The following is a 70,080-nucleotide window of genomic DNA, read 5'->3' as shown; positions in this document are numbered from 1 at the left end:
CATGCTCCTTCACTTAAATAGGGGGAAAGAGGGGGCGGTCTTGAGGAGGAGTGAGGAAGAGGAGCCTGTCCTCCTCCTTCCCCCTATTTAAAGTGCAGGAATGCAGACGGGAGTTTCCGAAAGGCTCCAACAGTGGCTGCTCAGCCACTGTTGGAGCCCTTCTGCGCCTCTATGGCCCCCCTTTTCTTCCCCCTTTAATAACAGGGGAAGAAGGAAGAAGGCCAGAGCAGCATGGAACTGTGCCAAGAGTGGCTATACTCACAGCCATTCTTGGTGCAATTTGAGAAGTTATTACAGTGATGTGATTACGTCACCATGTTTACTCCAAGGGGAGTGGCATCTGTTCCCCTCTGCCCCCAGCAGTGCTGCAGCCAGGACCGCCAGTGGTGCTCCTGAAGGCATTTGGTGGGTCATTCTGAGTTACAGGAAGCCGGACTAGATGGCATGATCCAGCAGGGCTCTTCTTATGTTGTTATGTGCAAGTTGTTTTTTTTTTAAAGAAACAGGATGGAAACTAAAAACATTTTGTGCTATTTTTAGTGGTCCGTATAAGACCACTAAAATCACCTTGTGCACCTGCTGAGTGGAAAGACAGGACTGTCAATCTCTTTTCCTTTTCGCAGGTCAAATTCCTACCCTTCAAGCAGTTGTACTGCTGTGCCTTTAAGAATAACTTGTCCTACAACATTCAGCTGCTGAAGCTTTTCCTGCAATCAATCTGATCACCTGCACATTGCCACTAACTGCTTTGGCCCCATCCTCAACTCCTCCAGTGACAGCCAGGATTTGGACTAGAGGGAGATGAGCTGGGCAAATCGCTGACACCTGTACCAGTTGATGCAGTACAGGGCTCAGGCCCTGACAGTGAGCATAGACAACGAGAGAGCTTAGAAACCTTAACCTGACGCTCCAGAGATGGACCCTCCTGAACTGGACTCATCTGAGGGGTCAAACCCTGACATGCTGGGAACCTCTTGCCTTTCACTGCTTTCCTGCCAATGCAAGGAACATGTCAAGAGAGAAGAGCTCAAGAAGAAGCACCCAATACCAGAACTGCTCTTTTAAGCATCTTCATTCTGTAGCAATGGGGTGGATACTGAGAGAAGGGTAAAAAGAGCTTGGATGGAGCTCTCTGAGGCTCTACTGCTCCAACCCCCTCCCCTCTTGAGTGTGTCACATGATCCTTCTTGAGTCACTGTGTGAGGTTGAGATAGGATACTGATGGAGACACTGCTATAGACACCGCTGTAGGGATGGGCTGCAAAGTTGGCAATCTTTCCCAAGAATCATCTAGCCCAGCATTCTATTACCAACAATGGCCAGAGATCTCTGGAACAATCCAAAGGAAGAACTACAGTTTGGCAGTGGTGGCCATTGAATCCTAGCCCCTTTTCCAGACCCAATCCCACAGCACAGTTCCACACAGACCTCTGCAAGAAAATTTGCTAGCACAGATCCAAGTAGAGCCCTCCAAACTGTGGAGGCTTACCCCCTGGTAGGAGAACAAAAGTTCTCTTACCCAGAGGAAACCTCTACAACTCCCCCCCCCCCCAAGGATATAGCATCAGCCATTTTGGCACTGCTGCATTGGTGGAAGGAAAGAATAGGATTGGGCCGTAAGTCCCATTGAACTCAATGGTTTATTTCTGAATGTACATGCCTAGGATTGTGCTGTTATACAATTACATAAAAGTCTCATTAGGAAGGAAACCAAAATATGATAAAATCCCTAGACAGAATGATTTGAATTAAAGATTTTATGGGAGGAAAAAGCTCGTTGTACATCCTAAAGACATCCAGTTCTGTATCCTGCTAAAATATGAACTTCTTAGGCTTCTGTCAACTTTTCTGGGCAACAGCTGTGTCATTTTTAAATATTCTGTACAACATCTAGCACAGGGGTATCATATGAAAGGCCCGCAGGCCCAATGTGGCCCCTGGAAGCTATTTATTTGGCCCTCAGGCTCTCCCAGCACCACCATCAACTGTTCTCAGCTGCTAAGCTGTGCTGAGATGACACTGCTGAAAGTGCAGCCAGCATGATAATTGGGGGTCTCCCAATGTATTGTACTTTCTCTTCTGTCATTTGCAGCTAATGAGTTCCTAAGTGAGAAAAAGTCCTTATTTCTGGTCATGACCTGCTTAATGCCATCACTTCCCGCTTTATGACATCACTTCAGGTCCACAGCAGGCATCATAAATGCTATTTGGCCCGCTGTATGAAACACGTTTGACACCCCTGACCTAGCACATATGTGGTACTGTTGGAAGCAACAGCCAATACCAGTGGCAACTAATATTGGCATTACCTGGATCTTTCTTAAATTTTTGCAAAGGCCAAAATGAAAGAGCTGCATCAAGGCACATTGCAATCTCTTCAGGAGGGGAGGAACACTTTTAAGGCATAGCAAGTGCAGGTTCGGAAAAATTACTTAAGTGAAAGGATGGCAAAGATACTATTAGGGGGGTGTTGCTATATAAGACCTGAATGTACTTACTGAATCCTGGGAGGCAAACGGTAGAGCAAGAAATGTTGGGGGGGGGAACATCCTCTTTTTCTTGTTACCCCTTGGAATCACCCATGAGGCACACCTAAACATTCAATTATCGGATTTTTACTTAAAATTATACTACAGATAATCACCATGTTTTATAATTAAATTCATAGTCACTTAACAGTCCAATCACAGTTTAGTTCAAAAACAAAACAAAACACATGAATTTGAATAAAGCTGCTAAAATCCTGTTTTATTGGACAAAGATAAAATATGGCACATGTTTTCTTTCCAGAAAGCACCTCATAAGCATGCTTGCATATTTGTTCTTCCCCCAAATATCACGGTCGATCTCTTCATGCAGCTTCTGCTGCTCCTGGTGAATGATGATGGGAAATCTCTCACATATACAGTCCAGAGTCTCTTCTCGTCTGCCGCCAGAGGATCTTTCATCAGCTCAGAAGAAGAGCAATGGTCCTTCCAGGCATCCCATAAATGCCATGATCGTTTGGGAATGAAAAGCAGTAGAGGAGAAACTGATGTCTTCGAAAGTGGTAGATCTACAGGATTGTCTTGACACATTAAGGCAGCAAACTATTTTAGGCTCTCAGGTTTCCGGATTTGTTTTGGGGCAAGGCGTGTTACTCTCCCTGTCGGAGTGCACCCCGGGAGGAGGGGAGCGGTGTTTCTCTAAGCACACTGGCTGCTGGCAGCAGTGGCAGTGGCAGTGGCAGCAGTGGTGGTACCAGCGGTGGCTTCGGTGGCTTTGGCTGTGTGCTTGCCCAGCAACTTTGCAATTGCATCATTCAGGGCAGTTTTTATATCAGTGCAGCTGACGTCAGAGGACCCGCTCTTCTGTTCCAAGCTCTTGACCTCAGCCACCACCTGCTTGTACAAGCGTATCAACATGGTCTTCACCAGATGCCTGGCCTTGGCCTCCATGCGCACCTTGGGCATCTGCCGCAACATCTTGGACGCAAATTGCTTAGATGAGCAAGTCTTCAGCCGACCAGCGCTCACTGCCTTGGCTTTGTGCTCTTGGCGGGACAAAGGCTTCTTCTGTTTGTGAGATTGAAGCTTTCTCTGCTTTTGTCTGGCCTGCCGATGGTTCTTCTGGGGTTGCTTTCTCTTCCCAGCCTTGCCTTTCTTCTTGCCTTGCTGTTTGGCAGCCATCCTTCTGTGCTCTTGCCTTCAAATGTCACCAGACTCCTGCCAGGGGTGGTCAGTTATAGGCAATGGCATGCAAATGAAGAGGCAGCTTGGAGGCTGCTGATTGGGCAGCACCAGTCTGCAGAGCGCCAAGGAGCCATTGTGACACTGAATGTGACTATGACCTACTCTTGGCCATCATCCAGTTCATTTATCTAGAATATTTATACACCACTTTGCAATGAAAGCACCCTACACTGTAAAACTGGGCAACAATTGAAACATAAAACACATTCTACTTTATTTTACATCCTAAAGCTATATTTTACTTCGGTTTTCATGCAGTTTATCTTTTGTTCACATTTCTAATGTCTTGTAGGTCTCACTGGGAGGATGGTATCAACTAGTCCTATTTCTGCCCCTTGTGTTTTTCATGTTGTGATGAAAATCAGCAATCATGGTTTTCCTTGGCATACAAATGAGAGAAATAACAGGTTTCATTAAATTAAAACCTGGTTATCATCTATTCCAGGAACATATTTTCTACCCAAACTTAAGATGTGAAACCATTAGTAGATGGGTGTCTGTAGAACAGAATGCACATTCTGCTGGCAGTTGGCATTGCAAGAGGGGCAGGGGCAGGCTACCCCCTGGTGATGCTTGGGGATGCCTCCCTTAGGCAACCTTTGCGCCCAGCCGCTTTATGCCCTACCTGCAAATCATGTATTTGCTGCTCACCGGGCAAGAACACAAAATGAATGGGGCTGAAGCAGCTGAGAATCACTGAAGGGAGGAGACCTAGAGGTGGACTTTCGCATTTAAACCAGTGTGAAAGCCTGGGAGGTTGGGGGCGATGTGGGTTGTGTCTAAGATTGTATCCTAAGAAAATAAATTCTGACTAAGATCAGATAAATTAGTCCTGACCAGCTCCCATTAATGTCCAGAGTTCTGACTTTGTTATGATACAAACCATGTCATTTCACACAGCAGCCACAATAGAGATGAGTGAAATACCTGGGAGAAGCATTTCATTTTTGCAGGAATAAAACATGGACATTTGAGGGGGGGGGGGCAGAAAATGTGATATCCGCATAATGAACGAGAGGACAAAAATTCTGCTCATCAATGGAGAAATGAACACACCTATTTCATACACAAAAAATAAAATGATTTCACACTAAAAAAGGATTTAACCCAGCCTTACCCATGTCATGCAGGATCAAAAGAAACCACTGACCCCCAACTGAGTTTAAGGCTTTTATTATGAAGAATGGAACCTGAACCAAATACAAACAACCTTGTTCCAAATTCCCTGATTGAGTGAGGATCTGAGGCAGGCACTAGGCAGGCAAGAGGCAGCAGGACTTGAGGCAAAGGCTTGATGTTTGTTTCCTGGATCTCTGAGGCTCTCACAGGGGCTCCTTGCTACAACTCTCTCCTCAGCTCTCTGCTCCGCTCAGCAGCTTGGTCTCTCCCTCAGCTCACTCTTTCCTGTAACTCTTTCTCTGGTCAGCTTCCCTGGTGGTCCTCTTCCTCTGTAGAGCTTGCTCTCCAAGGCTCCTCACAGCAGCTCTCCCCTGGTGGTCTTCTGCTCCTTGCTTGTGCAGCCCCTTTTATAGGCCTCTGCACACAGCAGCCTCTACCTTCCCTCCACTGGTACTGCAGCCTCCTCTCCTGCAGCAGTTTTCCCTCTGGTCCTCTCAAGTTCTGCCCATAACACCCACATGACTCCTGGCAAGAGATAACCTGCCAGCTCTTGACTCTTCTGCTCAGTTTCACAGATAAGGGTATTGAGATGAGAATCTCTTTGGAAAATTTAGTTGCATGTTCATCCTTCTTTGTTCTTTCCAATGTCTATCTCCAGCTCTTTCAGTGGGTCTAACAGGGTTTGCTTTTCTTGACCAAAAAGCTGGTGCCGCTGCTGACATTCCAACAACAGCTTCTGCCTCTCATCTCCTGTTTTGCTCCATTTTGGACAGACACAAAAGGGGTAGGGAAAAATACTGATGCATACTGTATTGCTACCTGAATGGAATGTCAATTCAAACTCATTTGAAATCACTTAGGAAGGCCAAAGGTTGAGATCTAATCTTGGTGAAGACCACAGTTTCATTTTTCCAGCTCTAATATTCTACATTGGGCAGGGCTGGCCCATCTATGAGGCCAACTGAAGCAGTCACCTCGGACAACAGACTGCAGGGGGCTCCCACTTCCAAGCTCCTGCTTATTTCCAGTTACACAGGCTAACACACATTTTGCTTCCTTAAACATTGCACCAATTCCTGGGTATATTTGGGGTGCCGATTCCAAAAATGGCATCCGTTTTGCCCTATCACGTCTAGTTTTGGAGATATAGTATAGCCTCATTAGTGAATGGTTCAAGCAGCTTCCTCATGAGGAAGCCATGGTGTCGGCTTCCTCATGAGGAAGCTGCTTGAACCATTCACTAATGAGGCTATACTATATCTCCAAAACTAGACGTGATAGGGCAAAACGGATGCCATTTTTGGAATCGGCACCCCAAATTCATATCAAACCGCCATAAAGTTTGGGAAAAACTTTTCTGACCCTCAATTTTGTAGCCCTTTATTATCCTCCTTCCCCAACTCCTGGATTGAAAAAAGGAAGAGGGGGACAGAACAAAAAAATCTGGAGGAGAATGGTGGGCTAGAATGTCAGGGGAGCAGAGGCTGGGACATCACCAGGTAAGGGGGGCAGTATTTGACATGCCAGTTGGACTAGCCCTGCAGATGGGGAGAAGTTAATTTAGGAACTGATGCTTGTTGGCAGCCTTCAGTCTCGAAAGACTATGGTATCGCGCTCTGAAAGGTGGTTCTGACACAGCGTCTAGTGTGGCTGAAAAGGCTGATTCAGGAGTGACAATCCCTTCCACAATGGGAGCAAGTGCAGTCTGTCCCTGGTCTGTCTCCCTGGCTAAGGGCCTTCCTTCTTTGCCTCTTGCCTCAGTCAGTTGGCAAAGTGTCTCTTCAAACTGGGAGAGGCTATGCTGCACAGCCTACCTCCAAGCGGGCAGCTCAGAGGCCAGGGTTTCCCACCTGTTGAGGTCCACCCCTAAGGCCTTCAGATCCCTCTTGCAGATGTCCTTGTATTGCAGCTGTGGTCTACCTGTAGGGCGCTTTCCTTGCACGAGTTCTCCATAGAAGAGATCCTTTGGGATCCGGCCATCATCCATTCTCACGACATGACCGAGCCAACGCAGGCGTCTGTTTCAGCAGTGCATACATGCTAGGGGTTCCAGTACGTTCCAGGACTGTGTTGTTTGGAACTTTGTCCTGCCAGGTGATGCTGAGGATGCGTCGGAGGTAGTGCATGTGGAAAGCGTTCAGTTTCCTCTCCTGTTGTGAGCGAAGAGTCCATGACTCGCTGCAGTACAGAAGTGTACTCAGGACGCAAGCTCTGTAGACCTGGATCTTGGTATGTTGCGTCAGTTTCTTGTTGGACCAGACTCTCTGTGAGTCTGGAAAATGTGGTAGCTGCTTTACCGATGCGTTTGTTTAGCTCAGTATCGAGAGAAAGAGTGTCCGAGATCGTTGTGCCAAGGTACACAAAGTCATGGACAACCTCCAGTTCATGCGCAGAGATTGTAATGCAGGGAGGTGAGTCCACATCCTGAACCATGACCTGTGTTTTCTTCAGGCTGATCGTCAGTCCAAAATCTTGGCAGGCCTTGCTAAAACGATCCATGAGCTGCTGGAGATCTTTGGCAGAGTGTTGAGTGCTGCATTTGAGTACTGCAGTATAAATGCATTGGAAAAATTATACCTAACAAACAGATACTGTATTCACTTGTACAAGTAGTGCCTGAAATTTCAATGCCTAACCAGTAAGCAGCAGAACCATTAAGAAATCTGGGTTCAGTTCATTTTTCAGTGGTTTTAACTCAGAGTTTCAGCTCTGCCTCCCACTTCCCACACTGGATGGCTGAGAGCTTGCCCTTACAGTGGACATGCTATGGGGCTGCTCAGCTTATTTCAGATAGCTGTTTGGAAGGGAAATTCAAACTAAACTGCCCTTCTTGTACTTTTTCAACTGAAAGTTTGAATTCTAACCAATTTCTCACAAACAGAAAAGGAAATAATTTTTAAGCTCTGCTTATTATGCTATCTCTGCACAACATACATGTGCGACATATCTGCATATTTCTTATACATTTTATTTTGCCTTTCATGTATTTCAGCATGTACGACAAGGCTGTCGTATTTCAGAGCATACCATTATTTATTTTGCTCTTTCTGCCTGCATGTACTGTAAAAACATATTTACCAAGCCTTCTTACTCCAGTTCTTTAGCATTGCCTTCTTTCGCTAATGTTTTGCTTATGCTATTTAAGTGGCCATCAATAAGCTGCCTGAAAGCTCTATTTTTCTCCCTAGTCTGGTCACTATGATTTAGCTTCTGCCCTTTCAAAGGAATCTCCCCTGGGACTGGCATGTTCTTTATGTGGTCATTTCAAAATGTATCTCAATCGCACAACTGCCTCACAATTGTCTTGCAGTGCATTTTGTCCTGTTGTGCAATCCTCAGAGGGCTTCATTGCCCTATGTCCAGTCCCCAAAGGCTCAGAACAAGGTTACCAGGTTTGTTTCGAAACACACCTTCCAAGTGTTACAGCAATTCCTTCCCATCCCTTATCTGGTCTTTTTTCCTCAATGCTCCCACTGCAATAGTGAATTTTTGGCCAGCTGCAAGAGGAAGAAGAGCCAGATACAAAGACTGTGGGAGCAGATGTAGTCTTGGCGAGTTTCCCTCTGTATCAATCAATGTGTTTGAAAACAAACATTTATTCTCTGGGCTGCAAATGAGAGATCAAACCAAACATGATATTAGTTGAGAAATACATGTTTGAATTCTGGAGAGTCACCAGCAGTCGACAATAAGAAACTAGAGCACAATCCTGTGTGTCTACTCAAAATTAAGCTCCAATTAATATTCAGTGGGGCTTACGCCCTGATAAGTCAGGATACCTAGATGGACCAGTGAAGGGGAGTCATGCCTCCAATCCAAACTGGGGCAAAATGCATTGCAGCTGTATAGCTACTGTATTTTTAAAAACGATGGTTTTATAAAAGATCAAGGTATGGATCTCCCACCATCTCATCTAGATGCATCCAGAGTATATTCTGCTCGAATGCCTCAACACAGTATTAGGCTATACCCATTTTGTGTATAGTTTTCTGCCTGTGTCGTTAGCTACATGAGAATGCACCAAGATGCTGAACGCATGATTTACTGACCCAGTTTAGCAAGTGAGGTTGCATGAATGCAGCCTAGTGAGCAAATTTAGAATTCTGTTCAGTGGTTCTCACACATTTAGTAAAGGGACCCACTTTTTGGAATGAGAATCTGTCAGGACCCACTGGAAGTGATGTCATGATTTGAAGTGACATCATCAAGCAGGAAAATTTTTAATGATCTTAGGCTGCAATCCTACCCACATTTACCCAGGAGTAAGCCCCATTTACTATCATTGTTAAAAGAATACACATAAGGCTGTGTAAGGGCCCAGTCCTATCCAACTTTCCAGCACCGGTGCAACCACAATGCAGCCCCAAGGTAAGGGAACAAATGTTCCCATATCTTGAGAAGGCCCCTGTGGCTGCCCTCCAACCACAGGATGCAGTGCACGCCCCATTGGCACAGCTGCACCAGCACTGGAAAATTGGATGGGATTTCGCTCTAAGTCTTTAAAGTTGATAACCAGCACTCCAGATTGGGTCTAGCAACAAGCCTGCAATCAGTGCAACTACTACAAAATTATTAAAAGCATGATGGCCCTTATTATTGATTCTTTTTCTGTACCTTTTCAGGGCTCTGCTGCCTCCTGTGTCTGTCACTATGCTTTGTTGCTGTACGGGGAGACAGCGGAAAGATCCGCTCTTCCACACCAGCTTTGCCAAAAGAAACCTACAAAAGTAAGTGATGAGTCAATTAAGATGTGCAGGGTGGGGGAGTTTGTTGAAGCAGGGGCTTTGGTGTCATGCAACTACAAAAAATACAACAATCTAAAATCAAGCTGGTTAAAACAAATCATGCTAGAACGATTTGCTAGAAAACACCCAGTACAATCCTTTTAAAATTGTTGGAATGATTTGATTTTGTTTATAAAGTATAGGCGCAATCCTAACTCACTTAGGGTAACTCCATCATGGGGTAATGAGCTGGCCTCCCACATTGGAAGATACAAATTCTAGTGATGCCACTGCTCAGAGACTCTTGCAATTTGATCCTTTCACTCAGGAAATCATGCAAAATCTGATCAGATATGCCTGCCAGCCAGCAATATCCCAGAGGCATAAGAAGGACAGGACTATATGGCCAGAAGCAAGGAACAGATGGGCTTGTGCTACTTTTGCATTCTTCTTAAGAAGCAGGGGGAAAAAGAGACTGTAGTTGTTCTGCAAAAACTCACCTGTATGTATTTTACTCTTAAATCAGAAACATCCAAGCTGAGACATCATTAGGTCTCCATCTTATACACATTTACCTGGAAGTTAAATCCATTGGACTCAATGGAACTAATTTCTGAACAGATTTGCATAGGATCTTGGAAGCTAAGCAAGGTCAGCCCTGGTTAGTACTTGGATGGGAGACTGCCTGGGAATAACGGGTGCTGTAGGCTTATGCCATAGTCTTTTGAGACTGAAGGTTGCCAACCAGTTGTGCTGTAGGAAATGGAAAATTAGGGGAGGAAAATGTGCAGGGGGTTTCTTTCATCAGAACACTAGCATTCAACAATGGGTTGAATCTTAAGTTTGTGTTCTACATGTATAAGTTCATTTGCAGAATGTAAGCAACTCTTTTTCATAAACAGAACAAGTCCTCTTCATGGAGCACAAAGTTAAGATACAACTGATACATTTACAGATACTGGGCCACTGCAGTGCATCAATTCAGTGATTTATGAATCCTTTTATGTGCAATACAAGGGTAGAGGAAGGGAAAAAAATAGTATCTTCACTTTATTCTGACATGTGGGCAAAGGCCATAATTGTTCTGCCATAATTGTATTCTCAATGTTTTGTTTTCAACGATGAAAACACAGAAGCCTCATCTGAGCCTCCTCCCTAAGCAGCCATGTAACAAAGACCCTCAAAAGGAGAGCCTGGCATCTCCCGCTGACTTTTTAAAGGCTTAAGAAAAGCAACACCCAAGGCTGGAACTCTTCCCAAGCCCAAGACTGGAGTCACACATTAACTCTCCTTGTCCTCCATCCATCCAGCCTTTACCCAGCCTCCACCTATAGCCTATCTCTGTGAGGCTTCTGTTGACAAGCTGATCTCTTACTGAGGCCCTACAGGAGGCCCTACAGGCCCTACCCACATGATTGCATCACAAAAGAACATTATGATTGCATAACTTCTCCTATAACCAGGGAGCTGATTTTTTTTTTTTAATCATATGAATAGAGGTGTGATTTTTTTCAGTGATAAATAAAAACCCATACCATCACTTTCTGCACTTCCCGTTTTTGTGAAAAAATAAAAAATTAAATTCATGGGGAAAAAGCAGTTTTTTGATACCTCTGCATATTGGTCACTGTCGGCTGGTTGGGCTGGATGGGGTGTGCGTGTACGGGTAATGACTGTGGTTGCATCTGCTGACACTATACCACCTATATCACCTATCTAGTACACTTTTAAAGTGATTATATTTATAATTTTTTTTTAATGGGCCCTTGGAATCAAAACACATAACACTGCTTTCTGCACTTCTCATTCTTGTCAAATGACAAAATCTTGGAGAAAATAAAAATGAAAAATCATGCCTCTACCTATGAATTTGTCCATAAAGGGCCACTCTTTCAATACCATGAAATGACGGTGCTTTGGCAGTGAAGGCAGAAGGCTCCAAATATCACTGGCCCAGAATCGGTATTTGGCTTGCAAGACGCTGCCAAGACCACGCTTGGAGAAAAACAAGATTTAAGTTTAGAGTTCTGTGAGGTAAAGAGGCTTTGAAGCTACCTATGGAACCACTGACAGCATATTAAGAACCTGAAGACTGAAACAGTCTCTGTGGGTGTGTTTTTGTATTGCAAATGTGTGTCGGAATGCTACAGGCAGTTCTTGGCCATGACGCATGTACTATTTATGTTTTCAGCACTACTGTTCAGATATCACCCCATTGTTATTTTGGAATGTTCTACGTATTTTATTGTGTGCTGTGGAATTTTGCTCCTATTGTTAAATATTGTTGGGAAACATATAGCAGTTTTTATAGACATTCTTTCATGTTGTTCCCAATACAGTTGTGTGTCAGGAAATTTATCTATGACCTTACAACTGCCCCCCTTGTCTGGTGTGGCCTATGAAAGGTGAGGTTCTCAAGAACAGAATGGAAGAAGGTGATTGGCTGTTGGGAACAGAAGCCAGTGAGACAGACACTCTATTATGTCAAAACTCAGACCTATAAATAGTCAGCAGAGGCAACAGGATTCAGTCTCAGCAGGGGCTTCACATGGTGGGTCATGGAGAAAATTGAGGCATCCACCTCAGACAAAGGATTGGACATGCATGCAGCTATGGTACCTGCAGGAACTCAGACGTCACCATTTCTTAAAAGAAAGGTACCTCACCAAAGGAAGGAAGGGGTGACTGATGTCCCCGAGGGACCAACAGTAACTACAAGATTGATGCAGAAAAAAAAAGATCTGACTCCCCCTAAACCTCCCCCTAAACTTCCTGATCTCTCTAGCCTCTCTGGACTCCTGGTTCAAGCCATTAACTCATGCAAGTCTGACAATGGCATCAACTTCCCAGAGCTGAAGAAAATGCTCAGCGGGCAGGGCTACGATGTGACCAAGCGGTGCCCCCGCATGAAGAAAAAACTACACACCTTGTCACCCAAAGGCGCTTTGGTGCGCATGACGAATAGTGACGGCTCCACGCTTTTTGTCATCAGAAAATACCCAGAAAAGATAGTTGCCCCCAGAATATTCGAAGGCTCCAAGCAAACTGATGAGACAAAACAGGAAGGTGTCGAGGGGAGAAAAAAGGCAGGCAATTCTGCAGCAAAGACAAAAGGAGCAGCTAGACAAGCAAGGAGTCCTGGTTGGAAATCTGGAGAAGCTAATGGAAGGCTCCAGAGTCTGGACAAGAAACTGAAGCCAGGAAAAAAGCAACAACAACCTAACAGCAAAAGCAGGTCTGCAAAGGTATCACAGGGTCTCGTCAAAAAAGCCATTTCTACTACTAGAAGTCAACGTCATCATTCTGGGATCAGAGACATACCCACTCCTCAAAGTCCATGCCATTCCAGTGACAATGCTGCAGCTACCCCAATGATATTAAGAAACCTCAGAAGCAGAACCACATCCGCAGCAAAGAAACTCCCAAGTTCTGCTAGCTTAATTCCTACAAGATCAAGGCTTTCAGCATCTAATATCAAGCTTGCAGCTTCCGTAAAGAGGCGAGAAAGTCCTTATAGCAAAGAAACACTCCTTGGGAAGAAACCCAGACACTGCAAGAGTAAAACTGCATTACCTAGTGAAGGGCAGAGATGTCTCAGGAAAAAAAGTACAACGTCCCTTCCGGACCACAGACCTTCAGCAATGGAACAGCCAGTACTAAAGTCAAAGAGGAGGCTTTAGAAAGATTGGATTTAAAAAAAACACAATTATGTATATGCACACGTGTGTGTGTGTGTGTCTACAATCCAGAGCTATATGAATATTCAATAAAAATGCTTAATAAGTCTAAACTGGTACCTGAGACTGGTAATTTTCTTATCTCATGATCAGAACTTGGTGTTGTGATACTATAGTTACGTTGCTTGCCATTCATGTGCAGTGGAAAATCAATCCAGTGGGACTTACTCCCAGGTAAAAGTGCATATGACTGCAGCTGCCTCAATTTTTAACCAATGAAAACCTAGACATTCTTAAAATAATGTCAATCTTCCTTGATTTTGTGCATAGATTAGTATTTGTATTCAGAATTTTAATACAGAAATGGTTATTAATAATCCTTCTTTCCCTCTTAGCAGCTGATTGACACCTTTATTTATTTAAAAAAAACAAAACCAAAAAAGCCTTCCCAACGTTATAGAGAAAAATATTTCCTCCAAATAGCAAACGATCATGGACAATTAGTGGCTGCTTTCCTAATCCCATCAACTTTTAAATAACCATTTAACCTTACTGATTACTTATAATTAATACTCTGACAACATTTCTTTTTTGCTGAAAGGTGGGCTATAAACTAAAATAATAGTTACTCTTGCATTTCAATACTGTTATACGCATTTTGGAATATGGATCTGTGAAATTAGTTTGGGTCATATGCTACTGTATTAGGTAACATCTATTACAATTTAATATTTCTGTCTATTTTTTTTAAATTACAAAACTGCTCCTTTTTCCTGTTACATGGCTATAGCAAGATGAGTAAGGAAAGTGGAGAAAGACCAGACTAAGGGCGCAATCCTAATCAACTTTCCAGCACTGACCTAGCCCCAATGCAGTCCCAAGATAAGGTAACAAACATGCCCTTACCATGAGGAGGCCTCCTTAACTGCCTCCTCTGTGCAGGATGCACTGCATGCCACATTGGCACAGCTATGTTCGTGCTGGAAGGCTGGTTAGGATTGCGCCCTACCTGCAGTGTTTCTTAATTGTTTACTGATGTGCTGGGATTTGCTTCTGGCACACCTCTTGCCACTGTGTATTGCATGCCCTGATAGCTTCATGACTTGACTACTGTATGGTGCTCTAGATGAGGCTGCCCTTGAAGACCAATTTAAAAACTTAACCAGTCCACATGGTGGTGGAAGGGTCCTTGTTGACCAGGGCAACTTACAGAAAGCGATGAAGCTCACTGGATGACTTTGAACCAATCACTTTCAGTCTAACCTACCTCAAAGAATTGTTGTGAGGATAGAATGGGGGAGGGGGGAAGAGGCAGATAGGTTTGCAGCCTAAGGAACAGAGGGCAACATGTGTACAGTTTCCTGGAGTAAGCTCCACTTAACACAATGGGACTTATTTCTGAGTAAACATACACAGGATTATGATTAACTGGTGGGATAAAAGTTTCACAGAGAAATAACTTGTGAAGGGTGCTCTGTCATGTGCCTTTAATCCATGCGCAGGTTTATTCCCAGGTGGGCTCTTACTGCCGCAGAGTTCACATTTCACCAACTGACCACTGGCTGTGGGTTGGGAGGGGATTTGGGGGCACTTTCACTAGGAAAAACCTTTCCTACAGCCTGAGAGGTGTGTTTGTAGGGGGTATTTTTCAATGGAAATCCAAAACAGACATTACAAGAGAGTGAGACCAATTACAGGGCATTATGACTGCACAATTCAGCAACCTGAGTGGTACGATGCATCAGTTGCATACATGACACATATGTACACAATACATACAGCGTACATAATACTGACTACATTGCAGGATTGCCATAAAGTATTTGCAGCCCCCTTCCCCCCAAATCAGAATAACACTAATCTACACTGCAGGTTATGAACAACATATTCTGTTCCAGTTGCCTTTTTAAAATGCAGTTTACACTAAAAGGACAGTGACAGGGTCTTCCATCCTTGTGGTACAGTGTACCCGCTCATGATGCTAAAGAAGCAGAATTCTCAAGCACCCTCGACCACTGTCAGCATATCATGGAAATTCTTTGAAATTGGGTCTGTTCTCTGACTTGAACCTTTACGTGAAGATAACATATACAGTAGCATCAAACAACACAGTCCTGGAACGTGCTGGAATCCCTAGCATGTATGCACTGCTGAAACAGAGACGCCTGTGTTGGCTCGGTCATGTCGTGAGAATGGATGATGGCCGGATCCCAAAGGATCTCCTCTATGGAGAACTCGTGCAAGGAAAGCGCCCTACAGGTAGACCACAGCTGCGATACAAAGACATCTGCAAGAGGGATCTGAAGGCCTTAGGAGTGGACCTCAACAAGTGGGAAACCCTGGCCTCTGAGCGGCCCGCTTGGAGGCAGGCTGTGCAGCATGGCCTTTCCCAGTTTGAAGAGACACTTGGCCAACAGGCTGAGGCAAAGAGGCAAAGAAGGAAGGCCCATAGCCAGGGAGACAGACCAGGGACAGACTGCACTTGCTCCCAGTGTGGAAGGGATTGTCACTCCCGAATTGGCCTTTTCAGCCACACTAGACGCTGTGCCAGAACCACCTTTCAGAGTGCGATACCATAGTCTTTTGAGACTGAAGGTTGCCAACATGGCATCTCCTTTGCGCAGTTCTCCTAAGTCAGGGGTGTCAAACATGTTTCCCACAACTTTCCAGTGCTGATGCAGCTGTGCCAAAAGGGTGTGTGCTGTATCTTGCAGCGGGGGGGGGGGCAGTCACGGAGACCTCTACACTGGAATGTTGGATAGGATGGGGTCCTAGGTTGCAATCCTATGCACACTTTCCCTAGGAGAAAGAGTATGTCCCACTGAACACAATCAGGGTGACCAGATGTCCACTTTTTCCATGACATGTCCCCTTTTGTAGCCTTGTGTCCTGGAAAAGAACTTAGAAGTCCTCCTTTTCCCTGTGAGCAGGTCCCTGCAGGCAGCACATAGAGTTCTTGTAATAAATCATACGTAATACAGTTTTAAATTTAATAATAAACCACATGAAATCAATGTATTAGTGTATTTAGCTTTTATTTTGTCACATCCTACAGTTTTCTTGGATGTCCTACATTTTGGGGTGTCTGATCCTCATTTGCAGTTATGACATCTCATGCTGAACACAACACACAGTAGTTTTCAAACTTTTAGCACTGGGACCCCCTTCTTAGAATGAAAATCTGTCAGGACCCACTGCCAGTGATATGACCAGAAGTGACATCATCAAGCAGGAATATTTTTAACAATCCTAGGCTGCAATCCTACCCACACTTACCCAGGAATAAGTCCCATTTACTATCATTGTTAAAAGCATATACATAGTAGCCTGTTAAACATATAGAGCTGTACCATTTCCCCAAATGCAGTCAAATGCCATGGTAGCATTGTCTAATATATTAAAAACAAAATACATAGAAATGAATGGGGCCCCGCCTGAAATTGTCTCGCAACCCACCTAGTGGGTCCCAACCCACAGTTTGAAAAGCACTGCAATAGGACTTGCTTCTGAGAAGATATGCATAGGAACCCTATCAATCTCTACTCAGACATAAGCTCCACTGAGTTCAATGGGACTTACTCCCAAGTGTGTGTAGGACTGCAACCTAACTGCCCCAAGCCTATGCATGTCTACTCAAAAGTCCCATAAGTCCCATGAGAGTCAGTGGGGCTTCTACACTTTCCTGGGGGTAAGTCCCATTGACTCGAATGGGACTTACTTCTGAGTAGACATGCATAGGATTGGGCTGCAAGCCCTGGGCAGGACTGCAGCTTCCTCTGGGGCAGCCTGAGTAGGCTACAGCAGAAAGGGCAAAAGGCAGAGCGAAGTGGAAGGGGTGCCCCCCCCTTCTAACCTGAAACCAGTCCTTGATTATCTCAGTGCTGGGGTCCTGGAGCAAGCTGGCAAGGGCACCAACGACAAGCCGAAGAACCAGGCTGTATGATCCCGAACCAGCTGTCCTCCCCCCCTGCCAACACTGTACAGCTAGATCATCCCTTGCAGCAGCAGGGCATAGAACACACACGTGTTCCCAAAGGCTCTTGGCAGTGTCACTGCAGAGAAAGAGCAGGAGATTTGAAAGCAGAATATGGCTACAGTCCTATCCACACTTACCTGGGAGTAAGCCCCATTGACTACAATGGAACCTTCTTCTGAGTAGACATGCATAGGATTGGGCTGGAGGGCTGCAATCTTATGCACAGTTACCTGGAAGTAAGTTCCATGGCACTCAATGGGGCTTACTTCTGAGTAGACCTGCATTGACTCGAGCGTGCAATAGGCATTATGGCTACATAGCACAAATATGCAGAACGCACATGAAGTCCTTTCAAATTTGATTGGAAGATGTTTGGCGCTTCTGTTATGAAATATTTAGAATAAGCCTATGGGCTGCTATTAATTTTCCCATCGGATGCCTAATGAAAAATCATAACATTTTCGATCGCAGAAAATACCTAACAAAAAGCGTGGGGTTGGTTGTTTTCATCTAGTAATCTTATCAAGAAAGTTCTTAACTGCGTATATTTTAGAAACTTTCTCTGACAATGGGCGCAATCCTAACCAGGTCTACTCAGAAGTAAGTCCTATTTTGTTCAATGGGGCTTACTCCCAGGAAAGTGTGGTTAGGATTGCAGCCAATGTCTAACACAGGGGTGCTCAAACTTTCAACTTTAGGGATGCTGGACCTTTAACAAGTGTATAGAAGAGAGAATTGCAGCAGGTGCAACTTGTCATCCCACAGATGACAAGCTGCACCTGCTGAAATTCTCTCTTCTATACACTTGTTAAAGGTCCAGCATCCCTAAAGTTGAAAGTTTGAGCACCCCTGGTCTAACATGTCTGCGCTTTGATAACAAGGCAGCATAAAAAGAAATTAAAATGGAAGGAATTTGGGGAAAATTTTGATTAGCTCCCACCTAGAAATCTGAATCAAAGGAAAAGCTGTATATTTTTTTATTATTTCATTCAACATTTTATCAAACAATGTAGGCATGATCCAGCCAAATTCTTTGAATTGCAATTCTTACTTATCTCAACGGAAAAGCTAAGCATAAACTTTTTTTCTTTGAAACAAATGGGGTTTATAAGTGATTAATTTGACTAGCTCTTGTCCAGTGTTTCAATTTTCACTAACAGTTATGTAAATTGATAAAGACCACATCAGAGATTATAAAATAAGCAACAAACAAAATATTGACGTTTCTATAATTTAATATCCCCCCCCCAAAAAAAAGTCTCACAGGGTTGAAACTGTGCTGTATGAGTCAAATCCTATGCATGTCTACTCAGAAGTAAGTCCCATTATAGTCCCTGGGGCTTACTCCCAAGTAAGTGTGGAAAGGACTGCAGCCCAAGAGCCCAATCCTATGCATGTCTACTCAGAAGTAAGTCCCATTAGAATCAATGGGGCTTACTCCCAGGAAAGTGTGGCTAGGATTGGGCTGTAAATTTATAATCAGAAAATTCCTGCTGGAAGTTAGCAACAAAAGGGGGGGATTTCTTTTAAGTATAGAAAAATAATTTCATTTGAAGAATTAAGAATAGAATTCAATAGAATATAAAAAGAAAAATGAAGAATAGAATTAAAAATCAAATGAAGAATAGAATTAAAAATTAAAAAGAATTAATACTAAACCATCAGATTCGTGACAAGCCTCAGGTTGCAATCCTATCCACAGTTTCCTGGGAGTAAGCCCCATAGACTATAATGGAACTTACTTCTTACATGCCTAGGATTGGGCTCTCAGTTAACTTCCCCTCCTCCTTTATTGTTCTCTGTGAGAACTGAGGACAGACGGAAAACAACAAGTTTTCCCTCTGGTCCGATTTTGGCAACCACCGTTAGTCTCTCTCAACCAATCAGCATTTCTGAATAAACGTATGTAGGAGTTTGTTCTTCCTGTTCCCCGATGAATCAATGGAATCGGGATGACTTCAAAGCAAGTCTTTAAGTATTTTGAAGAAGATTCATCACGGCTTGGAAAATGTTTGGCCTTATTGGGTGAAGGTTTAATTTTTCTTCGGCAGATAGATTATGATATATCATGAAATGACGTAGGGATGGGAAAATATTCCAGATTTGGGGGAGTACAGTACTTATAAACGAATTTCCACAGGATTTAACTCTCTTTCGTGTTAAGAGCACCATGCCTATTTCTTACTCGTGCCCAACTCCTTAACTAGTCTCTCGTTGACCTTCCGAATTTATCACAGGTTCTTCATAAACCACTCAGAACTGCTAACTGTAGAGGATGTGAAACATTTTGTAGAAAATAGTTTTGGAGGGAGCTTGTTTTCATCTATATTGAAGCGGCATCCCTGGCAAAATCCAATATTGTGGGGCTAAAAATGGATCGTGACTCTAACCCAGTGATTTTCAACCTTTCCCATCCCATGGCACACTGACAAGGTGCTAAAATTATCAAGGCACACTGTCAGTCTTTCGGCAATTGATAAGGCACATCATGCTGCTGGTTCACAGGCACCCAGTGGCCCTAATAAATGACCTTCCCCGAACTCCTGTGGCACACCTGGTCCATTTACGGCACAGCACATTGGTTGAAAATCGCTCCTCTAACCTACAAACGCATCAGCTTTTTCCGTGCATCTTAAGTGGCTCTTAAAAGAGCCGTTGTAGGGGGCCTTTGTCAAGTGATCCGGTTCTTAGTTCCTTTTCCTAGCCGCCTTCCTTGCTGCGACTGGCCTTGCTGGATGCTTGAGCTGCTTCTTGCGCTGGTCGACTGAGGTCTTACTTGGGGGACATTTCGCTTTGCTAACCGCCGGCTGTTTCTTCCTGGGCTTTTTCTGGGGCTCCCTTTTGTCCGCAGCCGGTTTCTTGGGAGTCACTGCCTTTTTCTTCTTCCCCGGATCAGATCTGCCAGTCCCTCTGGTTTTACTGTTGAGCTTGAACGAACCCGAAGCACCGCTGCCAGTTACACGAACCAGTAAGCCATGGGACACGAGGCTGCACAGCTCCCTTTTGAGGCGCTGGCTGTTCTTATTAACGGCGTAGCCCACTTCGGTCAGGAACTTCTTAATGGCCAACAGGGACAAGACTTTCCGGGAGTTAGTAGGACTCTCGAACGCCTGCAAAATGAGCTGGGATAAAGACCCGGAAAGACGTTTCCCCCTCCTAGAAGCAGGAATGACAGACGCAGCAGCAGCCGTCTCAGTAACAAAAGGCTCTTCCTGCTGGTTTCCATGCACCATTTTGTCTTCCTACAACACGCACCTTCCCTCCTCTGTACCCCTCTGAAAGCCGATCGGGGCAAGCCTTATATACAGCACTGAGTGTGACGTCGAAGTGACAACCTGCCAATGTCCTTCTCTCCCGCCCTTTTTCCCTAGTTGTGCTAACCACGGACAAGCACTTCACGGTGGAAGTTTTCACTCAGGTCCAGCATGCCCATGTTGGAGGCGCTCCTTCCTCTAGGTGTGCTAATCACGAACAAGACCTTCACCGTTGAAGTTTTCACTCAGGTCCAGCAGGTCTATCCAGAGAGGTTTTATGCCACGTGGTCAAAAATGGAAGATGTCATCCCATTACGCACGAACCTCTTGTAAAGAAATGAAGGGAAGGGGATCTCTTTCTTATCCTTCACCAATGTTATCCTGAGGAAAATCACCCTCTGTTGGTTACATTATTATGATGTAAAAATAGGCCTTTATTTATTTTTATTTTTCTCCGTTTTAATATATGAACAGAAGGAGAGTCCGGTTTCCTGTATCTCACAGTGGCTCATCTGATCTGATCCAGCACAAGACACCTGGATCCTATGGCCACTCCCTTGCACCCGGCATTCTGAGATAGGCTTAGTGCAAAATCTGGAAGTTGCACACAGCCATCATGACTTGTAAAGGATTCAGGACATGTTATACTACAGGCCAGGCTTTAAAATATCACAATTATTTAAACTTAAAACCAGTGAAGCATAATTCAGAGGCGATGCAGTTTCAGAATATGTAGCTTTTCCTGTCATTTTCTAGTGCTAACTTTCCAAGCCGGTTGGCCGCACTTTTTAAAGGGAATATAAAACAGATTACTTATTCTCTCCAATTTCCCTCCTTTTTTCGAAGTAAAACCTGCCGCTTGTCAGTTCCAGCCCTCCAGGGGGTGAGAGAGGAGAGCGTCGCTAATGGACAGCTACCTTGACTAACCACAAGTCGCTATCTAATGCTTCAAATTTGTCAAAAAGGCCACGCTTGCCATTCAGATTTCCTGCAATCCAAAGAATCAGATCTGAACTTCATCATTTGAATTTTGAACAAGACTTTGTATGCACTGGCCGGCGGGGCACTAAGTTTTGCAGGGAGCCTCCCCGCAGCGCGCAAGCAGCCCCTCCCCCTCCCCTTGGGAGCCATTTGGGGGGCAAAACGAGGCGATTGGCTCCCAAGGGGAGGGGGAGGGGCTGCTTGCACGCTGCGGGGAGGCTCCCTGCAAATCTTAGTGCTCCGCCCCCCCTCTAGCTACGCCAGTGTTTGTATGCTGGCTTCTCTTTGTTGCTCACATGCATCATATATAAAACGTCGTAGATATCAAATATACTACGTTCTGTTGCATGAACCCAATCCTATGCATGTCTACTCAGAAGTAAGTCTCATTATACTCAATGGGGCTTACTCTCAAGTAAGTGTGGATAGGATTGGGCCCCATGTCCGTTATCAGAGATATACAGTAATGCTACATTCCGATTTCAAATACTAAAAATCAATAAATAACAGCTAAATTCAAGTATACCTGGTTCTTGCAGGTCAACTTCTCAATGCTGTCAAATGCTTTGGGCTGATCCAGTCCATTCTCTTCGTGCTGTGTTAAGTGCATGCAGCTCCCTTCACCAAGCATGGCTCTGTATGCCCGGAAAAGCTTGAGTGAGGGAGAGGCTAGGCAGCAAGTTTACCCGGCCAAGATCTGGAAGGATCAGTGGCTGCAGTGGACACACCCTGGATCTAAACAGTACTTCACATTTGGGGGGGAGGGAGAACCAATTCAGATAGCTAATTTTGTTTCCAGTGAACTTCTCCCATATAGTATGAGCTTGCTAGTCACGTGCATTTCACTTCAACCATTTTTATTCTTCTTTTTTTTTACATTGTGACCAATTTGTCTTGCTTTATGAAAGTGCAATTTAAAGCCCATTTGGGAAAAGATGGCTCTAGTCCTAACACAAACAACAAAACCGAAACATATTGTTTCTGGGTCTCCTCAAACTCATGTCTAAAACAGAAGGCAGTTCATAAACCAGGATGACAGCAGCTGAAGTTCCTCTTGAGGATGAATGAAAATAGGTACTCGCTGGTTGTTTCTGCCCGGTTTCGAACCGGGGACCTTTCGCGTGTGAGGCGAACGTGATAACCACTACACTACAGAAACCCGACTGCGCATGTCTCTCGAGGCTCTGCGACTGATAACGCATAATCAGAATAAAGCCCGTGGCTGTTGAATATTGATGCAGCATTTCAAGAGTGAGCCACTTTTTATCCAAGCAGCACATTCCCAGCCAGTATTAAGTCAGTGCGTTTATAACTACTGCCACTTCTGATATATTTTGGTTCTAAACTGACAGCCCAATCCTATGCATGTCTACTCAAAAGTAAGTCCCATTCTAGTCAATAGAGCTTACTCCCAGGAAAGTGTGGATAGGATGGCAGCCTCAATGTCTTACACCAACAGATCAGAAAGTATAAAAGTCACGGAGAGTAACTCTGTATTTTCTTAGGGGCGCCCTCCATGCTGCCACAGCCTGCACAATAGCTGTAGGGTTCAATCCATCCCCAGACTGGCCCTCGAATGGGCATGAGCCCCAGAAGGCCCCACAGGTGGTGCCACCCCTGACACTACCCATTCTGACCTTGCATACCCCCTCCTTGCCTCTATCCCATAATATGGGGGTGAGGACTGCATGCAGGAAACTTACTGCCACAATTAGGAGTGGCTGAAGGTGTGGATGGAGCTCCCCATTCCCTTTGTTGAGGGAGCCACTTTTTTTTTCAAACGTGGCAGCCCCATCTATAGGGAATAAACCACCGTCGTAAATATTGGCACGAGAGCGCCCAGAATTTTGCACTGATCCCAATTAGCAGATGCGCCACTTCACTGAGCAATACGGTACTGCAGGATTCCTTTTTCGCAGTGACAGAAGGGTATTAGCGTTCCATTCGAAACCTCGCGATACTTTAAATCGCAGGGCGCCGCCATGTTGGCTGTTGATGGTGCACTCGAAAGCGGCTCAGCCGTACAGAAGAGGTGGAGGTCGCCATGTTGTTGTACGGTACAGGCAGCCGAGGCTATTTCCGTTTCCGGAAGGCCGCGCCACTTCCTTTTTCTCCCCGGGCCTGAGCGAGTAGGCGAGGCCGGGCTAGAGGCCTCCGTAGAATCCGCTGCCATCCTCCGTCCCCAGCGGGAGCTCGAGCCCTCTCGGCCGCCGCCATGACGGAGCAGATGACCCTGCGTGGCACCCTCAAGGGCCACAACGGCTGGGTTACCCAGATCGCCACCACCCCGCAGTTCCCAGACATGATCCTCTCCGCCTCGCGCGGTAAGGCGGACGAGACCAACTGCCGGCCCTTGCGGGGGGTGCGGGTTCCGACCGCTGGTGGAGCAGAGGGGGGGCTGAGAGGGAGAACAGCAGCTCCAGTGTGCTGGTGGGAAGCGCGTGGAAGGAACCATCTCTCGCGGGAGGGGGGGTTTGAAAGCTGCCAAGGCCAACATGGTCTGCTGAACAAGGCCAACTCTCAGGCTTGGCCTGTGGAACTCCTGGCCACTGGATGTGGTGATCTGGTCTAGATACCTTTAAAGGGGGTTGCACAGACTGATGGAGGAAAAGTCCATCCCAAGTTACAAGGCATGGTAGTTGTGCAACCCCCTGGTTTAGAAGGAGGCTGCCTCAGACTGCCTGATGCAGGGAAGGACACCAGGATGCAGGTCCCTGGTTGTCTTGTGTGCTCCCTGAGGCATCTGGTGGGCCACTGAGATACAGGAGGCTGGACTAGATGGGCCTTGGCCTGAGCCAGTGGAGCTCTTCTTATGTTCAGCTGACACGGGAGGGCACCAGGATGCAGGTGTCTGGTGGGCCACTGTGAGATGCAGGAAGCTGGACTAGATGGGTTCTAGGCCTGATCCAGAGGGGTGTTTCTTATGTTTTTAACTCTTGGTTGGGGGAGGGAGAACGTCCCATCTACATGGGATGAAGGCAAGAGAAAGAGTTTCATGTCCCAGGCAAGGTGAAAATTAGGAAGGCTCCTAGGCTAAGGTGTTCGGGTTCCTTTGAGGGAAACGGGTAGGACTGGGCCCTTGGTTCACTCCAGCTTTCCCTTACCTTGAGGAGACCTCCCTGACTGCCCCCACCAGCACAGGGTGCAGCACATACCCCATTGGCACAGCTCTTCAGTGCTGGAAAGCTGGGCCCAAATCATGAGGTTTGGCTGGTGCAAGGTATGTGATTGTGTGACAGCACTGGGGGGAGGCAGTAAAGCTGACCAAGGGGTTCAGTCCCCCTGCTGCGTCTCCTCTTGAGTCCCAATGATTAAATCTGACATTGTCTACTGATCCTCTTAGTGGGGTCTGAAGACACGTCCTGCAATTATGATGGGATGGGAGAAGTTCAGCTCACAGCTTTGAGCCCTTTGGCTCCAGCCTGTAATACAATTTTTTTTTTCTCCTGAAAATGGTTACAAGTCAAAAGTGCTTTTTGCTGTTTTTAACTTGTTCTCGTGGTGCACAGGTGGGTGGTTCCAGGCCCTCGGGACACTGAAACATGAGGGAGGGAATAGGTTTGGTGGGTCCGTATTGGTGTTTGCAGGTTGAGAATTTTTGGTATACCAAACTAGAAAGCTTAGATTGCAGGAACCAAGATTGAGGGAATCCTCTAAGGTGCACAAGGTATATAAAGTTTATTCTGCTCCACATTTTTCAGTTAAAATCTACACCATGTTACTTTCAGGAAGCCCCGCTTAGGGGACCTCTCCTCCAGTAAGTGTGGTTGTTACTTCAGCTTTCATGCATGCTTAAGCCTTGAATGAGACTATGTTACTCTCTGCCAGGGGTCTCTGGTTTGCATCAGAGGCCTACTTCTCACAGAGGATACATGTGTCAGGGCTGCACTGCTTCAAGAAGGGATAATTTTTCCTCCTTAAATGAAGATGTCTGCATAGAAATCTAGATAGACTTTTGACTTAGGTGCAGATCAGGAGGCTGGATGTAAGAGAATGATATATTTTCCCCACATGTATACATGTCTGAATACAGATGACACTCGTGAGAGAAGCATTGGCCATTCTGCTTTTCTCTTGCAGACAAGACCATCATCATGTGGAAGTTGACCCGGGATGAAACCAACTATGGAATCCCCCAGCGAGCTTTGAGGGGCCACTCCCACTTTGTCAGTGATGTGGTCATATCCTCCGATGGGCAGTTTGCCCTCTCTGGGTCTTGGGATGGAACCCTGCGCCTTTGGGACCTTACCACGTGAGTGCAGGTTGGGGAGAAAGCGAAGGGCCCATCACCCTTGTTGGAAGGACAGTTGGCAGAACTATTACATGCTTCATCCACGCCAGTGCTTTTCCCTCCAGTTTTCCTCCTCCCTATCTAGGTTTTTATTCCTGGTTGCTTTAGGATCAAAGTTTCTCTTTGCTGCTTCATGTGTCCCGGTGATTAGATTTGACACATATCTGCTGACTCCATTGGGGCTTGAGGATATGTCCTGCAATTATGATGGGACGCAGTGCTAGAGAGAGAAAAATTGGGGGTAATTTTTGGAATAGCACAGAGAGGAAAAATTGGCTTCCTGTGGAGCACATGCATACTGAAAACAAGTGATTTTAAAGCAGTGTAATTGTTATAGTTTCCCAGTGAGGGTCCTAAGAGATTCTCAGATCCCTAGCACCCTTTACTTTTCCCAAAGTTCTCTGAAGGAAAAAGAATGCTAATTTTGTTTCTGTGTCTGTAGTGTACAAGGTAGATAAAAATAAATGATTTTTAAAAAATAATGTAAACTGAATTTGCGCACGCACGCACACTTCACCTAAAATATAACTGGATTACTATTCTACAAACTGAAATAAGCATGTTAACTCTAGAGTAAATGAATCGGTGCCCTGTACCAGATACATTTAGTGCTAAACAAATGCCTTGTTTTTGCCTTGCTCGTCTGCCTAACAAATGTCAAATCCTGCTGTGACCCATCAATGGATGTTCCATGGTTTGTTGTGAGCGTGGGGCTGGGCCAAGACAAAATGAGACAAAATTTTGGTGTGCATGGTCCTATACGTCCTTCCCATATTTAACCTCACAAATCTCATGGCTGCTGAACGTGAGGTTGTATGGGAATACTTTAAAGAAATCTAGTTTTCTAAAAAATTATACGACGTATAAACTGTACAAAGTCTCCCTCCTAGGTGGTGTCAATAGTATTGCTGAATTGCCAGGTAACATGATTTAATGATCAGGTTCACAGGAAATATATGAAAAAGTATAGGGGAGAAATGGTTTACACAAGCCTTTTCTTCTTGCTGATTTAAATTGCTCAACCTTGGCAAAGCGGGCAAAGAAAGAACCTTCACTTTTTTGCTTCCCCCCCCCCTTCAAAAAAAGATGCATGAAATTTAGGTTCCCCTCTTCTCTTTAACCAGCTGTAGAAAATGCAGTTGGGATTCTGTCTCAGCAACATGCCCCCTGCCATCATAATGTTACACACACACGAGAAATCGCCTTAAATCAGGACCTGGCGGAGCTTCTTAGGAAATTCAGTTTACGGCTCCTAGAGATGGACCAAACTCAAAATTTGCAAGATGGAATGACGAGGCAAACAATTATTTGGACCAAGCCTTTCTCCTTTCCTGGATCACACTAGATGGAAATGAGCTGTGGACATCTCTTCCTGTACAGGGGCACCACCACCCGCCGCTTTGTGGGGCACACCAAGGATGTACTGAGCGTGGCTTTCTCTTCTGACAACCGTCAGATCGTTTCAGGTTCCAGGGATAAGACCATCAAACTCTGGAACACCCTGGGAGTCTGCAAATACACTGTGCAGGTGAGTGGCTCTTCCCTTCCATGCGGAATTTGGAAGTGAACCCACCTAAGACTTTCCTGTTCTCTTCCTACTGGGTTGTACGTGATCTACCCATGTCTCTCTCCATCATCTGCTTCTGAGGCATGTCAGGCTGGGGGGGGGGGCACAAACAAACTTCATGGCTAAGTTGAAGATTCAATCCCCTGTTCATTCTGTAGTCCAGGGGTGCCGAAACCCCGGCCTGGGGGCCACTTGTGGCCCTTGAGGACTTCCAATCTGACCCACGGGGAGCCCCCAGTCTCCAATGAGCCTCTGGCCCTCCAGAGACTTGCTGGAGCCCGCTTTGGCAACTGCTTTCCTTTTAAGGGTGACTGTGACCTCTCACATGAGCTGTGGTATGAGGGCTCCCTCCACTGCTTGCTGTTTCACATCTGTGATGCAGCTGCACAGAAAAGGCTGGTTTTGCTTTGTGTAAGGCCTTTTATAGGCCCTGAGCTATTGCAAGACCTTCGTTCATTCATATAAGTTCCATCTCTGGCATATTCATTTGTGTAAATTTATTCAAAATTGAAATGTAAATTCTTTTTTATTCCTGGCCTCTGACACAGTGTCAGAGAGATGATGTGGCCCTCCTGCCAAAAAGGTTTGGACACCCCTGTGTTAGACCAACAGTGATAGAAAAAGGAAAGCCCTGTGTGTACTGAGTTGCAGCGGAAGAACCAGTGAGAGGTGGCAGTGGAACCTTTGAGTGTACAGGACAGGCTGTAAATTAAATAAAACATAAGTTTCTTTTAGGAAAAGAGCAGAAATCCAAGCATGGGAAATTTCTTTTCTGAGGGTTAATTACTGCCTATTTTAACCAGAATAGTCTGAGGTTATTAACATTTTTTTGTGGCTTATGGAAAGGGGGGGGGAGAAGCTGTGCATTAGAGTTTGGTATGTGACACTGGTCAAGCTATGAATCTGTCTTGAAAGTCCAGCAAGTACTTGGCACCCCAGGGTTCAGGTCCCAAATGCAGTTCTACATCCATCATCATTTCGTTACAGGATGAGAACTAGAGGCTTTTTGTGAAACTAGATACATTTTAGCTGTATGCTAGTAATCTTGATGTTTAGAATGGTTGGTTTCTCTGCCTGTCATCACATAGTCTGTATTAGCAGGTTTTGTTGAGTACTGAACAGTGTTTCATTTCCTCTGTTTTCTTCCCCTCAGGATGAAAGCCACTCTGAGTGGGTTTCCTGTGTGCGCTTCTCCCCCAACAGCAGCAATCCCATCATTGTCTCCTGTGGCTGGGACAAGTTGGTGAAGGTAAATTCTCTACAGAGATCTGATGATTGGGCTTCATATGAGCCAGTTTGAATTCCTCTTATTCCTTCATATGAGCCAGTTTGAATACCAAAAAAGGGTCCTCTTCTCTCCTGCTCCCATCTTTGAGAAATCAGACCCACAAATCTAGGAACAATGTCTTCCAGGTTTGGGGATCAGCTGGAATTTCACCATCTCTGCCATCAGTTAAGCACAGGCTTGAGGCCAGGCGGATTGGAGATGGGGATCTGTGTGGAAAGCACTTGTAAGGAAACAAAACTTTGCAAACAGTTGGGTAGCATTCTGTTGATTTCTGTGCTAGCTAATTCAGTGAGTAAGGTACGCATCCTCATGTTTTGCTCCAACTGGGAAGGGATAGTCTGTTTAGAACTGATTCAATGATTGTGCCCCAGGATTATATAATACCATGATCAGGCCCTTTTTGAGAGGTGTCTAGGGTTCTTCTCCAGCAACACAAGAGAAGTAGAAGAGACTGTATTTCCTAGTGAGGCAGCTAGTAAAAGAGGAGGAGGAGCCAGAGAAACTGGTTGGCAGGGCCTAGGATTGATCATCCTTCTGAGGCTGCAGTGGAACTTGCCCAGTTGGCTGTTGTCCAGCCACAAAAACTTCAGTCTGGAGGACTCTTATTGCCATTCTGCTGTTCATCCCAAATACAGTTTTATCCTGTATGATTTTGTGGGGGGGGGGGGGGAACGGACCCTTTCTAAAAATTTAGAAATAAACAGTAAAAAAATAATTTTCCTAAAATTAGTTTTCCGAGTTGTATCGCAAGTGAAAGTGTTTGATTCTGTCCAGGGTGAAATATAACAGAACTGAAGTATCAGAGCTGGTTACAGAACCCATTTTTTAAATTAGTGACTAAACTGGAGCTTCTTACTGATGAAACAAAACCCAAATTCTTAGTTCATCTCTAGTTCCAGGCCCACTAAAAGATACTGTATGTTTCGGAGGTGGTATCTGGGAGAAGCTCTTGGCTCCCTAAGTAGGACTGCACCCAGTAGTGAATACCCTTGTTGAGTGACACTGGAAAGCAGTAGCTGAATGAAAATAAAGGCTGAGACTCCCACTCTTGCAGAAGCTGTTGGATTATGTTAGCGGTCCTCTGCCAGGATTCAAAAATAAGGTGTCCAAATTGCTGCCTCTGCATGACTTTTTGTCCGGCCTTTGTGGTCTAAGAATTTCCAGGGAAGCCTCCAAACTATTGGGTGGTGACAGTGCTCTGAGTTCTTTCTGTGTTCTCCACTTGTAGGTGTGGAATTTGGCAAACTGCAAGCTGAAGACCAATCACATTGGGCACACTGGCTACCTGAACACAGTGACAGTCTCACCTGATGGGTCCTTGTGCGCTTCAGGTGGCAAGGTAAGTTTCTGTGGCTCTCAGACAAGCATGGGAGTGAGAGATGGAGAACTTCTCCGACCTTTCTGCTTCTCTTGTGAATCAGAGCTCTGCCTTGTCTGTCTCAACTTACCTCACAGAGGAAGATAAGGCCTAGGGAGAGAGTATGTCACCCTGAGCTCCTTGGAGGAAAGGTGGGTTATAAATGCAGTTGCTGGACTCATGGCACCAAGAGGGATGCTGCACTGCATATGTGTAATGCTCTCATCAGGATCTTGTGTTCACACCATAGAGTAGAAATCAGCAGTAAGGGACTCAACAGCTGGATATCGAAGTGGTGTAGTCGTGCGAGTCTCTAGCTGTGCAGATTCCTTTCTCTTCTGTCCTCACATGCTCCCTGAAACAACTCAGAAGGATAGGGTTGGGGTGGAGTTCAAAACTTGAATTCAGGTTGAGGAATTATAACTGTAAGAACAGTTTAGGAACAGAGCAAGCTCTAGGATAGTTGGGGAAACTCATTCTTTGAAGATTCTCAAGAGAGACTGGGCAGGGATCTACAGAATATCTTGTCTTAGACAGGAAGGCATTGGGCTAAACACCCTGCAACCTTCTGTTGCCGGAAGATTTGGGCTTGACTGTGATGGAACTTGCAGATGCCGTCTGGTGTTTAGAACCACGTAGAGACTGTTTCTGAGCTGCCCAAACCTTGTGTGGCCATTCTATTTTGGAGGGCCAAAATAAATGCTGGTAAGAAGAGAGAGACTTGGTCCACAATCAGTGAGCCAGCTTTCAGGGTGCAGGTCTGGTGCCTACTTAATAGCCAGGTCTCTCTGGATCTTGAGACTGGTCTACATGTTACTTTATTCATGCCCAGGCCACTTACTCATCAGTGACAGCAATCTTGTCTTGGCGGTTTTTGGCTAGGGAACCACATTAAAAAGAGGTGGATACACTAGTCCAGGGAGTGGCAATAAGGAAGTAGTCGACCTAGATCAGGGGTGCTCACACTTTTTCGGCTCGAGAGCTACTTTGAAACCCAGCAAGGCCCGGAGATCTACCAGAGTATTTTTACAATGTTCGCGCCATCATAACATATAACATTTATGTGTACAATGTATGTTGGTGTACCTTGAGCCCCACTGAGTATAACAGGACTTACTCCTGAGTAGACATGCCAGGGATTAGGCTGTGAGGCTGCAATCCTAGCCACACTTACCTGGGAGTAAGCCCCATTGAGTACAATGGGCCTTACTCCCGGCGTTTCCTCCCAGAGGCACCTGAAAGGGGGGGGGTCGGCACTCCGCGATCTACTCATTTTGCCTCGCGATCTACCGGTAGATCGCGATCCACCTATTGAGCACCCCTGACCTAGATAATGTATTTTTAATTCTGAACATTGGTAGCTTACCTTTCTAATTCTTGAGGGCTGAGAGGCAGTTCATAAGGATTAAAAGCAACATATCAGAAAAAAAGTTCCCAAACCAATAAAGCAACACAGAGCAGCGTGCAAGTCTAAAAATCAGGAGACTGACAAGACCAATCTTAAAGCCCATAATAGCACACACCAAAGCCAAATGTAATGCACTGCCCCGTATCTGAGCTTCTTTCCCCTTAAAATGAAGAATATGCTCACTGAACTTTGAGAAAGGGGCATCTGTTGATTGCTCAAATCTCTGATTGGAAAGAGTAAGGAAACTGTTACTAGAAACCATCATTTTAATCACAATTCTGCTTACTGTTCACCTGCTCTAGGATGGCCAAGCGATGTTGTGGGATTTGAATGAAGGCAAGCATCTGTATACACTGGATGGTGGGGACATCATCAATGCCTTATGCTTCAGCCCCAACCGCTATTGGCTGTGTGCTGCCACTGGGCCCAGCATCAAGATATGGGTAAGTCAGTAGTTTTGTGGGGCTGTTGGAAATTTGACAAAATAAAGCTGGTGGTTCTTTTCTAAACAAAGATCCTGATTTCCATGTTAAAACAGGGTCAGTGTGTCTTATTCTTATGCCTTTGCCCTTATTTATTAATCAGTCACAGCAAGTTTGTCTGCAAAAGAAGCTTCTTGAAATGTAAGATTACAAAGCAGCATTTTCAGGGGGCAGGCTCAGCCTAGCCCTTTGATTGGGGTTTCTGCTATGATGAAACACACAATGCCTTCCGACATTATTTCCATGTGGAAAACCAGAGGCTGTTTCTGAGCTGCTTGTCCAGGTTATCTTTTGAAGTACAAACAGTAGGTGAGATGGAGTAAGGCTTGAGCCTAGAAGAGCCCAGCTCCATTTGACACCCCCTCCCCCCAATTCTCTTGATTTTCAGGATCTGGAAGGCAAGATCATTGTGGATGAACTCAAGCAGGAGGTGATCAGCACTAGCAGCAAGGCAGAGCCACCCCAGTGCACCTCATTGGCTTGGTCTGCTGATGGACAGGTAAGAACAGGAATAAGCTAAAATGTCCATATGGCACATGTTTTAGGATAGCTGAAGGTAATAGTTGTCGGACTCAAGGTTCTACCTTTCCCCTTCCTGGTGTTTTTGTCTTTGTGCAGGAAGTAATTTAAAATCTTGTTTCTGATACATCTTTTAACTGCTTTTGATGTATTAAGCTTTAAGATTCCAAGTGGGCCAAAAAGAATTTTAGTGGGATTTTTAACTCAAAGAAAACTGGGATTGTCCATCTAAGCCTGCCTTTGGGCTGTGTAACTTTGCTTCCTTTTGGGAAGAGCTAAGCCTACCCCAAACTCCAGAAAGCCTTGTTGCCTGGCAGCCTCAGTTCACTGATGTCTCTAGGACAGTGATGGTGAACCTGTGACACGTATATCAAAGGTGACACACCACAGCTTTTTGAGTGACACATCAGTGTTTGTTTTACTTGTGTTTTGTTTTTGTAGTTTTTTGATGTTTCTCTATATAATACATAGCACCAACACATGATTGGACTGTATTTTTATAAATACGTAAAGAATTGTTTCTCTTGTTTGGGGTGTGGTGACTTGCCAACAGAGTCGAGGTAGGCGTTTTCCGAATTTTTGACATGCTGAACCCAAAAAGTTCATCATCACTATTCTAGGACATTCTAAAGGAGGGTTTTGACTGGGCTGGAAAATCCCAACCGCTTGATTTCTTTAACTCCTAAAGTTCTGAGTTCTTGCAGATGTTTTATATACAGTCCTCTCGTGTTAGAGATTGTTTAAAAAACATTTGAACGGGCATCTATTTGGGGTGCTTCAGGCATATCTGATTGGGGTTCTTCTGCCTGAGACACAGAGGTAGGTGAATAACCTAATGTACCTGCAATAGTACTGCCTGCTTTGTACTATAACCTGGCCATGTCCAAATCCTGGTAGTGATGTAGTGGGCAGTCTGTACACCAATGTGCTTGACTGGACTAGTTTGTTGCATGACATCTGTGATGAATGAGTGGTGTGCCACACTTTCCCATTTGAAGCTACTTAAAGAGGTTAGCACACACCTTAAGTTCACTTGAATAGGCCCTCAATTTCTTTCCAGTGAACTTTCTGTGGAGTCATGGACTCCTGTTTCAGTCCTTTAATGCCCACTTGCCTGTCTCTTTCCAATTCTCCCGTGTTTGGTAACTTACATTCCTTCTCTCCCCCCTCTTCCATCAGACTCTCTTTGCTGGCTACACCGATAACCTGGTTCGTGTCTGGCAGGTCACCATTGGAACAAGATAAAAGAGTGCAAGTGACTGTCCCACAGCACAGTTTATAATTATGTAAAAAAGAATTCAATAAAAGATTTTTTTGTTGCTGAAAGTGATCTGTGTGTCATCCTTGCCAAATTTCAGGAACGGGCAGTTCTTCCTCCCTATGGGTTTACAGGATCAGGACTACTATCCCTTAAGCCTGGAAAAAGGTTGCATGCTGTCCATAGGTGATCAAGCTATGGAACTTGCATAATAAGTAAACCTTCTTGACCTTTATTGAAAGATTTTGAACTTGCACTTTGAGCCCGTTCTCAAAGCTCAGACAAAAGCATGGATTCTCACCTTCCAGAATATAACAAAAAGCTGTACAACAGATGTTTGTGCTAATGGCAGAAGCTTCGAAACCAGATCTAGTTATAATAAATGTATCTGAAATACAGTGCAATGCTAAGAATTAGTTGTCCCTGTATAATAAAATAGAAGCAGGTTAGGAAAGGGCGGGGGGGGATGACATGCTATTCAAACAGGACTAGTTATTGGAAAATGTAATGATTTTTGTGAAGGGGTTTGTTCCCCTGTAGTGATTTGGGGAGACTTGCATGGCCCACCATGCAGTGATGGGGGAGATGCAAGGCTCACAGTCTGGCCTTCCCCCAAACCTCAAACTTCCCAGGAAACCAAGAGCCATCTACCCTACTGAGCGGGTAGATACTCCCTCCAAGAAGGGGAAAGAACAAAAAAGGAGTGCCTTTTCTCACTATCATCCTGAAGTTAACACGTTTATTGAGGGAAATGGGCAAGGGTCAAATAGGTGAAAACAGGCACTTCAAATTAGGTTATATTGCATTAGTGCAGGGGTCTCTAAACTTTTTGGCTGAAGGGCCACATCAAACATCTGGCACAGTGTCAAGGGCTGGGGAAAAAATTAAATACATACATTGGAACTTAGATGAATGAATAAGTGGGCTCAAATGTCCAGGATTTCTCCAAACACCAACGCAGCCCAAAGCACATTTAAATGGACCCCCATTCCCCCACCCCTCAAGCACAACTCCAGTTATTTTTGGTCAACTGGGCCAGAAGCTCGCAGGGGATCAGAGGCTGGCCGTGGGCCAGATAGAGGCTCACCATGGGCTGCATCTGCCCCCCAGGCCAGGGTTTGGAGACCCCTGCATTAGTGAAAATTAGGCAAGGGGTGTGGAGCATAAAGCCTGCAGGCTGAATGTAGCTCATGGAAGCAATTTCTCTGGCCTCTGTCATAATTAGGCTCACCCAGCTTGATAATTGTATTCTCATAACTTGAAAATATGAACATGATTTGCCCATTTTCTCTTCTGTAATATGTAGGTAATGCGTTTCTAGGTGAGAACAAAGTGCTTATTTCTAGCAATATAACTCTTCCACCAAGATCAGGGTGGTACATTGTTCCTTCATTCCTTTTGTTCCTGTGAGGTAGGTGAGACTGAGAGATAGTTCCAAGATCATCCAGGATCTTGCTGAGTGGGGATTTGAACCTGGATCTTCTAGGTCCAACTCCTAGACTACACCAGGAGCATCAAACATAAGGCCCAGAGGCCGGATGAGGCCTGCTGAAGCTTTTTATCTGGTTTGCAAGCTCTCAGCTGCTGAGCAGTGCTAAGGTGGCACTGCTGAAGGGGCAGTCTGCATAATTGGGCTCTCCCATATCTTGAAATATCAAGATTTCCATATTTTCTGTCATTTGCAACTAATGTGTGAGAAAAAAGTGCTTATTTCTGGTTATTACCTCTTTAATGAGACTACCTCCTGCCTAATGGCACCACCTCTGGCCTTCAGAAGGCATCAAGAATGCTATTTGGCTGCAATGGTGTAGCTAAGGGAGTGCAGGGGGTAGCAGTTGCACCGGGCATCAAGCTTTAGGGGGGCAACAAGCTGAGCTTGACACTAGTGACCAAAATTGTGAAAATCATGGTATGTATGAATAATACCATCATGTTATATATCATTGGAAAGGTAATTTAATGCAGACTGCAATGAAACAAACAGAAAACAGATATTCCAGTGCTATCAAAAGTTATGGCCAATTAACCAGAAAATGAAAACACGACTGACTTGTGGAACAAAAAGTGGATTTGCCTAACTCCAAACTGACCTTTGAGACTGCTCTCTGTGGCTTGTCAATCCCATCACTCTAGGTGTCTTAGCAACCTAGGCCAAAATGGGGCTTGGTGGCACTGTGTTGTTATGAAGGCTCTGGTCCTTGGAGGATGAACTCCAGAAGATGATATTGGGGGGCTCCCGTTTGACATCATGGCATCCCACAGGATTCAATCTTGTCGCCTTTTGTTCAACATCTGCATGAAACTACAGGAGGAGGTTGTAATGGGGTTTGAGATTGGGAGGCTCCAGTACAGGAATAACACCCAGCCTTGTATCTCAATTCCAGCTAATATTGAGGCTATGAACATACTGAATTGCAGAGGTTGATGGCCTGAATGAGGTAAACAAGTTTAAATTAAGTCCAGACAAGGCAGTGATACTATTAGTCAGGAGACCAGTGAACCAACTTATAGATTGTCTGTGTGTTCTGGACAGGGTCTTTGGGGCAACACCATATAAAACATGGTGCAGCTGCAGTAATTCAATCTGAACATAACTCTTACATGGGTCAACCATAGCATATGGAATCCAGGAAAGGACCCAGTTAGGGCACTAGTTTAAGATTGGCAAAGGCACTCCTAGACCCCCACATGGCAGCTGCGGTCTAGGAGTGTCCAAACTTTTTGGCTGGAGGCCACATCATCCCTCTGACACTGTGTCAAGGGTGGGGGGGGGAGCAATTTACATTTCAAATTTGAATAAATTTGCATAAATGAATATATTAGATTGAACTTATATGAATGAATGAAGCTCAGGGCCTATAAAAGGCCTTGCACAAAGCATGGCCGGCCTTCGCTGCTGCATCACACATGTGAAACAGCAAGCAGTGGAGGGAGCCCTCATCCCACAGCTCACACAAGAGGTCAAACAGTCACGCTGAGAGCAGTTGTATTGGGCCAGCATGGGCTCCAGCAAGTCTCTAGAGGGCCAGAGGCTCATTGGAGGCTGGGGGATCCCCGCGGGCCTCATTATTAACAGTATTAATATTATTATTAACAGTATTTAATACTGTTAATACTCATTGGGAGTCTGAAGGCCGCAAGTGGCCTCCGGGGTGGGGTTTGGGCACCCCTGAACTACAAATCTACACCTTCCTGTCCAGAACAGCTTATGTAAAAGAAGCTCACACAAACCCAGTTTTAGAGTGTGTGAAAAAAGAATGCTATACTCTCCCCTTAAGCAAAGTGTGCACCTCTCTGAAAAGGAAATAAATGTTCTGATCTATAATAAAAATCACAGCAAAATAAAGTGTCCTCTGAGATTTATACGTTTTCTGCACCTCTTGCAGAATATGAGCAAACTGAGAATTCTGTACTGCCCTTCAAAATACAGCAGACTATAATAAGTGCATGGCACAAGTAAAACACACTTGAATATCTGATTTTTTTTCAGAAAAAGGTGCAGATTTTAACAAATCATGGAGAATCCTGTTAAATAGCCATGAATTACAGAACAATGAATTCAATGCTCTTTTACCCCATCAAAAGTGCTCACTTAGTTTTTCGGCCAAGAGTTAATTATCCTTCCATCGCACTGTTCATCCCAGTCTTCCTGAGTGATACTTCTCAGGCACCCAATGCCTGAGTTTCTAGTTTCTAAAACTCTAGCCTGAGTTTTTAGTTTCTAAAAACGAGAGGTTCCTGGGGCTCAAGCCTCCCTAGTAACATCTTCCACTAAGAAACATTTAACCCCAATAATTTAAACTGCATCCCAGTCCAACCATGAATAAATCGGTGTTGCGCAGGCAGTTCTTAAGCCAACCCAGCAGTCACAGCCATACACACAGCCCCAGTTTAGTCATATCTAAACTGGAGAAGGAAGCAGGGGACTACTCTCCCTTTCCATCCACACCTACCCTCTGGATTACTGGTATGATTACCAATGATATGACTAAATCTAGTTGAACTGGAGGCATGAACTCCACCTTCAGTACCCTCATCTACCTCCTTTCATCTTCTGAACAGAGACCAAAGAAACAGTGGCTTAAGTTGTAGCATTGTTTTTATTTATTCTCTCAACTTTTCCAAAAAACTAAATCTCCATTTAAGTTCTTTTTAGCCAAAAATAGTTCAAAGGAGCTCTGTAATGCCAAAAGGAATTCAAAAACACCACACACAGCTAAAGCCTCCAGTGATGAGCAGGGTTTGCAGAAGGAGAAACGCCACTGCATGTGCAGCAGTGATGTGGTGTCTGTGTGTGAGTGGAGAGAGAGCATTTAAAATAAGTTAATCGAGACTTTGGAACACTGGGGGGGGGTAGGAAAATGGGCGAGGCAACAGTGATGGAGACCCACCACAAAATTAGCTTCTGGCACAGTTATGCTGACCTTAGGGCTATGGCTCTTGGAATAACATCCAAAAGCACAACAGAATGTCAGCTAGAATCCATAATTGCCCCAGATTTGGTAGTATTGATAAACATATGCCTCCAGACAAAAGAGGGTGGGAAACACCATCAAGGAGAGTGAGACAAAAAAGCTAGGACTATACATCAAAATACATATGGATATGTGGAACAGGATTGGTAATTCTACATTGGAACACCTGGTAGTAGTAAAGAATAGGGAAAGAGAAGAACAATGGAGATCATTAGGAGACAGACATTGAAGAAGCGGAACAAGAAGGAACCATCCAGACAGGATGCTTCTATAGGTTTTTACTGAGATGTAGACGACACAATGCAGTTGTTTCAGAACACTGCAGGAAGGTCACCAACGTCTTGGGACACCAAGGCAGAAACAGAACTGGTTTCCCAGGGTGGACTGAATCCAGCTCCAAAAATGTCTTGGTCCCAGGCATCTTGTCTGGGCCCCAAAAGTCAAAAAAGGCAACCAAGTACTCACAGGAATTCACTGAGTCTTGAGTGCCTAGTTTTTAAGAAGATTCAGGTGCCTCTGGAGGATTAAAATAGCCGGGGCAGAGTCATCCAATGCTTCTGTGCCATGGCAGATCCCACCAAGAATACAGCGCCGGGGAGGGGGAAATCACATGCTGAATAAACCTCTGTTCATTTCTCTTTTGAAAAAGGTATCAAGGACCCAGAGATCCTAGAGGAAAAGTCAGTCAGTGATGTGGCCAGCTCACAGAAGAATGCCAAAGGTGAAAGAAAAGGAACTCGGGAGGGTGGATCAGAACCACAAGAGAAACAAATTTGGATCCATGGTCTGTCTGAGCCCCAGAAAAAGGTACTTGTGCAACAATGGATCCTTAGGAGAGAATCCCTGCCAGAGTAAAGAAAGGAATTCACCAAGTTCCGAGAAAGATGAGGATCAGGGATCTCTTGCCAAGGATGATCAATTGGGATAAGAGGAATTAAAGGAAGCTGAAGGCTCTGGGGAGGAATCCAGCTACGTGCAAAGCAGCAGTGACACTATTAATTGCAGATTTTTATGCGGGTGCCCTTGGAGAGAATGCGGAAAAAGGGAAAGATGCGCTCACGGAAGGAGGCGTTGAAGGTGTGGATGTGGGCCATGTTCTCAGCATTGTAGAAGCCCAGCTGGCCTCGCTCATAGTCCAGGTAGACACAAAAGCGCCGCAGCTTCTCAGATGGAGAGAGGGCTGTCTGCTCGTTGGTGGTCAGCGCTTGGTACTTTTTGCCATTGGTCCCCACACACCATACCTCCCGTTTTTGGTAAGGACCTCCATTGGACTTCTCTTTACGTCGGGCTGATTCTCGGGCTGCTCCCACAGCCCAACCACGTCGGCCACCCACTTCAACCTCCCAGTAGTGGCGGCCGTAGGTGAAGCCCTGCAAAGCCAGCACGCAGTAGTCAGAATCAAAACGCTTGGGGTTATCGGGCAGGTCCCGCCAGCGCTCTCCAAGTCGGACGCTGCGGCAGTCCGAGGAAAGGGTGAGTCGCGGATGGGCCGTTTCTGGGTCCAGGGTCAAATCAGCTGTGGGGGGCGAGAGAAACAGAAGGTAGCGTACGTGCTCTTTGTACAGGTAGCAGGCTAAGCATGGAATTTCAGATTTGTAGTCTGACCTGTCTAAATGGCTTAGGGCAAAGGACAGCATTTCTACTTCAAAAGACACACAGACTTCTTTCACCCAAAACATCTCTGAGACTGTCTTTTATCACTTCTTACAAGTCTGGGCAGTCTCCGCTGTCATTTCAAATCAGGGCTGTGGAGTCAGAACCTACTCCACCTCCACCCAAAATTGCTTCCAATTCCATATTTCCGACTCCGATTCCACAGCTCTGCTCGATTGGAATCAGAGTCATGGAGCTGGAGGCAATCTTGGGTAGAGGAGGAGTTGGTACCGACTCCACAGCTGAGGATTCTCTCCATTGCTAAAACAACATTGCTGTGGGGAGGGGTGGGGAGTCACAGCCCTTTACCTTGAGGAACTTTGTAGAAGACCTTCTCCATCTTTCTCATCAAGACATCTACAAGAAAGTAGTTCCGATACTTCTTTCCTGGGTCCACTGGCACCACCTCAGGATCTTGGAACTTGATATTTTCACATCTGGCAAGGTAAATTTAGAGAACCACTGTGTAAGTAACAGATACAGTGACCTGGGAATCAGGAAATAAAGGATGTAGAGGCACTCTATTCCTCATACTGTTCTCCAAGTTTGTTGCTAGGGTAGAACCAACTCCTTCCTAACACCCTCCCAGTTATACATCTTCACACAAGCACAACAGGTACATGTTGAAGAGAGAACAAAAGGAAAGTGATTCCATGATTCATCCATTCAACAACACACAGTCAAATGGAAAACTTCCAATGGGCACTTCTCTTTTTCTATAGAAAACTTCTAGCATTAGAGAGACTTGTAGGCAGCCTGGGTGCAAACTATGGAGCACGAATCAATGAGACATTTAAAGCGGAAGCAGTGTAAAAAAATTCAACCAACCTGACTAAAGTGGCTTTGAAGTCCTAGAAGGAAAAAAAAAACACACCAATGTTTAGAAATCCAGGCAATAAACAAACAATAAAATATTTTAAAATTGTAGACATTTTTAGTAGATCAACCATTTTCCAAGTTTACTGAGAGAGGACATGCAAAAGTGGCTTGCAAGTATGGAAAAAGATGTGCATTCAATGTCAGGGAGCACTTCCTAAGAAGAATGAAAAACGCAATGATTTCCCAAGGGAAATAGTAAAGGCTCCTCCCTTCAGAAGCTGTCACAAGCCAATTTCAACAATACAATTCTTTGTGCGCATCCTTAAGGGGGGGAAGGAGGCGGCGGCGGCGGGGGTGGTGGTTTAAAGTGACATCAGCCTTTTGAGGGTCAGAACAGCCCAGTGAAAGCTTGCCATATGCAAGTAGCAGAGCACCTTTTGAAGCTGCGCAGATTCCATATGCCAAATTTACATTCAAACATCCCAACGTCGCCACTTCATTCCAACTCTTGCAAATCGCAGTGCCTGAACAGCCTGAGCTCAGGACCGGGGGGGGGGGGGGAGGGATTCACCTTGAGAAGCTGCAAGCCATCCTGCTTGCTCTTGTCTTCAGCCTCTGCAATGAGGCGGCTGAGCACAGCACTTTGCTCCTCCAAGTGGGTGATGCTGCTGTTCTGACGGGCCATTAACACCTCATAGCGGTCTTCCAGCTGGTGCAGTAGCAACGCCTGCTCCCCCACGAGGAACTGGTGCAGGCGCTCAAAATCCGACTCAAACTCTTTCATATCAACCTTCATCTTGTTCTACGGGCAGGAGAGGAAAAAGTGGTTGAGAATGGCTGGAGAAGACTCGGGGACACAACTCCTTCCTTCCCCCATTTTACAAGTCAGCAGGACGTAGGATCAGACAATCCTTACAGGCAACAGCACAACACGTGTGGTGGGGAGTGGGTGTCTGGGTCCCATCAGGGATGCAATGTTTAGCTGATTTCACCACAGCATGACATCTTTTCCAGTGGCTCTTCTGCATCTCTTTTGAGACTATGAGCCCTTTGCAGACAGGGAACCATTAACTGGTTTATTTTGCTATGTAAATTGCTTGGTGAACTATGTTTTATTGTAAAGCTATAAATATTCATAATAATAATAATAGTAGCCAATACTTTTGATCAACAGAAAATGTGCCCCTCTTCCATTAAGTGGGCAGCAGGTTTTTAAAGGATTGTTAATTCTTTTTAGTACAAGAACTGTGGGTGGTTGGCATTCTCTTCTCTCTCACACACAAAGGAATGCCTTCTTCAAGACGCCACAGGCAGTGATGTGTGTATGTCATTCAAAAGCAAAGCATTTTCCATTCAGAAGTCTATAGTCACATGCAAATTTATGTCGATTTAGGGCACAATTCATACATAGCAATAGACTGGTGCAAGTCCTTGCGCCAGCCTAGGATGATCACAAACATGTTGTAAAGCACATTTACATCTTCTCGGGAGCAAGCCGCACCAGCGCACAGAGGTGCACTGGAGCACTGAGGCTACACCCAGCCTCCGTGGCGGCTTGCAGAGCAAGCCTTGTGTCAGCCGAGCTCGGCCAACGCAAGGCTCTGGGGTGGGCAGGGAGGAGGTGGGGAGGGAGACGTTCTAGGGCAGAGGGAGGGAGGGCGGTCCCAGGGGCAGGCGGGTGGAGAGCGGGAAGTGGAGCTGGGATCCTGCTGTTGTGCCAGTTTTCAACCCCCATTCCTGAGCAGCGCAGAGCTGCTACAACCAACTCTGCTCTCCTCTGACTTTTGCCACCCCAGGAAGTAGCGCAAGTTCAAGGAGACCCATAGGGGCTGCAGTGGCTTACCCAGGGGTAATGGGAAGTTTCCCTTTACCTCTGGCTGAGCCACTTTGGCACCCTATCTCGTGCTGGATACAGCACAAGCCTCTTAGCCTACCTGTTCCAGTGCAAGATAGAATTGCGCTATGAATCACCTAGAATTCAGTCTAACTTTTTTTTTTTTAAATCAGACAGCTGTAAATAGATTTTACAATGAAAAAATTAAACAGAGGCTTATAATGCCTGAACTGGAAATTTCACAAATTCCAATAGTTCTCTTTGCCCTTAACAGTTAGTATCTGGAGATCAGGCCACACTGCATGTATCTGTGGGGAATTCTACAGCCCAAGGCGTTAGTCCTGCCTACCAAGATCCAAACTACACATTGCACCTTGAGGGGGGAAGAATTCTGGACTGTTCCCCTTCAGACTGAAGGTGTAGTAGGTCATATTTTAGAATGCTCTCCCATACAAGGAAACATCACCGAAAACAGTAAATGAGCACAGTCAAAGAAAGGTTTAGCCTCTTCCCAATTTGTTAGTTTACTATACACATCAGATTTTTTTTGCATGGGAAAGGACTCTCCGCACGTAGTTTGATGTGCAACTATTTTACCAATGTCAGGTAAATGTGTCACTTAAGTCTAAGTGCAAACATACTGTTTTGCAAGTATCTTATCTTGTATAGAACATATGCATTGTCGAGGACACACACAGTTTGTCCATTGTTCAGTCAAACACCACACCAGGCATATTGGTTTGCAATAAACATTTTCTAGCCCAGGACTGCCACAATTCTGTAATGCCTCAAGATCGCATCAAAATGTCTTATCAAGAGAAAAATCTGCTCTTGAGGTTAAGAAAGAAATCTCTAAATTTTCTCATTCGGGGTTCAAGTACTCAAAATTAACAACACACTAACCCATCAAACAAGAAACCTATAGGGTTGTACAAGGAGGATTCAGGGAAGGTGGTTGCTTACCTTGAGATCTGCAATTTTTTCCTCTTCGCTTGACTTCTGCTTCAGAACAGTCTCTAGTTTCTTCTTGAGTGGATCCAAGTGACTCTGGAGTTTGGCCTTTAAAAAAGTAAAAGGAATACTAAACTACATCTCAAGGGAATCACCATCTAAAAGTTGTTGCAGTATTTGAATTAGAAAAACACTGCAAGTAAGATAATGCAATAATATTTCTCAAGACTTAGTCAACACTGTAGTTCAAATTCCCTTTCCTGTGTGTGTGTGTGTGTGTGTTTTTTTTTGCCACTTTTAAATCTTTGAGGTCAATCAATTGTCACTCTGGGACAAAACTATAAACAAATTCATAGCCTCTAAGCTTCACAGTTCCTGCAAAATTCTGAATTTCTCAGATGCTGTCGCAGCATCTAAGTTTCTAGTCTTTATTGCTGAGGAGAAACAAAATGTTTAACATTTATGTTCACTTCTACTAAAACATTAGAAACTGGAGAGTCTGGATGGATCACTTCTGCTCAGAATGTCTCATTCTTCTACATTGTCCCTTGGACTCTTAGTGACCTATTTGTAGATGCACACACATATACCCTCATGCAATTTCCATAAGCAATATTCTTTATTCAGTTGCCCTATCAGTTTTTAAGAAAGAAATCTAGCTACAAAGGTCTAGATTATATAAGTTATCAAACTCTAAATGGCACTAGAGAATAGAAGTTTTTAAAACTGTAACGTAAAAAGTAATCTGTTTTTAACTATAAGCAAAGCAACTGATAGCAAATTAAGCATAAGTGTCATTGATCTGCATCTTCCAAAGGGGTAGCTGTGTTGGTTGTAGCAGAAAAACCAAGGGTTGTGTAGCCACTTACAGACCAACAAGTACCAGAAGCTTTTGCGGATGAGAGAATATTTCATAGTACAGGTTGAGCCTCATTATTCACATGGGTTCCGTTCCAAGCACTCACATGGATGGCAAAAAAACGCACTATAGCAAATCCATTTAAAAAACAAAGTTTGTTTGCTCTGGTGATTTAAAAACAGCCTTGCTGACTCTTTGTGATGCAAGATAAGAGTCATTAAGATGACAATCCATCAATCAGTCATACTCCAAGCTTAGAAAGGCATTTCACTCAGCCCCTCCCTTCACCAAGGCAAAGTGATCACCTTTCTTTCACTGCTCAGGGGGAAGGGAGGGGTCCCCTGGAGAGAGAAGGATTGATGGATTGTCAGCCAGCTGCCCCCCCCCCATTAAGGAGGCTGTTGTTAAAGGACTGTTCCGTTTTTTAAACTGATTTTAAAGGGGTGCATTTTTCCCCTTCTGCAGGGATAGGCACATTCCTTCTCATTTGCAGTGGTCATTCGTGTTGAGTCAAATCCGTGTATAAAAAATCTGTGTATAAATAGGCTGGACCTGTATAGTAATGAAAGGAGAGATATAAATATCTCCATTTGGCTGGTACAGGTTGCAAGGTTTTTGGAAACAGTTAAAATTTAGAAACAAAACATGAATAGTAACAAACACTTAGCACAATTTGAGACAAAATATTCTTGTTACAAAGTTGTGTATTTCAGGTGGAAGCTATATGCTTATGAAAATCTCTACATCATCCAGGAGACACAGTCATACAACCCAGAAGGAACAGATGAGATTAACTGAAATAAACATAACTCATGAGTAAATCTACATAACTGCATCTTTATGGAAAAGGAAACCCACCAGATTTGGGTTATGCAACAACCTACATTTCAAACGCTTTGCAGGATATGTTACACAGGCCCCATCACCAACGGCATTATTTCCACAGGCACTGCATGCAACACTGTGGATATTTCCGTTAAATATATTACAGCCTCTCAGCTACCTCTCTCTTCTCAAAAATTTGGGATGGACAAATGTGAGAAATTGTTCAGCTGGCCTGGTTTTGTCCCCCTTCAGAACACAACCAAGAACACATCTGACAAGATAGCATAACATGAAAGCAGAAGCTACAGGGCTGTACACATACACATGTTTGAAGACAATGACTAGGTAGCGCATTGAAAGCTAACCAATATGCGGTTCAACAATAAATGTTCACCATACTTGGTTCTCACTTGCCCGTCCTTCTCACTTTGGTTCAGGAGACATGAGCAGAATGAGTTTTTCAAACTTCTCATATTTATCCCAGGACTTTGCAGGGATAAAGCTGGGCAAGAGGCTGTGCTTACATATGAATGGGATGTCAACAGAGTCAAAGACTATGCCTGTGAAAAGAATGCCACCAGTGATGGGATTTGTCTAACCAGTGCAGGAGAATTTTTGGAAGATCCCAAATGCGATGGAAGTTTCTGAACACAAAGACACATGTTTATTCACGAGTCACTTCCATTTGATTTCAGTAGGTTTTACCTGCTCCATCTAGGTCACATGACAGTGTATGTCCTGGATGGTTCGTAAACTTTCACCTGAGATATGGTGCTGCTAAAGGTAGAAGTGAAGTACTGTATGTTTGTATTAAGCCAAGTCTAGCACAAGAGAACATGACCATACTATTGTTTCTTATTGCAGTTCAGAATGTACACTGTGAATCTATGAAGCTGCATATATAGAATAAAACAGATGATCCTTCAACCCCAGCATTATCTACAGCAGCAGCTCAAAGGTCTTAGGATAAACACTATGGGCCAAGACTGAAGAAGGTTACAGCTTCTCCAACATTTGCATCATCCCATCCCACTGCACACCTTGTATTCTTGCACAACTTCTTCCAGTGGCATGACGCTGTGGTGTTTGTGGTTTCGCGATTCCCGGCACACGACGCAGATGGGCTCTTCATCAGCCTCACAGAACAGCTTGAGAGGCTCCTGGTGCTTCTCGCACACGGCTCTCTCACCCCGCGCAGCCTGGCCCGCAGCTACGGCAGACGGCACTCCAGACGAATCTCCCGCTTCCGCCAACTCCACTACTTCAGCCGGCGCGGTTGCAGGCTTGAACGGCTGCAGCTGCATCTGACGGATGATCTGCACCATGTTGGCAAGCTGAAGGTTGGGGCGGAAGTTGCGGTGAGGAAAGACTTTGCGGCACTGGGGGCAAGTGAAGGACTGGCGCTGTGGGGGAGTAGGGGGGGTTGCTGGCACAGTATACTCCACCTCCGGCTCTTCTTCCTCATCCATCACCTCCTCTTCATCGTCATAAGTATCAAAGAATAAGTCGTCCCCTACACCGTCCTCCCACATCTCATCTGACCCAGGGTCCTGGTCCCAGTAGTCTCTGTCATCCTCCTCCTCCCACACTTCATCGTCTTCATCTTCATACTCGTCCCTGGATGCTTCCTCTTCCTCCTCCTCCTCCATGTCCCTGTCATCCAAGTACTCCTCATCCTCCAGATCGTCTTCTTCCTCTTCGTCCCCTTCTTCCTCCGGGCCCAGGTCGTCCACCGCCCCATCGTCGACGGCCTCCTCGGAACCAGGCCCATAGCCCCCATCGGAGCCAGACGCACCCACGTCGTCTCCCTCCTCCTCGCTGTCTGCCGTGCCCCACAGCTGGGTGATGCAGACACGGCAGAAGTTGTGGCCGCAGCCGATGGACACGGGGTCAATGAAGTAGTCCAGGCAGATGGCGCAGACGGCCTCCTCGTGAAGGGTCGCCACGGGGTTCAGGGGACCCCCATAGGCACCGCCCGCAGGCACTGCCGCCGCCATGGGCCCTGTGCTCCCCACTCCTGCTGGAACCCCAACCCCTTTCCTCCTTGACCCCAGACACCCTGCCTTGCCCTGCCAGGGGCCTCTCAGTGCCAGAACCCAGGGGCCTCCCCTGCCCCCCCCCAGAGCCCCAGGACACCAGGGTGAGGCAGCTCCTCCTCTTCCTCCTCCCCTTAAGCCTCCTGCCAGGACAGCCCCCTCCCTCCCTCCTTCCTTCCTTCCCTCTCTTCCTGCTTCCTCGGCCCCCCAAGCCCCAGCCAGCCCTCCGCGCCCCACACTAACAGCCTGGACTGCACAGACTACGCGCACGACTAAGCCTCCACCAAACTAAGAACGCGGCGCTCTACCGCCTCCACGCAAGGGCGACTCTATGATCCTCAAGAATGCTCCCACCGGAAGTTGGGGGGCCGCGTGGAGACGCTCTAGCGCGCACTTCCGCTCACCGCTATGACACAACGGTTGGTCCAAAAACGCTCTAGGCTTATTTTTTGTGCGGGTTACAGATAGTTCGCCCCAAAGCTCAGCGCTTGGCTGGCTGGAGGACGCCGCTTCATTTAAACCACGGCCGTAGCTGCTTTCTGCTTTTTCGACCGGCGAGGAAATGACGCCAGTGACGTCACCATAGCAACAGGGAAGAGAAACGAGCGATTCCCTGTAGGTTTCCTGAAGCGCACCGGAAGTGACGTGTGTCGCTCTATACTCCATCTCTATGGTTCCCAAAGATTCCACAGTAGACTACTAAAAAAGGCCAGAGACAAGAATCTCATAGTCACTATAGGTCCATTCCGGGTTCATGTCTGAAAATGTATTTTTTAAAGATACCCCAGAAATAAGAGCTTTCTAAACAAATTTAATGGAGAAATCCAGGATTTTTATTTTTTTTTAAATACCTATAGGAAGCCGTATTGGTTTATAATAAATAAATAATATTAATTAACAATAATCAATTGATTGATTAATAATAAATTAATTAATAATGAATACATAAATAATGTTGCTTTCTGTTTTTACTTATAATTTAATTATAATTAATTATTTTAATAAATTATTAAAATCGAGATTGTTGTTAATAATAATACATTTATTTTAATAAATAAAATAAATTTAAATTGATTATTATTAATTGTTATATTTAATAATAAATTAATTATGTTTAATTATAATTGTAATTAATTATAATAATTAATTAATGCCCCACCTTTCCCTTGCCAAATCAAATGCCCAAGGTAGCTTATAAAAATGTTCATAAAATACAATAGAATAGTAAAAGAATAAGGGCACAATCCTAACCAGGTCTACACAGAATTAAGTCCTATTTTGTTCAATGGGGCTTACTCTCAGGAAAGTGTAGTTAGAATTGCAGCCAGTGACTCTCAGGCCACTGCTGAATTCCTTAGAAGCCAGTGTTATGGACTCCCTCTGTCTGGACACCTCTTCTTCTTTCCTCTTCTCAGGGCACACAGATCTCAGTCTGACCCTGGGATGTGGGTGTGGAGTGAAAGCACCTTTATCTTTCTGATAGTAGAACCTCTGTTAGGAGCAATCAAAAGACACAAAACTTTTCATTTTCAAGTGTGCCAGAACTCTTCATCAGGCTGGGTGTTAAGAAAAGCAAGAGGGGCTTCAGTGGTTGCAGAAAAGCAGAAGATTGTAGTTGTTGCCAGCACACTGATGGTTCCTTAGCCCAGATCTCCAGATGACTTCTGGTGGCTTCATGTTAAAACCCATTTCTGCCTAGCCCACAGGGGTACACATTTTATCCCTGTTGTCTAAATGCAAAGTTGAGCAGAAATGGCTTGATTAAACAGGAACCAGGGACAGATCGAACCTTGCTGCACTGTGGAAAGTGATTGATTTGTAGGCAGTAAGATTAGCTTTGTTGTGAAAGAGTGATTTTAGCTGGACACTATTTGGTCCAGGAAAATTGCTCTGAAACCTTATAAGGCAAAGATTAAAAAAAACATGTAATTGTGCATTTGCGACATTTGGTCCATGCCTTGGTGCCACCAATCTTATGCATGTCTACTCAGAATTAGGTACCATTGTTGCAAGGTTCAAAAAAGCAAGACTCAGTAGTCAAAGGTGATCGTTTGCAAGCTTTTATTTCATTGCTTAGCAACAGGCATCTCATGGGACTACTGTCCAAAGCAGGGGTGCTCAATAGGTGGATCGCGATCTACCGGTAGATCGCGAAGCAAAATGAGTAGATCGCGGAGTGCCGAACCCCCCCTTCAGGTGCCTCTGGGAGGAAACGCCAGGAGTAAGGCCCATTGTACTCAATGGGGCTTACTCCCAGGTAAGTGTGGCTAGGATTGCAGCCTCACAGCCTAATCCTAGGCATGTCTACTCAGGAGTAAGTCCTATTATACTCAGTGGGGCTCAAGGTACACCAACATACATTGTACACATAAATGTTATATGTTATGATGGCATGAACATTGTAAAAAAAACTCTGGAAGATCTCCGGGCCTTGCTGGGTTTCAAAGTAGCTCTCGAGCCAAAAAAGTGTGAGCACCCCTGGTCCAAAGCATTGAGAGCCAGTATCAATGTTAACTTTATAACATTCTGGGTTTGCTGAAGTTTTGAACTTCCCATTGGCTGAAGTTTGACATCCCATTGGCTGAAGTAGATGGGGCTAATTCTTAATAGGCTGTAGATAGCCTTAGAGACACTTGATAGGTGAGCTTCAAGTTACAGGTTTCCAAATAAGGTAAAATTAAACAATTAAACATATTGAATTATGTTCTGTTTCTGTTCTGTTATTTACTTATAATTTAATTATAATTAATTATTAAACAAAGTTTTCAAGAACCAGCAGGGGATGCTATAACATTATTTTATCCAGGACTGTCCCTCTTGGCAGAACTTCAAACCCATTTCTTGGCATACATTCCCTTCAGACTCTTGGGATGGCCTTGCTTGAGCCACCTGTCTTATCTCTCCTGCATTCCTTCTCCTGGCTTTAGCAAAACACTGTGGGGCTCTCTGCCAACATCTGCAAGGCAAAGTCCTTTAAACTTCCTTTAACAGTTGCACTCTATGTCTTAATTCTATATAACTATTGTGACCAGTTACTTTGAGTACACTTAAGGGTATAGTGGTGTATATCCTGTATATCCTTGCTAAGAAGTGACCTCTTCCTTCTTCTGCCTAGCTGCTAAAGTGTAATCTCTTTGAGCTAAGGCTTCAGCCAGCTTCTTGTGATTCTCTTAAACTTTTCAAGTAACTTTTGGTCCCCTATGTTTTGCCTCTAATTCTATTGCAATTCAAACAAAGAGACTAAAAGCAGACGTTTTCTGATTCTCAAGAAGGCTGTTGTTTATTCAATTAAAATGTGTACTGTCTTCTAAATTTGTCTCTTGCAGGGTTAGTTAGCTAGATGCTATATTAGTTTGCCAAGAAACATTGCCAACTGATAAGCCAGCAGCTAAAACTTACTTCTAATGACTACAATTGTTACATATGTGTGTTTTCCCAGCATTGTGATGTCCTTGGTGAGTCGTGTACTTCTGCCAATGGTGAAGCCTATCTATCTTTGCCTTAGATACGACTCCCTTTTCCAAATTCCAAAATGTATCACCGCAAGACTTTGAGGCCCCAAGGTCTCAGCTTCCGTGAAACTAGCAAAACAGCTTTCTAAAATGAGTTTTTCAAGCAGCTTTTCTGTGAGACTAACTGTGATTTTTCTAAATAAAAACAGCCTTTCTATTCTGTATGCCTTTATACTTTAGCAGTATGGCTTTTAAGCTTTTGCCCCAATGGCATATTACCCTGGTTATCCTGTCACCTTCCATCACCATTATAGCCAATGGGGCTTACTCCTAGGCAAGTGCATATAGGATTGCAGTCTTAGAGCCCAATCCTAAGCATGTCTACTCAGAAGTAAGTCCCATTGCAGTCAATGGGGCTTACTCCCAGGAAAGTGGATAGGATTGGGCTGTTAGTTACTGCAACTTACTCTCCATGGAGCTGCCCTTGAAGACTGTCCAGAAACTGCAGGTATGGCTGTACATGTTGTAATCATCATTCGACTGTTCAGTTATGTCACTGCCCTTACTGCCATTCAAGGTGCTGCTCTTGACTTTTGAAGCATGTTACAACCTGGGTCCAGGGTTTCCCAGGGTATCTTTTCCCCATGTATTCTGGTTCACCCTTTGAGATCATCTGAGGAGGCCCTCCGACATGTACCATGGTTTACTGAAGCCAGATGGGTGGCAACAAGTAGGGCCTTCTCTGCAGCAGCACCATAACTATGGAACTTCTTATGTTCTTATGTTCTTAACTCTCTCCCTCTTGAACTGAGACCTGCAGCTTCCACTATGGTGTTACTGCAGGGTTTGAACACTTCCTTTATCTTTTGGCCATTTTCTTGTACCCTGTAGTACTATTCGGGATGGGGGAGAAGGGTTAGATTGCTGTCTTAAATATTGTTATCCTATTTGCCTTTGCTTACATTGTTGGTAGTGTTTTATTACTGTTTATATGTACTGTATAATACAAAGTGGTTTACAATAAAAACCTTGATAAATACAATCTGTAATTATTAAGATTTTTATTGTAAGCCACTTTGGGAGCCCCAAGGGACTGGAACAAATGTTCCCATACCTTAAGGAGGCCTCTGTGACTGCCTCCCCACCACATGATGTTGTACATGCCCCATTGGCACATCTGCACCAACACTGGAAAATTGGGTAGGATTGGACCCTTAGAAGGTATCAGAAAAAGGAATGTTTGCACAGACACCTGTGATTCTAGCATCTCTCCCCTTTTTATTAAGTCCTGCTGCCTAATGATATGATTCTTGACCTGCAGTGCTTTTTTCCTTACTTTTTTAATATAAAAAGTTCACCCTAACCTAGTGCTTTCCCAAACTGTGGGTCAGGACTCACTGGTGGGTCACAACCTCATTTGTGGTGATCGCCATAGGGTGATGGAAACATCAAATAACAAATTGCTTCAAGCCCTGAGGCTATTCAAAAATCAGATACTGTAGCTGCTAGCTGCCCTGCAATGAGCTGAGCTCCTGCAGTTTGCAAGATAGCTGCTAACTCCTACGAAGAGCTCAGCTCCTGCAGTTTGCAAGCATGTGTAAGTACAGTACTTATAGGGGGATAAATGTTTGAGGGTCTTTTTATGGTTATTATTACTTATAAATAAATATTATTTCTTTTTAGATTTCCTTTTTTAAAGGCTGAGTGGGTCCTGATAGAGTGTTATTTTAAAAAGTGGGTCCTGGTGCTAAAAAGTTTGGCCTAATCAGTTTCTGTGGAATCTAGATAGGCACCCCCCCCACACACACACACACAGACACACACACACATGAGAGTGAGTGTGTGGGGGGGGTGGATCTAGATTCTACAGGAATTATATATGGATTACATTTAATGCGTCTAGTGAGGTGGAATGTTTGACCAGAGAAAGCTAATATTTATGACATGTGTCAGTCTTTAAGGTGCCACAACGCTCTTTCTTGTTCTTTTACCACTTGGGTAAGATTCTTTAGGGGTAATATATTTTGCACTGAGTTTTCTGCTAGAGGAAGAGCATCAGTACTGCTTTATGAGATACTGGAGTACAAACCTGATCCCTAGAAGTCAGCATAGTTACAACACACTTAACGAATGTCAGCAGTAAGGGTGCTATTGGTGCTATTCCTTCATATGCCATCCCTTGTAGGGAAGCATTTGATCAGGCAGGCAATGGTAGAGAGGGAAAATAAAACCTGGCATTCATTAGATGCTTTAGATTAGATACATAATATAGCCCAATCCTATGCATGTCTACTGAGAAGTAAATCCCATTGTATCCAATGGGGCTTACTCCTAGGAAACTGTGCATAGGATTGCAGCCTTAATCCACTCTACTGGTTACTGGGTTTCAGACGCTGGTGACTCTTGCTGCTACAGATGGAATCTTTGAATTAGCTGGTGGTGCAAAAATGTGAATGACAACTTTTCAATGGCTGGTCTCTTTTCTTTGAGTGTTGTAGCGCGTGCTGGAAGAGGGGTTTTCAAGCGAGTTTCTGTAGTGTAGTGGTTATCACGTTCGCCTCACACGCGAAAGGTCCCCGGTTCGAAACCGGGCAGAAACAAGCAGGCAAGCTTTTTTCCTCCCCAACTTTTAGAAAAGGGACTTAGAAAGGGGGATTTGATCCTGCCTCTTCATGCATTTCTGAAGCTGCCGTATTATAAATATTGGTCTAAACTCGAAGAAAGGTGACAGCAAGGCTGCAATCCTAACTGCTCTCAGCTGGGAGTAAGCCCCATTGACTAGAATGGGACTTGCTTCAGAGTAGACATGCATAGGCTTGGGCTCTAAGGTTGCAATCCTCTCCACACTTCTCTGGGTGTAAGTCCCACTGACTAGAATGAGACTTACTTCAAAGTAGACATGCACAGGCAAGGACTCTAAAGCTACAATCCACACTTCCCTGGGAGTAAGCCCCATTGATTATAATGGGAATTACTTCTGAGTAGGCATGGATAGGCATGGGCTCCAAAGGACGCCTTGCCATCATTGATCTGCCTTTTCTCAACTGTGCTGCAGGCACCCTGCTTTCCACTCCACTTCCCCAGGAGGTTTGCTTAGAAGGGAGTGGGAAGGCAGCTGCTTCTCCCCCAGGGAGCGCCTGCTTTGCAGAGGGGAGGCAAGAGACGAACGAGGAGACCTACAAGGGCTACGCTGTAACAGCAGACTCGCTCTGCAAGGAGGCAGAGCATCGCGGTAGCCATCCAATCAATTCAGGTAAAGGGTTAAAAAGCCCACCAACGAGGTGATTAAACATTGACTAGAGTGGTAGGAAAACTGCTGCACAAGAGCCCGGCTAGCTCAGTCGGTAGAGCATGAGACTCTTAATCTCAGGGTCGTGGGTTCGAGCCCCACGTTGGGCGCATGTTGATTTTGCAGCTGCTTCCTTTTAAAGCAAGAAGCCCTTCTCCAAAGCCTTCCTCTTGACTCACTTACCCCCTCTTGTTTTGCTTCTGTGGTTTAAAACGCTGCTGCTGTTGGAGTTTCATTGCTTTAAACCGGGCCACCACTGGAATTGGTTTATTAGTAGCAAGAAGTAGCCCTGGGCAGTGTGAAATAATAGCAACGTCACTGAGCATGTGCAGAGTGCATCTTGAATGCTACCAACATTCACATTAAGGGACTAGGGGAAGGTTTATCAGGAGTGTCACCGAGCATGTGCAGAGTGCTTGTTGAACACCATCACCTTCCACATTCAGGGACTAGAAGGTTTAGCATCTACAGAGTGCATCTTGAATACCACTAGCACTCACATTCGGGGAGTAAGGGAAGTTCTATCAGGAGTGTTATTGAGCATGTACAGAGTGCATCTTGGATGCCATGAGCAGGTACTGGGGCAGTTTTATTAGGAGTGTCATTGAGCATGTACAGAGTGCATCTTGAATATCAGCAGCACTCACATTCAGGGACTGTGAGGGGAAGGTTTTTCAAGTGTGACTTTCAAAGGTGCTCTTAGACCCGGCATCTCTTTAAAAAAAGCAAAAAACTCAAAGCTCTTTTCAGAGAGCATAGGTCAACCCCAAGCAGTCCCTTAGCAGGCCACTCTAACCAGAACTACACTTCCCAGCGTGCCTTGGCTCAGAGTGCTACACTTCCCCCTTTGCCACCAAAGACTATAATTCCCATCATTCCCAGCGACGGCAACACAAAAGGCCACAGGAATTCGGTCGGAGTCTGGACTCTGGAGATGGGTGTTTGTCCTGCTGGGTTGTGTTCTGGGTCCTCCTCCTTGGGATAAGACCAGGACAGGCGATGGATGCAGGAGTGGACCCTGGTAAGGTCCTGGATGGAGCTGGGGAGGGGGCAAGTCCTGGATGCCTCCCAGGAAATGGGGTGGTAGAGGATGGTGTTGGCTCTCTGTGGGCTGAACTGAGGAGCCTGGAGAGCAGCCAAGGGAGGAGAGGATGGAATGGCTGGCTGCCCATCACAAGGGCAAGAGCCACACTCTTCCCCCCTCTCTACAGTGTTTCTCAAACTGTGGGTCAGGACCCAGTAGGTGGGTTGCGAGCCTATTTCAGGTGGGTCCCCATTCATTTCAATATTTTATTTTTAATCTATTAGACTTGAAGCTAAAATGATATGGGGAAATGTTACAGGTCTGTACTTTTAACAGGCTACTCTGTATACGCTTTTAACAATGATAGTCAATGGGATTTACTCCTAGGTATGTGTGCATAGGATTGCAATTTAGGATTGTCAAAAGTTTTTCTGCTTGGTGATGTCACTTCCGGTCATGACATCACTTCTGGTGGGTCCTGACAGATTCTTATTCTAAAAAATGGGTCCTAGTTCTAAAAGTTTGAGAACCACTGCTCTAACACATTCTCAAGTCCGGTTAGAGGTTTGGTTTGACATGTACGTGCAAAGGGATTTTTCTTTCTTTGCTACATATCTTTACCTTTTTCATTAAGACTCTAGAGCAGCGTTTCCCAAAGTGTGGGTCTGTCGTAAACATAGGGAGGTTTGGGGTGCTCAGGGTTCTTAGTTTTCGAACCCTAAAGCCCTCAAGGCCCCTCTGCTCAGTAGTACTGCCACCACCCTGTATGTGCCAGTGCCTCAGTCCAGGGGCACTGAGACCCTCTAGGCTTAACTCTATTCCTGGCAGGCACTGAGCTCTTTCTCCAATTAAAGCTTCAGTCCTCAAGTTACTAGACCTCAGTGAGCACTTGGTAGCTTGCTAAATGGCTAGGCAGGATTCTGAACCTTTGTCCCCAACAGACAATGAAACAACTTAGTTTAGTTTATTAAGTACATAAGGTTACACACTCTACAATAAGGCAGCAAATGCTAGAGGCTAAACATCTAGGAAACATAACAGCAATAAAATAATAAAGCTAGCTGGCTATCTCTCTTAATACCTATCTCTCACCTATATCTCACCTCATCTACAGTTACTCTGGTAGATCTCTTAGCTCCAGGGCTACCTATGAGGCCAGGTGCCCATGATGGACAATGGAGCTCACATGTATGCAGGATGTTGTACCCAAAACTCTGTCCAAGAAGGAATGGGACACCACCCTGGGCACTCATTATTATACTTCTTATGTTAATAGTACTGAGGTGACTTCATACTATTTAGACTGTCCAATCAGAACACTTGAGGACAGAACCTTCTTGAAGTTGACCTGGTTGCTAACCCCTCCTAGTTCTTACCCCTCCCAACTGGAGATCCACAGCTGCACTCCATCACGCTTGATAAGGCACCTCTTGGTCTGCTAAGGTGCTAAACATTCCAATGGCTTGTAATTCTTGTTATCTGTCCTTTCTGACCAGCAAAGGAGAGACAACAATCCTTTTGTTTATTTACTCACATTCTTGCAGCTAGGAACTGCTAGCAACTTCTCAGTTACACTGCCTTAGTTTGGTTCAGGCTTCTACTGCCAACCTAGGCCTAACATGCACTTATTCATGACAGGGTCGCAAGCCAATTTTTGGTGGGTCACAAAAAGGTTTTGAAACATTTTTAAAAACCACCTTTGCAAACACCCTTGTCTGGCTTGCAGAGGAGAAAATGGGTAGCTGAAATGCTAACCTGTTGTGTGAGGTAATCTTCATACCCCCAAATTAAAATGTCATATTTTCTCTAGTAATTATCCTATCATAGATCGTGTGTGAACCCAGTTTCAGCCTTTTGTCCAGCCTGGAAGTCCTTAACTAAAATCTTGATCTCCAGTTCAGCCTTCTGGGTACCCTGGAATTACTCTAAAGCAGCCATTTTCAACTACTGTGCTGTGGCACACTGATGTGCTGCGAATGGTTCCCAGATGTGCCATGGGAATTTGGGAGAGGGTCATTTATCAATAGGACCATTGGGAGATGTGAGCCCCCTATTGACAGCACAGTGTGCCTTGTCAAGTGCCAAAAAACCCATGGTGTGCCTTGACAACTTGAGTGCCTTGCCAGTGTGCCATGAAATGAAAAAGGTTGAAAATCACTGCTCTAAAGGTTTGGGAGAATAGGAGGGGAAAAAAACAAAAGGATAGGGGAACACCTCTCTCTACATTTCTAGGGAGAGTCTAGCACACACAGACTACACACACAAACTATATATAAGATCTTGGGGGCACAGGATCCCAATTATTATTTTATTATTTCTGTTTAGATCTCTTTTTTGTGGTCGCAATAGATTGTCTATTAAAAAGTGGGTCCCAGTGCTTAAAAGGTTTGGGAAGTACTGCTCTAAAAGCACTTCCTGAGGTCAATTTGCAATTTTTTTTTAAGCTTAAGTGTTCCCTTTACAATCTCAAAATGAAGATCACATGCTCCAGTTGATTTGGATTTATTCCTGTTTACTAAGGTTTCCTGGCTGTGTCTTTGCAGCTTGTCACATTGGGTAGAATCCTCATTTCTCCCAAAAGTTGTGTTTTGTTACAGTGACAAATAATTCACTCTTTTTATCCTGCTGTTTTTAAATGACTCTGATTGTGGCAGTGGAAGAGGAAGCTAACCTGTGTTAGTATACTGAAATTCAAGATTTCAAGAATTCACAAGAGTTTTGCTTATTTTTAAGTTAATGTGGGTCAGATTTGAAGGTGTTGCCTTCAGATTTGAAGTGGTCAAAGAGTTTGTTATTGTAGTGTTCTGGACAAATCTCTGTTCCTTCTCCTCTGGAGGTATTCTTTCTTGCTCTCTACTTGAGCTGCCCTACCTTGCTTCACCCCCAAGATCTCAGTTGGTCTTTTTGACCTCGTTTTGGATAATTTACTGATGGCAAAATCTTTACTCTTAGCAGATTGGATCAAAAGAGAGAATGAAGATCGGCTCAAGAGAGAAAAGGAAGAGGCATCTCCCCAACGAACGGATCCCATGCAAGTGAATCCTGACCAGTCACATGGGACATTTTGGGAGGAGAGTGAGGATTTCCTGGACCCTGAGCTGCCAAAGCCTCCCCAAAGGGATTTGGAGACACATCAGGATCAATTCCCAAGGGACCTCTGTTTTGACTTTGAGAACAGCCCTCAGAAAATCCACCCAAACGACAGGCCGTTCAAATGCGATGTCTGCGAGAAAAGTTTCCGCCACAGTTCTAGCCTCCTGACCCACCGAAGGCTCCATACAGGGGAGAAGCCTTACAAGTGTACTGATTGCGGGAAAAGCTTTAACACCAGTTCGGCCCTCATTGTCCATCGCCGGACCCACACTGGGGAGAAGTCCTATGTGTGCTCGGACTGCGGGAGATGCTTCAGTGAAGGCTCGGTGCTCATCAAGCACTGGCGCATCCACACAGGGGAGAAGCCTTACAAATGTGCTATATGTGGGAGGGGCTTTCGGCAGAGCTCTCAGCTCCGGGCCCACGAGAGGACTCATACAGGGGAGAAACCCTACGAGTGCCAGGACTGTGGGAAATGCTTCAGCACCAGCTCAAACCTCTCAGCCCATCAGAGGACCCATACAGGAGAAAAGCCCTACATCTGCACTGAGTGCGATAGAAGATTTGGCCACAAGTCACACCTCATATCTCACCAAAAGACTCACACAGAGAAGTTGCATGCCTGCCCTGACTGCCCGGCCAGCTTCCGGATGATCCACCAGCTCCTGGTCCATCGCAAGTCCCACCAGGAGGACAGGCGCTATAAATGCCTGCTGTGCGGGAAGACGTTCAGTTACAGCTCTGCTCTCCTTGCCCACCAGAGGATGCATACAGGGGACAGACCTTTCAAGTGCCTTGAGTGCGGGAGGAGCTTCATTCGGAATTCAGACTTGAACAAACATCAGAGAATCCACACAGGCGAGAAGCCCTACGAATGCCCTGAATGTGGGAAGAGGTTTAACCAGAGCTCGCATCTTGTTAGCCATCGGAGAGTTCACTTTAAAAGTGCTGCAAAAAATCCCAATGGAGATATGACCACCCCAACCGAACAAGAGTCTTCCTAAAGATCCTCCCCACAGATCCCCTGAGCTGCTCTTATAAGCTACTGAGTGTAAAACACATAAATAGGACAGTGTTTTCTCTATGCTAAAACACACAAACATACAGTCAAAATTCTGCGCAAAGCCTATTCAGATCCTTTGTTGAGGAAAGTTGAATTCTGTGGCCTGAAAACCTGGTGCAAATTAAGTCACTTAACGTGGATTTGTTTTGCATAATTTGTTTTGCTTCTGCAGGGCACAGCAAATCTCCCCCACCCCAGTGTCCTCTGGAAATTCTACTTGGCCTTTCTCTAGCTTCTGAGACCTTGCTAGATATTGCCCATGCATTTTCAAGCCTCTCTTTTGCAACCATAAGGGTAAGAAACCTGCTTTAAACAAAACATGAAAGGTGAGATTTAAGGCAACAGAGGCACGAGACTCTTTCTAGGTACCATTTTAATTTGCACTTGTAGACTGATAACACTTGTTTTAAAAAAAAAATGTGGCTGGTAAATTTCAGTTATCACACTGAAGTTGAGAGTTTCCCCTCAGAGGAAAAAAAAAATAGACATATTGGCTTAATGATCTCACAGAAATTGCTGAGAAACACAGTGCCAGTTTAAACATTAATTTCCATGGCTCTTGTCAGCATGTCCTTCCAGCCATTTGCTTTCAAACTGAATAGAATTCCAACCAGCTTTTAATAACCATATTCTGTTAAGGCATCTTCCTGTATCTTCATAAAATGTTAGAGGTGAACCATAGTCTTAACAAAGAAGAGGAGTTTTATTTTTTTAAAAGAAATAAATGGATAAATAAGTTTTATTACTCAATCATGAAATGAGAAATTAGGTAGATTATGATGGAAATTTAATTGTTTGTGTGCCTCTCTCTTAATTTATGTAGAACATACTCATGTGTCTGTATGTATCTGAGTGTGTGTACAGTGTGTGTGTATATATAAAATTTCTTTTTATAATTTTTAATGATGTCTCACCACAGCAACATGATCCTTTTAATGCTTCAGAAGTAAATTCCACTGTTCAGTGATCAGATCTTATTCTTTTGATTGGATCCTGTGTTCTTCTGTGCTCTGCTGAGTACTATGAGATGCCTACAGCTACCTCTTGGGTGGCTTGACCTTTTGGCCTCACCTAGCAAAGGAAACCTAATTTCTTTTTCTCTCTATATCCAGGGCATATGTATCTACTGACTTAGGTGACTGCTTCACACATCTGACAACGTGGGCTCTGGAACACAAAAGCTTATGCCTCAATAAATATGTTAGTCTTCAAGATGCCATAAGACTTTTTGGTTGTTTATCATTCCCAGGTAAAGGTGCATAAGATTGCAGCCTCATTTAAATGCATTTGCCTTCATGCTAGAGGAACAGCCAAGACTTTGACACTGGAGGGCTGCAATTCTCAGCACCCTTACTAGGGAGAAAGCCCCACTGATCTCAGCAGAACTTGCTTCTGAGTAATCATTATTAGAATCATTTATCCATTCGTTTGCAGTCTCCACATATCCTCACAGTTGCGCTGGGTGAGCTGTATTTTTATACCTGGGGGGAATGTGATGGGTCATCAGTTGCTACTGAGACTGTGTGAGGTTGGTATCTATTGCTAGCGCCTGTTATATCATGAATTAGGACTGTACCCAGGTGTTGTTACATGACATCAGAATGACTGCAGGACTGTAAACAGGCTGTGAAGCTCTCTTCCCCCAAAATTACCATATTCTCAAGTGGTGCAAAGCCCTCAGCTATAGTTTCATCATGCAATCTCTCCCACCCCACAGCTGATGTTTATATACAATATTCCTGCAAGCTCTGATGTATCAATAATATGATAGTGGGGGGCGGCAAGAGTGAGAAGCTGCCTCAGTGGTGTGTTGCTGTTCACAAATTAAGAGGATGGGGTTGGATGGATGCACCGAAAAGAGCACAAAACCAGTTTTGAGGGTTTTTTGGTTTTGTGATGGGCTTTGAATTGCTTATCTAATTGAAAGGGCAGAATCAGACCACTCTGTTCTTCTTTGCCAGGGAGAGGACTTCGTATTAGTAGCAGGGCCACAGGCTGCTCTTTGAACCTGAGCAAATGCACAGATCTGAATAATTAGTTTTCTTGAAATTTGTTTCACTAAAGCATTCTGGTTTACAACAGAGATGCCTTGCTGATCATGGTACAGCAAGTCCTCACTTAAAGTTGTTAGATAGGTTCTTGGAAAATGCAACTTGAAGTGAAATGACTTGTAATGAAACCAATTTGACCACAGGCTAATTGATATATGTAAAAAAAAGTTAAGTTCCCACAGCATATTTCTGGTCACAAAAACATCACCAAACTTCTAAATATAGATTCAATACACTTCTAATATTAAACATTGAAATAAATAAGAGCTTTCCAGGCCAGAGAATGCCCAAGTAGACAGGAGGAGAACATGCAAATTCTATGCAGGCAGTGACCCTGGCTGGGAATCAGTGTTTTAAAATGAAATGACTTCTAACAAAATGACTTAAAGTGAGGACTTGCTGAACTTCATAAGCATCTGAGGACAAGTTATGCAAGATCTATATGAGGGTGGTATGCTGACAAACACTATACAGTAGTAGGATTGCAAGCTGGCAAGGGCTGTTCTAAGTTTAGAAACGTGGTTTTTAATCTCTTATGGCACTATTCAATAAGCCAAACCTTTTTTTTTCTTGTATCATTCACTCATTTTACTTTTTAAAGCAATTTAAAATATGTACTTGTGCCTATCCTTTTCAAAGATGTTGACAAACTTAGTAAAATGAAGGGATCATGATCATTTGCTAAACACAAAGATAGGTTCTTTCCGCAGCAGTAAACATTTGCTGGGGGGTCGGTGTTTGGCACAGGAACCCTTAAAGCCAAATAAAAATGGGTGCAGACATCAATTATGTGTTATACTCAGCAACTCTTCAGTTTTCAGAACATCAGCTACGTGGTAAAAGTTCAGAGTTTAAAGCTCTTCAGCTCCAGAAACTTACTGATTTCTAGTATGACACATTCTCCATGACAAATAAAACATTATGAGATTATCACAAGGTTAGGCGCTCTAAATTATTGTCCTACAATAATTTACGATCTACAAGCATAATTTAATTTTATGTACCTAATAATCCTGTTGGGCCAGGCTTGTTTTCTGCATTGTTTCTGAGCTTGAAAGAAGCAATTAAGCTTGGTACTGCTAGCTGTATGTAAACTGCAAAAGGAATGGACCAGCTCCCAACAATCTTCCCCCTTTCATCATTCATACATTCCTAATCGGAATGGGTCATAACAATGAGGTTGCTAACGGGGCAGGGAGGGAAGGAGTCTGGAGAGGGCCCTCTTGAAGAACACAATTAGCATTCCTTTGGAGCAGCAGCACTCAAAGTTGCGACTGCTGTGCACCCAGAATGTGGTCTTCCCCTGAGCGCTGTGCAAAGTACTCCTCCTCGTTCAGAGGACAGGGATGCTAGTCTGGGCAATCATGTCTGCTGCCCAGCATCCCAGATGGCCACATGACAGGTTGTCCAGGCTAATGCCACTGCCCAGAGGGTCCCTGTCCTCCAAACAAGGAGTCCACTCACCAGGTGGACTGATGTTCCCAAACCCGGATCCAGCTCCCGGGCCAGGGTTTGAGCGGCCCTACTTTGGAGCAATGAGGGATACAATTGGGCAATACACAATGGTTGGCAACCTTCTGTCTCAAAAGACTATGGTATAAGCCTACAGCACCTGGTATTCCCAAGCGGTCTCCCATCCAAGTACTAACCAGACCTGACCCTGCTTAGCTTCTGAGATCAGACAAGATCAGGCACGTGCAGGGCAATACACAGGCTCCATGAGTATGTGGCTCCCAAGCCCCCTGTTTCCCACATGGAGCTACATAGGTACCATTTGATGCTGATGCCTAAACGAATACAGGCTGGATGCAATTTTAGTGCGGGGCTCTCTGAAAACACGGGCAGCCATACTGCTGGCATGCCAATCAAATGCAACGATTCAATTGAACAAGCAAGTGGATCCTGCAGTGTGCAGTTCTAGCAGAGCCTACGGAAGTCGGTTTGGCACCTGAGACATCTGTTTCAAAAGAACCCATAGCAAAAATGTAGCTCGCATTTTATGCCCTCTGTTGGTGCCTCAAGGCCCAATCCTATTCAGTGTTCCAGCCCCGATGCAGCCCTGCGGTAAGGGAACAAACATCTCCTTACCTTGAGCAGGCTGATTGACCCTCCCCCCCCCCAGGATGCAGTGCAGGTCCCATTGGCATGGCTGCATCAGCACTGGAAGGTTGGATAGGATTGGGCCCTCAGGTAGCTATAGCCTGAGGTGATTGCCTCAACTTAGCAAATAGCAAGGAAGTCAGCCATTGTTAGCAAAAAACCATGGAGTGCAGACATAGATGCTGATCTCTGCAGAGTAGTGTGATGGAGAAAAGGATGTTATTATCTAGCAGAGCATGCTTGTATAGCATGGGTCCCTCTATGGTCAAGGTGCAACATAGATGCAATCTCAATATTTAGTCCAGGGGTTTTTGGGAATAAAATTCTCAAGGTAAGTCTTGGCAGGGCAGGCGAGAAGGCAGCAATGCAATGTCCAGGATTGTGCTGCTAATGGGGGGCCAAGGGGGGCTTTATACTTACAGGGGAATGCTGTGGGCTCCAGGAGGGAGCCTCACGGTGCCCTTTGCACGGCTCCCCAAGATGTAGAATACTAAAAAGAAGTGATCCATCCCACCCCCTCCCACCTTGCTTACAGATGGGATAGGAACATCAGGGGAGTGTTAAAGAGATCTCCAGCACACACACACACAGCCTGTGCAGCAGGCTTTTTTTTGCAGAGCCGTAGCTGACTTTAAAGGGGAAAGACTCGTGACTCGAGTCTTTTTGAGTCGCCAAAATGCTCTGGGTGGCTCAGAAAGTCCACCCATTAGAACTTGTTTTCGAGTTGAGTCGCAGGGGGAGACCTGAGACTTGAGTCAAGCTGCACTGGACTCACCTATCTCTGGCCCCCCTATATTTGGACATGCTTGAGGGTTTTAGCAGCTGCTGCAGAAGAAAGAGTTGGAATGGTGACAATAAAGGAGCATCAGAATTTGATCAATTTTCTTTTACCTTTTGAATTTCTTCAGAATTTCTGATAAATATTGTTCTCAGCCAAGATTCTGAGTTTCTCATTTCTCAGCACCACATTAAACTGCCTCTTCTTGCACCGAGCAAGGAGAACACCCAAACCGAAATGATTCTTGTATGCAATTTGGGACTAGGTCATTTTAACCAGGTAGCCAACACAGCATAAGAAATAGATTCTGCAGTCTTCCACTGCTGGGGTAAGTCTTTAATGTGATGTGCTGTGGCACATCAAAATGTGTTTTCATACCCAAAACTAGTACAGCATGTTGGATTTGAATTGGGGAGACCTGGGTTCAAATCCCTGTTTGGGCTACAAAGTTCACTGGGTATCCTTAATGAACCTAACCTACTTCACAGAGTTGTGTGGTAACCCTATTCACATACATAATCTTGAGTCTGTTGGAAGAAGGGTGGAATATAGATAGGAGAAATGAAATAATTCTTTTGCTTGGCCTTCTTGTCTCTTCTATCAAAGTTTTTTTTCCTCTGATTTGAAATCTTCATCTCCTCTAAATTGTTCCACTCATCACTAGGACATTGTTACTTATTTTTCCTCTCTATTGCATTGGCTCCCTTGCTTCTAGTATTCTGCTTATGTTTCCTATACATTTTTCCCCGTTCTTTTGTATTCTACCCTATCTCCCTATCTGTTGCTCTTCTCTCTATCCAAGTCCCTGTATTTCTCTATGATCCTTCTCCAAGACTGCATCTGCTATTCTGTCCCTGGTCTCCCTTGCGGCCCCCATCATTGAAACTCTTTGCTTCCTAAAATTCCACTGGTACACCTCTGCAAATACTATTAAATTTCTGCCCAACATTGCATATCTGCAACAGGGACCAAATGTGTATACCTGTGGGATGGGCAAAAATGGATTACTAGAAGCCCACTCGCACATTCAGCTGCAAGTCATCCTGAGTTCAGTCACCAATCAAACAGATGCATGTGTCAATCAGCCTTCAGACCCTCAGCAAAAAGCAGCAGGACAGAAGCTGCCTAGGAGAGGAAAGTGAGTTCACATGACAAATGCAGAATATTTTCTCATTCATATATTTATCTGTTGATATCATGTCTTGGAGAATCTTTTAACGAGTCTTAAGTAAGAGCAATCTATTAATGATGGATGCCCCATCCAACCTGCAGTGCAATCCTATGTGTGTCTACTCACAGGTAAGTCCCATTGGGTTCAATGAAACTTATTCCCAAGGAAGTGTGTATAGGAGTACAACCCTAGTGACTTAATGAGCATAGCTATGTATCTTCTGATATAGTGGAATTGGAGAAGGTGCAGAAGAGAGGTACTGAAGTGATTAGTGGGCAGGGGCATCTCTCTTACAAGAAAGGCTACAGCATTTGAGGCTCTTCGGTAGAAAGAAGGTGTCTGGGGGAGGAATATGATTGAGGGCCCAATCCCATCCAACTTTCCAGCACTGATGCAGCCATGCACAGCATCCTGCAGTGGGGAGGCAGTCACACAGGTCTCCTCAAGGTAAGAGAATCTTTGTTCCCTTACTTTGAGGCTGCATTACAACTGCATCAGTGCTGGAATGTTGGATGGGATTGGGCCCTGAGACATAATCGTATAAAATAATAATAATAATAATAAACTTTATTTATACCCTGCCCTTCTCCCTAAAAGGGACCCAGGGCAGCTTACAACATGTTAAAAACAGATTAAAAACATAATTTAACCAACAGATAAAAAACATATTAAAAACACATTAACAGAAACCATAAATACAGTAGTCAGATAAAAAGAGCATAAAGCAGCAGGTCATAGAGGAATCAGGCCTGTAAAAAATACTAAAAAATGTAGAAGAGATGTTTAAAAGGCCATGAACTCAGAAGGCTTTTTTAAAAAGAAGGGTCTTCAGACCTCGCTGAAAAGTCTCAAGAGAGGGAGCCATTCTCAAGTCAAGGGGAACTTGCAAGGGATGGATTATGCAAGGGATTGATAGACTGCAATTATGCAAGGGATGGATAGACTGGATAGAGGGATGTTCTTTTCTCTTTCACCCAGCACCACAACTAGGCAGCATTCGCTAACATTTACTGGTGGGAGAGCTAGAACAGGCAAAAGCAAATATTTCTTAACCCAACGTGTAATTAATCTTTACCCAGAGTGTAAACAGAGAAGGAGTGGGTAAGTGGGCAAACACTGCCTGAGGTGAGTGCTTGAATTGTCCTCATGGATTGGCTGACCTTGACGGATTGGAAGAGGAAAGTAAAATTACATCTTCATTGACAAAGCTGCCTTGGCATAATAATATTGTTGTGGGCAGTAATACCCAAGTGATTGGAGGGCTGCATGAAGTATATCTCTCTTGTACGCCTTCCAAAATAATGGGGTACCTCCCCCCCAATTATTGCTTTTTGGAGTACTCACCTCTGATCTTACATGATCTAATTATTACAGTGGTTCCCAAACTGTGGGTCCATAGCCTTTCAGTGGGTCACAACCCAATTTTTGGTGCTTCATAAAACTGACAGGGTATATTAAGCTATATGCATCAAGGGTGAAACAACCTACTACTGGGGGGGAGCATTCCCATTAGCCACAGAGACTTGAGCAGCTGGTAAAATGAAAATTTTTTTAGCTGGGTCCTGATGCTAAAAAGTTTGGGAAACACTGATCTAACAAAAGATTAAGAGATTGGTGAAATTGATTGCCGTTTAAACTTTGTTTTCCTGAATGGTTGACTTTCCCTTTGAATCAACTTCATGTAAACTAGCCATTTTTCAACATGGGACCCATATCAATATATACAACTTCTTTCCCCCGCCTCAGATACAACCTCAGAAGTGTTCATGATTTATAGAAAACCTTTGATTGGTGGTTAGTGCAATCATGATTCATTAAGGCTGCAAGCCTGTGCACACTTGCCTAGAGGTAACAGCCTAATCCTATCAGGGTCAGCTACTAGCAGAATGGATGAAGTTTCATTCTACAGTCACCTATCTACTAATTGTTTCGCATCTCATTTTGGGGTAGAAAATCAGTCTCTGTAGATGATGAGCAGGTTTTGATTTGATGGAATGTGTTGATTCTCTAATAATTTACATGCTAAGGAAAAACCATGACTGCTCATTTTCATCAAAAATTAAAAATACAAGGGGCAGGCACTGTAACAAATGGGTTGTTGCACTGTCAGGCTGGATAGCATAAAACCCAGTATCCTGCGCTGCTTTAGGAACATGAGCAGGAGACAAACGTCATACTTTGAGATGTTTCAATTGTTGTCCAGTTTTATTGCGTAAGGTGCTTTTATTGCAAGATGGTGTATAAATATTCTATAATCTAGATGAAGGAACTGGATTATGGCCAAGAGTAGGTCATAGTCACATTTAATGTAACAATGGTTCCTTGGTTGTCATGCAGGTTGGTGCTGTCCAATCAGCAGCCTCCAAGCCACCTCTTCATTTGCATGTCATTGTCTCTAACTGAACAGGCCTGACAGATATCTGGTGACATTTGAATAGAAGGGCACGGAAGGATGGATCTCAAACACAGAAGGAAGAAGAAAGACAGGGCTTTGAAGATGCTGAGAACATCTGAGATGCTGAGGAAGATGCTGAGACAGATGCCACAGGTGTGTATGGAGGACAAGGCCAGGCGCCTGGTAAGGACCCTGTTGATGCGCTTGCACAAACAGGTGGCTTGAGAAAGAAGAGTAAGAACTTCAACGTCAGTGGCACTGATGTACAATCTCCCTTGAATGATGCAGTGGTAAAGTTGTTGGCCAACATCACTATCAGGGGCCATTGCACTTAGAGAAATACAGCTCCCCTCCTCCCTAGGTGCACTCCAACAGGGACTAGAAGGGAGAGTCTAGTCCCTCCCTTGTCCTGAAACAAATCTTTGCCCTAAAACCCGACAGCCTAAAATATTTTGCTGCTTTAATGCATCAAAACAGTCCTGTAGATCTCCCACTTTCTAAGGGAAGGGAGTTTGGTGCAAAGGGTGGGGTTTTTTACATTGAGTGTTGGAGAAGATGAGGGTCATTAGCAGCATTGGAAAGAGGCTGCTAGCCTGTTTATAGGAATTGAGAAATCAGTGTGGCTGAATCAAGGAAAATGAAGGACTGCCTAGGTCTAGGAATTGGTGGTACCAGTTGTGTTGCTTTCATGGACGAGAGTCCATCAGCATCATAATGTGAAATCTCAGCAAGCAGATATACACGGGTAGAAAAGAGAGAAGTTTCTGTTGGAGGACTGCTGCTTTCAACTCTGGATTGAATCAGGACAGCTACATATCATTGATGCTTCCAATTTTCACTCTGAACACACTACATAATCCACTGTCTACAGGCAAGTCCCTTGAGCCATTTCTGCACAACGTTGCATATACACAACAGGGATCCAATGTGTACACCTGTGGGCCAGGCAAAAATGGGTTAATACAACCACAAGCCATGGGTGACAGACCTGTCCTTACTTTGAGATAGCCCCTTCATCTTAAAAGGCTACTTCACTGGAAACAGCAAGCTATACAGCAGAGACACAAATGCAGGGACCAAATCCTTCTACAAACCGTGTTGCCAATTCTGCCCCCCCCCCCAACCCTAGGAAACACCATTACAGGGTCAGTCTCTGTGCAAAATAATAAATGGACACAAATTCAACATCAGATACGGCAATATCAAGAAAACAAAATCCAGAAAGATTTCCATCTCCAAAATCATTCCGCTACAGATTTCAGAACAATGGGTCCTCCAACAGGAATACATGCAAGGATGATTAGGCAGAGAAAAGGCTGGAACTGGAAGTTATAGCAAAACTTGGCATTATACCAAGCATCTGAATCTCGACTTAGGATTCTGAGCATGTTATAGGATTAATGGACTTACCTGTGCTATGAGGTTCTTATAGCACCGGCCGGATCCCAAAGGATCTCCTCTATGGAGAACTCGTGCAAGGAAAGCGCCCTACAGGTAGACCACAGCTGCGATACAAGGACATCTGCAAGAGGGATCTGAAGGCCTTAGGAGTGGACCTCAACAGGTGGGAAACCCTGGCCTCTGAGCGGCCCGCTTGGAGGCAGGCTGTGCAGCATGGCCTTTCCCACTTTGAAGAGACACTTGGCCAACAGGCTGAGGCAAAGAGGCAAAGAAGGAAGGCCCACAGCCAGGGAGACAGACCAGGGACACACTACACTTGCTCCCAGTGTGGAAGGGATTGTCACTCCCGAATCGGCCTTTTCAGCCACACTAGACGCTGTGCCAGAACCACCATCCGGAGCGCGATCCCACAGTCTTCCGAGACTGAAGGTTGCCAACTATAGAGGTTCTTATCGCAAATTGTGAATGGTCATTGTGAAGAACCCAGGACTCCATTTGGGGAGAGCTGGATGTCTTTCAGTGCTGGGAAAGAGAGCTGTGAAGTGAGATATGGGTTAGAACAACATCTGTGTTATCAAAATACTTTTGGTCTTTCAAGGCCAGAGTACTGGATTAGTTAATTAGGAATTGGCTGGAGGTATGCTCACCAGTGGGGATGGGGTGGGAGTGTGCTGCCTCTCCATATCTAGCACTTCTTGGGGGTTTCAAGGCTCCTTTATACAGTACCTGCCTGCTGGGGATTTCACTTTGTGCACCTGAAGTCCATGGAAGCATATGCAGAAATACATTTGTTAGCCTTTAAGCTGCTACATAACTATTGTCTGTTTGTTTTTCCAACCTTTTCAGAATTTCTGGTCTCAGTTCTCTAACTGCTGCAATTGGCTCAAGGGGAAGTGCCCACTTCTCCAGCTCACAGCAAGCACCATGGCTGCTGCAAATCCAACAAAGACCTTTGAGGATACCTCTACTAGTTCAAGCTGTCTGGTACCCTTCCATAATCCGGTGATCATACATTGTGGGCGTAGTTTCCGCTGTGAAGTGAGATACTGTTTAGAGCAGCACCTGTGTTATCAAGATTGTTTTGGACTTTCAAGGCCAGAGCACTGGAGGGTTGCCCAATCCTAACCCATGCTGGAATGGGGAGGCCAGCTGCCCCGTATCCCACACAGGGTTGGGGCT

At 44.7% G+C, this 70,080-nt stretch overlaps 4 protein-coding genes, 3 non-coding genes and 1 pseudogene across 9 annotated transcripts; 4 read left to right on the top strand and 4 right to left on the bottom strand.

Moving 5' to 3' along the window:
• Window positions 1-19,914: 19,914 nt before the first annotated feature.
• LOC136639024 (histone H1-like) lies at window positions 19,915-20,460 on the bottom strand. The gene has a single exon (XM_066613053.1). It carries the CDS (start codon window positions 20,458-20,460, stop codon window positions 19,915-19,917), a length of 546 nt encoding a protein of 181 aa, XP_066469150.1.
• A 2,088-nt stretch (window positions 20,461-22,548) lies between these two features.
• Window positions 22,549-22,621, bottom strand: TRNAV-CAC (transfer RNA valine (anticodon CAC)). The gene has a single exon. It is a non-coding gene; the product is annotated as a tRNA-Val (tRNA).
• A 939-nt stretch (window positions 22,622-23,560) lies between these two features.
• RACK1 (receptor for activated C kinase 1) lies at window positions 23,561-33,700 on the top strand. Its single transcript, XM_066617997.1, has 8 exons — window positions 23,561-23,786; window positions 25,543-25,714; window positions 27,134-27,281; window positions 28,474-28,569; window positions 29,837-29,947; window positions 31,676-31,816; window positions 32,244-32,354; window positions 33,554-33,700. The coding sequence occupies exons 1-8, from the start codon at window positions 23,678-23,680 to the stop codon at window positions 33,617-33,619; spliced, it is 954 nt and encodes a 317-aa protein (XP_066474094.1). The 5' UTR covers window positions 23,561-23,677; the 3' UTR covers window positions 33,620-33,700.
• Window positions 33,701-37,731: 4,031 nt separating this feature from the next.
• Window positions 37,732-47,133, bottom strand: TRIM41 (tripartite motif containing 41). Its single transcript, XM_066617951.1, has 6 exons — window positions 46,089-47,133; window positions 43,377-43,472; window positions 41,151-41,381; window positions 40,589-40,611; window positions 40,070-40,197; window positions 37,732-39,623 (listed from the first exon to the last, which is right to left on the bottom strand). Exons 1-6 carry the CDS (start codon window positions 47,043-47,045, stop codon window positions 39,103-39,105), a joined length of 1,956 nt encoding a protein of 651 aa, XP_066474048.1. The 5' UTR covers window positions 47,046-47,133; the 3' UTR covers window positions 37,732-39,102.
• A 5,930-nt stretch (window positions 47,134-53,063) lies between these two features.
• TRNAV-CAC (transfer RNA valine (anticodon CAC)) lies at window positions 53,064-53,136 on the top strand. Its single transcript has one exon. It is a non-coding gene; the product is annotated as a tRNA-Val (tRNA).
• A 726-nt stretch (window positions 53,137-53,862) lies between these two features.
• Window positions 53,863-53,935, top strand: TRNAK-CUU (transfer RNA lysine (anticodon CUU)). Its single transcript has one exon. It is a non-coding gene; the product is annotated as a tRNA-Lys (tRNA).
• Window positions 53,936-54,718: 783 nt separating this feature from the next.
• Window positions 54,719-61,886, top strand: LOC136641888 (zinc finger protein ZFP2-like). 3 transcript variants are annotated; one of them, XR_010793924.1, is made up of 3 exons: window positions 54,719-54,846; window positions 57,802-59,299; window positions 60,118-61,886. XR_010793924.1 is itself a non-coding variant. In XM_066617986.1 (2 exons), the coding sequence occupies exons 1-2, from the start codon at window positions 54,825-54,827 to the stop codon at window positions 58,944-58,946; spliced, it is 1,164 nt and encodes a 387-aa protein (XP_066474083.1). In that variant the 5' UTR covers window positions 54,719-54,824; the 3' UTR covers window positions 58,947-61,886. The 3 variants fall into 3 exon arrangements, 2 of the variants coding, with proteins under 2 accessions (XP_066474083.1, XP_066474082.1); XM_066617986.1 differs by having other exon boundaries at window positions 57,805-61,886; XM_066617985.1 differs by having other exon boundaries at window positions 57,802-61,886.
• Window positions 61,887-62,656: 770 nt separating this feature from the next.
• LOC136643202 (5S ribosomal RNA) lies at window positions 62,657-62,771 on the bottom strand (annotated as a pseudogene).
• Between the last annotated feature and the right edge of the window lie 7,309 nt (window positions 62,772-70,080).

Source organism: Tiliqua scincoides, chromosome 2, assembly GCF_035046505.1.
Source record: "Tiliqua scincoides isolate rTilSci1 chromosome 2, rTilSci1.hap2, whole genome shotgun sequence".
NCBI classification, from domain to species: Eukaryota; Metazoa; Chordata; class Lepidosauria; order Squamata; family Scincidae; genus Tiliqua; species Tiliqua scincoides.
The sequence above is the reverse complement of the archived record's forward strand: the minus strand, read 5'-3'. Positions and strand labels throughout refer to the sequence as shown.

Coding starts and splice junctions, on each gene's coding strand:
- LOC136641888 (XM_066617985.1), top strand. CDS start 54,825: ATGGATGCAGGAGTGGACCCTG. Junction 54,847..57,801: donor GGATGCAGGAGTGGACCCTG/GTAAGGTCCTGG, acceptor CTTTACTCTTAG/CAGATTGGATCAAAAGAGAG.
- RACK1 (XM_066617997.1), top strand. CDS start 23,678: ATGACGGAGCAGATGACCCTGCGTGGCACCCTCAAGGGCCACAACGGC. Junction 23,787..25,542: donor GATCCTCTCCGCCTCGCGCG/GTAAGGCGGACG, acceptor TTTCTCTTGCAG/ACAAGACCATCATCATGTGG. Junction 32,355..33,553: donor CTTGGTCTGCTGATGGACAG/GTAAGAACAGGA, acceptor CTCTTCCATCAG/ACTCTCTTTGCTGGCTACAC.
- LOC136639024 (XM_066613053.1), bottom strand. CDS start 20,460: ATGGTGCATGGAAACCAGCAGGAAGAGCCTTTTGTTACTGAGACGGCT.
- TRIM41 (XM_066617951.1), bottom strand. CDS start 47,045: ATGGCGGCGGCAGTGCCTGCGGGCGGTGCCTATGGGGGTCCCCTGAAC. Junction 43,473..46,088: donor AAGTTGTGCAAGAATACAAG/GTGTGCAGTGGG, acceptor ACTTTTTTAAAG/GCCAAACTCCAGAGTCACTT. Junction 39,624..40,069: donor CTTCTACAAAGTTCCTCAAG/GTAAAGGGCTGT, acceptor CGCCCCCCACAG/CTGATTTGACCCTGGACCCA.